The sequence below is a fragment of the Hordeum vulgare genome, chromosome 4H (genome assembly GCF_904849725.1).
Source record: "Hordeum vulgare subsp. vulgare chromosome 4H, MorexV3_pseudomolecules_assembly, whole genome shotgun sequence".
NCBI lineage: Eukaryota > Viridiplantae > Streptophyta > Magnoliopsida > Poales > Poaceae > Hordeum > Hordeum vulgare.
The window spans coordinates 415479279-415551367 of NC_058521.1; the positions used below are offsets into that span (position 1 = coordinate 415479279).

General features: G+C 44.7%; 1 protein-coding gene across 3 annotated transcripts; it reads right to left on the reverse strand.

The window, feature by feature from the left end:
- Positions 1-45690: 45690 nt before the first annotated feature.
- Positions 45691-48708, reverse strand: LOC123448785 (pentatricopeptide repeat-containing protein At1g56690, mitochondrial). Of its 3 annotated transcripts, none has more exons than XM_045125792.1 (4): positions 46576-48708; positions 46179-46326; positions 46026-46091; positions 45691-45912 (listed from the first exon to the last, which is right to left on the reverse strand). In XM_045125792.1, exon 1 carries the CDS (start codon positions 48706-48708, stop codon positions 46588-46590), a length of 2121 nt encoding a protein of 706 aa, XP_044981727.1. In that variant the 3' UTR covers positions 45691-45912; positions 46026-46091; positions 46179-46326; positions 46576-46587. The 3 variants fall into 3 exon arrangements, with proteins under 3 accessions (XP_044981727.1, XP_044981728.1, XP_044981729.1); XM_045125793.1 differs by having other exon boundaries at positions 46537-48708; XM_045125794.1 differs by lacking the exon at positions 46179-46326.
- Between the last annotated feature and the right edge of the window lie 23381 nt (positions 48709-72089).

A 72089-nucleotide genomic window follows, 5' to 3' on the forward strand; every position in this document is an offset into this window, starting at 1 on the left:
ACATGTGAAGCGTAGTACATGGCTGCCTCAAAAGCCGCAAAGGAGGGTGTCTGGATGAAGCAGTTCATGACAGATCTTGGAGTTGTGCCAAGCGCACTAGATCCATTGACTTTGTTATGCGACAACACTCGTGCCATTGCCTTTACAAACGAACCAAGGTTTCACAAGAAGACTAGACACATCAAACGACGCTTCAACCTCATCCGCGCCTACGTCGAAGGAGAGGGCGTGAATATTTGCAAAGTGCACACGGATCTGAATGTAACAGACCCGCTGACTAAACCTCTTCCACAAGCAAAATATGATCAACACCAGAACTGTATGGGTGTTCGATTTATTACAATGTAAATCACATGGCGATGTGAGGACTAGATTATTGACTCTAGTGCAAGTGGGAGACTGTTGGAAATATGCCCTAGAGGCAATGATAAATAGTTATTATTATATTTCCTGTTTAAAGATAATCTTTTATTATCCATGCTATAATTGTATTGAATGAAAACACAGATACATGTGTGGATAAATAGACACAACAATGTCCCTAGCAAGCCTCTAGTAGGCTAGCCAGTTGATCAAGGATAGTCAAGGTTTTCTGACTATGTGCAAAGTGTGGTTGCTTGATAACTGGATCACATCATTAGGAGAATTCATGTGATGGACTAGACCCAAACTGTGAACGTAGCATATTGATCGTGTCATTTTATTGCTATAGTTTTCTGCGTATCAAATATTTGTTCCTATGACCATGAGATCATATAACTCACTAACACCGAAGGAATGCCTTATGTGTATCAAACGCCACAACGTAACTGGGTGACTAAAAAGGTGCTCTACAGGTATCTCCGAAGGTGTCCGTTGAGTTAGTCTGGATCAAGACTGGGATTTGTCACTCCGTGTGACAGAGAGGTATCTCAGGGCCCACTCGGTAATACAACATCACACACAAGCCTTGCAAGCAATGTGACTAAGTGTAAGTCACGGGATCTTGTATTACGGAACGAGTAAAGAGACTTGCCGGTAATGAGATTTTAATAGGTATGCGGATACCGATGATCAAATCTCAGGAAAGTAACATACCAAAGGACAAAGGGAATGATATACGGGATTATATGAATCCTTGACACTAAGGTTCAACCTATAAGATCTTCGGAGAATATGTAGGATCCAATATGGGAATCCAGGTTCCGCTATTGGATATTGACCGAGGAGTACCTCGAGGCATGTCTACATAGTTCTCGAACCCGCAGGGTCTGCACACTTAAGGGTCGGCGATGTTTTAGTATAGTTGAGTTATATGTGTGGTTACTGAATGTTGTTCGGAGTCCCGGATGACATTACGGACGTCACGAGGGTTTCTGGAATGGTCGGAGACGAAGATTGATATATAGGATGACTTCATTTGGTTACCGGAAAGTTTTCGGGCATTACCGGGAATGTACCGGGAGTGACGAATGGGTTCTGGAAGTTCAGCGTGAGGGGGGCAACCCTCCCGGGGGAAGCCCAAAGGACTTATGGGTGGCGCACCAGCCCTTAGTGGGCTGGTGGGACAGCCCAAGAAGGCCTATGCACCATAGAGAAAAAACCAAAGATAAGAAAAAAAAAGAAAGGTGGGAAGGGAGAGAAGGACTCCACTTTCCAATCCTAGTTGGACTAGGATTGGAGTAGGACCCCTCCTCCTCCTAGCCAGTGCACTAGCCTCCTCCCCCTCCCTCCTATATATAGTGGTGAATATGGGCTGATTTGAGACAACTTTTGCCATGTACAACTCAGATCTAGACACCATAGTTTTACCTCTAGATCGTATTTTTGTGGAGCTCGGGCGGAGCCCTGCAGGAGTAGATCCTTCACCACCACCAGAGCGCCATCACGCTGCCAGAGAACCCATCTACTTATCTATCTTGCTTGCAAGATTAAGAAGGCCGAGATCATCGTCGATTTGTACGTGTGCTGAACGCGGAGGTGCCGTCCGTTCGGCACTAGATCGGAGCGGATCGTGGGACGGATCGCGGGACGGTTTGTGGGACGGTTCGCGGGGTAGATCGAGGGACGTGAGGACGTTCCACTACATCAACGCGTTTCTTAATGCTTCCTATTGTGCGATCTACAAGGGTACGTAGATCCAAATCTCCTCCCATAGATGGACATCACCATGATAGGTCTTCGTGCGCATAGGAAATTTTTTGTTTCCCATGCGACGTTCCCCAATAGTAACTACTTCAATTCCCACCTAAGAACCCCCAAAATTTTCTGGTCATGCAATCGGGTCCACGTATACAAGGAGTAAAATCCATCACTCAACTACTAGCAATAACACTATCCGTCCAGTGTATCACATTCATCAACATATAACCAGAGATCTCGGAAACTCATCTATCTTAGACCCTCGTAATCACAACGATACCAAGTATGGCGGTACCCCCGAACTCTCTGCACAAGTACTGGGGATGTCAGGCTTATCTTGCCACTACTAGTATTGAAGCAACTTCAAACATCCTTCATACTGGGATACTAAGAAATCTGAATGATAGAGATGTGCTCAAGAATCCCCTAAATCTCAACTCCCTGGAATAAAATCAACACAATAGGAGGCACCAAGTCAGAACTCCATCACATCGACATCATATAGATTACAAAAATATCCGCATGATCCTAAATTTTTTTTAGAGAGAAGAGGAGTAAAATTAAAATTATTACGTCAAGATTCCTCACCAGAGCATAGAAGAGGAGAAAAAGGAATCCCACTCTCTGATATATAACTAGACTCCAGGCAGTTTTTCACTAGACTCGACTCAGCCAAGTTCGATCAATCAAGGGGGCTACTAGGTCAAACCTGGCTCTGATACCAACTTGTAACACCCAAGATGCGGTCCTATCCTTATTTTGGCGCGAGGGCCTCGACAGGGATAGAAACGCATCTCGTCATTTCGCAAGAATGGATATCGTGACAACTACATCTACTGAAAAGATGAGTATAAAGAGTTGGCTTATACTCGCCACAAGCTACATCAAGATCACATCAATACAGCAATATCCAGTCATCATGAAGAAGAGCACGGTCCAACTACGGACAAAAACAAACGATAAAAGAATGACGTCCATCCTTGCTATCCTAGGATGCCGGCCTGGAACCCATCCTAGATCGATGAAGAAGAAGAAACTCCAAATAGCACAATCAGTGTGCTCACGTCAAAGTAACTCTTTACTTGTACCTGCAGCTGGTGTTGAAGTAATATGTGAGCCACAGGGGACTCAGCAATCTCATTTCCAAAGGTATCCAGACTAGCAAAGCTTTTTGGGTGAGGTATGGTTAAGTGTTGAGGCTGCAACAAGCGACTAAGCATTTATTTGAGGTGGCTAACTTACGAGTACAAGAATAAAAGAGGGGATGATCTACTCATATAGGACGTGAACTGCTGATAATCGAATGAATGATCCTGAACACCTACTTACGTCAGACATAACACCACCATGTCCTCTTCCGGATACAGAACTCCCGAGAAGAGACAGTCACGGTTACGCACTCAGTTGGCATATTTTAATTAAGATTACTTCAAGTTATCTAGAACCAGACGTTAAACAAAGTTTCCAAGTTTTCCACATAACCATGGGCATGACCTTCCGAAAGATTTAACCCTGCAGGGGTGCTCCAACTAGTCCATCACAAACTACCACACGCTGCGACAAAATAACCTCGATCAGGGAAAACCCGTGATCTCCTCGGGTTCCTATTGGAAAACCTCAACCTAGAGATAGCCCAAAGTATCCTTGGATTCCCTCGCAGAAGATGCTCGAGAAAGGTAAAACAAGTCCAACAAGGTCGCCCGACGTGCCGACAATCCCGATAGGAGTCTTGTATCTCGTTCTCAGGGCACACTGGATGAGCTATGGTTACCACGCGAGATGCTGAGTTGCCCTGGGTAGCGTTAATAAGCTGCTCTATTTGGGACCAACACCATCAACACTACCCCCCTGTATTATGTTAAATTACTCCTCGGGTTCATGAAGCCCTATGTTTTCAGTATTAACAGAATTATTATGTTGTGCAAATATAGTACCAATGTTGGGCCTTGCCAAACGAGTTTTATCCCAAAAACGAGAATCTAGGGGTTCCCCATATATAACAAACCCAAGCATGTTAGGAGCGCTCATTTATGGAACATAATACCGGTAGCCGAAACTAATGCGGCAAAGATGGAACAGAACACCAGTCCAGAAAGGCTGAGCCTTCTACCTTTTGCCAAGTATCTAGGTGCATTAATTTAAATAACATTAGTATGCTGATATAACAAGGAACCCATGTTATCACATGGAAACAACCGCACCTGCAACTAGCAACGCTATCTAATGGTTAAGCAAGAAGGTACATAGCCAATCAGTGGTTTGCTAGGTTGTAGAAAGGTTGAAGATTTCATGGCAATGTTGAGAGGCTGTCATTTAACAGGTGGTAGGCAATGAGACATAGCGAAAGAAATGAGACAACTAGCAGTGATAGTAATGGTATCTAGGTAAATGATCATCTTGCCTGAGATCCCGCTTGGAAGAAGAACAAACTCCGTGAAGCGGACGAACCGACGTAGTCGAACGGATCCTCACACTCCGAAGCGGTTTGGACTCTATCTATACGAAGCAAAACGGAAACAAGAATCAACACACAGTATTCACCACAGCACATGCACGACATGATGCAATTCACATATCATGCATGATCAGTTTCAAATATGCTAGGCATGGCAATGGAATTCACAAAATCAAACACTACACATTAAGTGAAGCTCAATATGCAACGAGTTGCAGATTGACGAACTCCACATTTAATCATTTAGTTCACTCCCATTTATTTACACGGCAATATTAAATGTTGTTAAACATGGCAAGGGGTGAAGCATAAATAATCTACCTATCTAGGCATTATAAATGAGGCCGGAAATGACATATATCATCTCCGAAACGACCCCACGCGTTAACTTTGTAATCTGATCAGATATTTCCTAACCACATTTTATGTTTGTTAAACGGAAAAACAAAGTGGTTCATGTGATTCTACTTGTCATTCTTGTCCATTTACATATATGGCTCATCTCCAACGGAGTTACTATTACATAACTACGACCTAAACCATTTTTAACACGTTGTCACGAAAACCAATGCAAACAGCATGTAAAACTGTTTTAAATATGCATTAAAGTAGGAAAATATTATTCTACGTGAAATTCTACATGTTCTGCATATATAATTTGTCGTGATCCAACGCACGGTTTAAAAACTACGGGCGTTTTAAAATATGTTTTTTCTTCTGAAAAATAAATTAAATCGCCGATCCTAAAAAAACGGGCCGAAACTAGTTGGCCCAACAATCTACCAAGGCGCTATATTAATATTATGCGCCTCGAGCGCAATATAAACAGGGTTTAGCGGGCTCACTCAATGTCCTTGGGTCGGCTCAGAGGAGTGGTTGACTTGGCCGGGCGAGCTGGAGCTGGCGCCTCGCGGAGCGAGGCCGAAGGGGCGACGCATGGAGGTGGGGCGGCCCACCTGGTGCACCGGGGCGAGGAGGATGGGACTCGATCTCCCTGTCCGATCCTTATCGGGACGAGACAGAGGAGACCACGACGGCGCGCACCTCCAGGCGGCTGACGCGGGACGGAGGGCCACGGTGGGGCTCAGCGACAACGGATCCGGTGAGGGCGGCCTCGGAACTGGCCAGATCTGGCGGGGTCGGGGCTCCCACGAGCTGCTGCAGGGGAAAGGCGACGGGAGGAGGAAGATCGGGCGCGGAACAGCTTGATCCGGCCGGCGGAGGCTCCAATCCCGGTGAGACCGCCGAACACGGGCAAAGGCGGAGCACATCGGGGCGGCTGGAGGCAATCGACGCGAGGAGGCTATGGGATCGGGCGCGGTGCACGGGTGCCATGGGGCTGCGTCTGGCTACGGGAGCTAGCTCGCGCGGGCTTGGATGGGCTCGAGTGATCCTCCCTCGGGCTCGGGCGGGCCTGGCTCGAGGTGGGAGGAGGCTATCGGCGGCTGAGGCTGGATGGCACTGGGATCGAGGGGAATTAGGGTTTGGGTCAAAATTAGGCTGGGGGGCTGTTAAATAGGGAATGGGGGATAGGTTTAGAGGGTTTTTGCACCGATTCAAACCGCAGAATCGCGATAGCACGGCCCCAGTCGCGGGCTTAGGCTAGGTGGCTTAGTGGCTGTGTAGAGGGGTCCAGCAACGAGATTTAAAACACCAAAAAAAATGTCCAAAAATAAACCGAAGACGATGCCGCTACGGTCGACCGTTCGGGTATCAAACGGACTCCGATTGCGATGAAAATTGACAGGCGTCCTACCTACACGAAAATAAGACCGCATGCCAAATTTCAACCCAATCTGAGAAAGTTTTATACACACCTTTAAAAACAGTATTTTAACGGTGCCACGGACGCGTGCATGTGTGGTTGGTCTCGAAACGGTCAACGACGATAACTGAAAGAACCGGCAACTAATAACGGATGCAAGTTTGAAAACTGGCGGCAACGGAGTGCCGATGCAATGCAGATGATGCGCATGATGCGGCGATGAATGCGACAACCAAAATTAACCCGGCGACAACGGAATAAAAGGGAAATCTTGTGGAGCATCGATCTCGGGTTGTCACATTACCCACCATATGTATTTGCCATGAGAGATACCACTAGGGAACACTAGGACCCTCGGGTCTATTCACTTATATATTTACAAACTCTACTACTACCTTGATGCCATTATTTGTGTTTTATTTTATTTTGCAATTTACAATTATCAACAATTATCTACACACCTCATTTGCTTACAAATAACGAGATCAAGGGGATTGACAACCATCTTGCCCGCGTTGGGTGCAAGTTGTTTGTTTCTTTGTGTGTAGTCGTTGAAGGCGGTTGTGGATTGGTATTCCTATTGGTTCGATAAACCTTGGTTTCATAACTGAGTGAAATACTTACCCGCAATGTGCTACGATAACCCATTCCTCTTCACGGAAAACCCAACGCAGATCACAGTCATCATGCTCAAACACCCAAGAGTAACAAAATCCACACAAGAACTTGGGGGAATCAATTTTCCTTTGGTGGAAGTGTAGATCTAGATCTCCAACTTCAATCCCTAGCAAGACAACAAGTTTGGGTGCCTAGAGAGAGATCGGGCAAGAAAGCTTGAGTGCATCAATGGTGGAGAGAGATAGGTAAGAGATAGGAGGGAGGACGAAGAAACCCCTCCTTATATAGCCCCCAGCCCACTTTCTACCCGTTATAGTTATTTTTACATGGCGGTGGTACAACCGGTTGCCAGGGCGGCACAATAGGTCTACCTAATTTACCGGAACAACCGCCAAGACACCTCCCAACAACCGGTCCAAAATAGAGTGTTGGCCCGAGGGTCCACCTATCACTGCTACCTCGCGTGGCTAAGTCCCAAGCGGTACAACCGCTTGGAACACCGGTAGTACCGGCTATACTAATATAGCGGCACAACTGGGCCACCACCACCCAACTACCGCAGCAAAACAGAGTTGTGTCTGGTTGTGGACCGATGCTGGGCCGGTACAATCGCCCAGGGGTTGAGCGGAACAACCGCCCTAGGCAGCAGTACAACCGATTAGTTAGAAAGCAGGGGCGTATCTCTCAATGATGCGATGGAATGAGATGGGTGCAAAAGTGTGTGAGAAGAATTTATTCACCCATAGACTTCCAATGTGGATTCCCTCTTAACAGTACGGGATCCCTACGACCAAAGAGAATAAACACATAGGGAACACGTCTTCGATTTTTTCCGTTTGGAGAGAATACCTAACCGTCTTGTGTTCTACATATGATACCTGCATACTTGACACCCGGTTAGACAACATAGTGAGTTGTCATCATCACCAAAACACTTAAGCTGGAGAATGCCCTTGCACCTATGAACCTATATACCAATGATAGGCCCCTTAATACCAATGCTAATGTTGTTTTATGACCTTATGGAATGAAAAAAATTGAAGCCTAATTCTTTCATGAACTATGATGCAACCCTGACTTTACAAACTTCGTTGTTCAGTTGACAACCATCAAAAGGATCTAACAACATCAGAATATGAATTATTCGCACCTACAAGGTATTCCACCAGAATTTGAATTATTCACACCTACAACGTATTCATATTACAATTTAGCGTGCAATCTCTAGATGGCGGTCTCTTTGTAGCAACAAGTATCATGATAGACCATTCGAAACTTCATCTTCAATGGAGTCGCCAAAAAATGTAGGCGCACACAAACACACTATGGCGTGCCCCTCGGCGTCAAGTACGATATGTAGGACGCGTCAACGGAGGAGCCACGCCAGGAACATGGTATGAAGGACACACTAGCGATGTCACTTGTAAACCTGAAACCCTGCACACCGAGGAGGGGCCCTTCTAGGGCACGACGGCTATGAGTTGCCCTAAGTTGGCTTGACCTCCTTAGGGCCTTATGGTTCACTATCGTCAAAGACGAACAACACGAAATAATGAGAAGCATAAATTAGGACAATGAAGAAAATATGTAAACGCAACAGATGGATTTGAACGATTGTTTGTTGTTTAATCGGCCATCACCTCTAAACTTTTTTTTATAGAAAAGGGGCTTGAAATCCCATCCAAAAATTAAAACCTAGCCTAATTTGAACATGAGTACCTGTGCTCTCGAGAAAGGTTTTCACCTAGCTTTACCGGCTCTATAATAAAGCCATACGACCACTCAATACAAGGCAGTAAGGAACTCCTCTTATAAACAAAACCAAAGAAAAACCAAACAACATAAATCATACCACAAAAACATGCGAAGAGACTAATGCCACGATCTCGCAGTCGAGCATGATGATCACATGAGAGCGTGAAGATGACACCACGTCATCGCCCTGGGCTCGACCACACCGCCCCCAAAAGGGTAACTGCACAAAGTATAGCCGCTCCTAAGTGTTAGGGTCGAACAAAGGTTTTCATCCGGAACCCTAACACAGAGAGATGCCCCGAAGCTTTCTCACCTCCTTTGAGTGGGCTCCGAGTGTCATGCACTTTTACTTTTGCTCGGGTTTATCCTGGAGCCTCGTGCTGGCTTTTGCAAGGTTCTATTTTGTTACCTTTTTTTCTCTATAGGTCGCATATGGACTTAAAATGAGAGATGATCCGAAAAGCAAAGTTGCTCATCGTGTCTCGACGAAAGACTCAACTTTTATGATGATCAATCTCTGTTAAATATCACCTTAAGAACACTTTTTTGTGTGCGAAAAGACCGGAAAAGGGAAGGAGTCCACATAACATCCTCCCACCTGACAACTATAGAATGAATTCGGGAGTTGGTGCAATGCGATCAGACATGCAAGCTGCACCCGGAACATATCAGTTAACATGTTTTTTTGAATCGGGGAAACAGATTTGCCTCATATATTAATTAAGAAGAGGATAAAATTTGTGTTACAAGACCCAAAATGCTAAGGCCTCACTCTCCCGATACAATAGTTCGCACATGCTTCGCCTCTGCCATAATCCACAGTTTTATCTCACACCTAATATTTTTGAACATGATGGATGTTGGAGTGCATTTGTGCTAAAAACACGGGCATTCCACTCCTTCTAGATGGTCCATCCCATAAGCATTGTCAGGGACGCCATGGCCTTCCTGTTGGCATACGATCATCGGATCTCTTGGACTAACACTCAGTAAAGGAGTCTTGGAGGTGCCAATCCGAAGTATCAAAGTCGATCAAAAAAAGCCAGTCATTAACCAATTTCCATAGTCTGAGTGTGAACCCGCATTTGTAGAAGAGGTGCCGGCTGGATTCCTGAACTTGCTTGCATAGCGGACAGAGATCACAGTTGGGCCATCCACGCTTGGCCAGGCTATCGGCTGTCCAAATCTGATCTTGAGTAGCCAGCCAGGAAAAGAACTTGACCTTGGGAGGGGTCCAAGCTTTCCATATCATGTGCTCCATGGGAGAGTGAACCGTTCCAAAGAATTGGGCCATGTAGGCAGAGGCCGCGGAGTAGTGTCCGCTGGCTATGTGCTTCCAAACAATGTCATCATCGGCGTAGTTGTCAAGGTGAAGGCCTTGGATGGATGTCCATAGGGTCACGAGCTGACGCAGATGGTCCAAAGTGAAGTTTGCAGAAAGTTTTACCTTGGCCACCCAAACATTGTTCTCGAGTGCTTCTCTAACCTTCCAGTTTTTGCGGGATGAAGCCGCAAAAATGAGTGGAGCAATCTCACTTAGGCTTCCTGTCATTGATCCAAGGAGCCTCCCAAAAAGGGGGTTTTGCTTCATCCCCAACTGTGATGATGGTTGATGCGTAGAGGAAGTCAAGATCGTGCCCATCACATGGGTTGCCATACCAACCCACAACTTGGAGGGCTCTTTTTATTCGAACCAAGGCCATCGAAGATGCAAAGCTCGTGCAAACTTATATGTGTTGATAACTCCAAGGCCTCCATGGTCGTATGGCCTGCACACCATGTCCCAGTTCACCTTGCATTTCACTCTAGTTGTCTTGTCTCAGCCTGACCACAGGAAAGCTCTCTAAATTTGTCGGTGCTACGGAGGATGCTTGGGGTACTATTGGAAATATGCCCTAGAGGCAATAATAAAATGGTTATTATCATATTTCCTTGTTCATGATAATCGTCTATTGTTCATGCTATAATTGTATTAACAGGAAACAGTAATACATGTGTGAATAAATAGATCACAATGTGTCCCTAGCAAGCCTCTAGTTGGCTAGCTCGTTGATCAATAGATGATCATGGTTTCCTGATCATGGACATTGGATGTCATTGATAATGGGATTGCATCATTAGGAGAATGATGTGATGGACAAGGCCCAATCCTAAGCATAGCACTAGATCGTGTTGTTCGTATGCTAAAGCTTTTCTAATGTCAAGTGTCTTTTCCTTCGACCGTGAGATTGTGCAACTCCCGGATACCGTGGGAGTGCTTTGGGTGTATCAAACGTCACAACGTAACTGGGTGACTATAAAGGTGCACTACGTGTATCTCCGAAAGTGTCTGTTGGGTTGGCACGAATCGAGATCGAGATTTGTCACTCCGTGTGACGGAGAGGTATCTCTGGGCCCACTCGGTAGAACATCATCATAATGAGCTCAATTTGACTAAGGAGTTAATCACGGGATGATGTGCTATGGAAAGAGTAAAGAGACTTACCGATAACGAGATTGAACAAGGTATAGGAATACCGACGATCGAATCTCGGGCAAGTTCTATACCGGCAGACAAAGGGAATTGTATACGGGATTGATTGAATCCTTGAAATCGTGGTTCATACAATGAAATCATCGTGGAATATGTGGGAGCCACCATGGGTATCCAGACCCCGCTGATGGTTATTGGCCAGAGAGGTGTCTCGGTCATGTCTGCATGCCTCCCGAACCCGTAGGGTCTACACACTTAAGGTTCGATGACGCTATGGTTATAGGGAATTGTTATACGAGGTTACCAAAGGTTTTTCGGAGTCCTGGATGATATCTCGGACATCACGAGGAGCTCCGGAATGGTTCGGAGGTAAAGATTGATATATAGGATGGATGGGTTTGGACGCCGGAAATGTTTCGGGCACCACTCTCGACGTGCCGGGACCACCGGAAGGGTTCCGCAGGCCCACCGGGAGGGGCCACCAGCCCGGAAGGCTACATGGGCCAAGTGTGGGTGGGAACCAGCCCCTGGGTGGGCTGGTGCGCCCCCCACACCCAGGCCAAGGCGCCAAGAGAGGGAGGGGGAAACCCTAAGTTAGGTGAGCCTTAGGCCCACCAGGGGTGTGCCACCCCCTCCTTCCCTCCTGGCCGCCGCCCTGGCCTCCCATCTAGGGCTGCCGCACCCCTTAGGGGTGGGAACCCTAAGGGGGTTGCCACCCTCCCCTTCTCCCTATATATAGTGGGGGTTTTGGCCATTGGAGACACGCAATTTCATCTCTCTCTCGGCGCAGCCCTGCTTCTCTTCTTCCTCCTCTCCCACGGTGGTTGGCAAAGCCTAGCCGTGAGACCTCGTCGCTCCATCGCCACCACGCTGTCGTGCTGCCGGAGCTCTTCCCCAACCTCTCCCTCCTCCTTGCTGGATCAAGGTGCGGGAGACATCACCGGGCTGCAGGTGTGTTGAACGCGGAGGTGTCGGGGTCCGGCACTAGATCGGAATCACACCGCGATCTAAATCGCTGCAAGTACGACTCCATCAGCCGTGTTCTAGCAACGCTTCTCCTTAGCGATCTTCAAAGGTATGAAGATGCTCTCACCCCTCTCTCGTTGCTGGTCTCTCCATAGGAAGATCTGAATATGGCATAGGAAAATTTTGACTTTTGCTATGTTCCCCAACAGTGGCATCCGAGCCAGGTTTTCTATGCGTAGATTATTTGCACGAGTAGAACACAAAAAGGTTGTGGGCACTGATTTTTTCAATTGCTTGTCGCTACTAGTCTTATTCTTTTCCGGCGGTATTGTGGGACGAAGCGGCCCGGCCGACCTTACACGTACGCTTACGTGAGACAGGTTCCACCGGCTAACATGCACTAGGTGCATAAGGTGGCTAGCGGGTGTCCGTCTCTCCCACTCTAGTCGGATTAGATTTGATGAAAAGGGTCCTTATGAAGGGTAAATAGCTTTGGCATATCATCATTGTGGCTGTCACGTAGGTAAGAAGGCGTTCTTGCTAGAAACCCAAATCAGCCACGTAAAACTTGCAACAACAATTAGAGGACGTCTAACTTGTTTTTGCAGGGTTTGACATCTGATGTGATATGGCCAAAGGATGTGATGTTACATGTGTGATGTATGAGATGATCATGTTCTTGTAATAGGATTCATGACTTGTATGTCGATGAGTATGATGACCGGCAAGAGCCATAGGAGTTGTCAAAATTTATTGTATGAGATGCAACGCCATGTGTTTACTACTTTTCCTTCATTGCTAACGGTTAGCTGTAGTAGTAGTAGTAGTAGTAGTAGTAGTAGTAGTAGTAGTAGTAGTAGTAGTAGTAGTAGTAGTAGTAGTAGTAGTAGTAGTAGTAGTAGTAGTAGTAGTAGTAGTAGTAGTAGTTGGCGTGACAACTTCACGAAGACACGATGATGGAGATCATGATGATGGAGATCATGGTGTCACGCCGGTGACAATGATGATCATGCGATGCCCGTAGATGGAGATCGAAGGAGCAAAGATGATAATGGCCATATCATGTCACTATATGATTGCATGTGATGTTTATCATGTTTTTCATCTTATTGCTTAGAACGACGGTAGCATAATAAGATGATCCCTCATAAAACTTCGAGAATGTATTCCCCTAAGTGTGCACCATTGCGAAGGATCGTTGTCTTGAAGCACCACGTGATGATTGGGTGTGATAGATTCTAACGTTCCCATACAACGGGTGTAAGCCAGATTTACACACGCGAAACACTTAGGTTGACTCGACGAGCTTTGCATGTACAGACATGACCTCAAATACGAGAGACTGAAAGGTCGAACATGAGTCGTATGGTTGAGTACGATCAGCATGGAGTTGCTCACCATCGACGACTAGTCTATCTCACGTGATGATCGGACACGGGTTAGTCGACATGGATCATGTATCACTTAGATGACTAGAGGGATGTCAATTTAAGTGGGAGTTCATACTTAATCTGAATAGATGAACTTAATTATCATAAACTTAGTCTAAAAGTTATCTTTACAAATATTGTAGATCCAATGGCCAACACACCTATCAACCTCAATTTCAACGCGTTCCTAGAAAAAAACAAGCTGAAAGATGATGGTAGCAACTATGCGGACTGGGACTGCAACTTGGAGCTCATCCTCATTGCATCCAAGAAGGCTTATGTCCTTGATGCGCCGCTAGGTGACCCTCCTGTTCCTGCGGCAGCCCAAGATGTTCAGAACGTGTGGCAGACGCGGAGTGATGACTACTCTCTGGTTAGGTGTGGCATGTTATATAGTTTAGAAACGGGGCTCCAAAGGAGTTTTGAGCAACACAGAGCATATGAGATGTTCCAGGATCTGAAGCTAGTTTTTCAAGCTCATGCCCGGGTCGAGAGATATGAAGTCTCCGACAAGTTCTTTAGCTGTAAGATGGAGGAGAACAGTTCTGTTAGTGAACATATACTCAGAATGTTTGGGTTGCACGGTCGTCTGACTCAGCTTGGAATCAAACTTCTAGATGACGCTGTAATTGACATAATCCTCCAGTCTCTCCCACCAAGCTATAAGGGTTTTGTGCTGAACTACAACATGCAAAGGATGGAGAAGACCATTCCCGAGTTGTACTCAATGCTGAAATATGCAGAAGTAGAAATCAAGAAAGAGCATCAAGTGGTGATGGTCAACAAGACCACCAGTTTCAAGAAGGGCAAGGGTAAGAAGAACTTCAAGAAAAACGGCAAAGCCGTTGCCGCGCCCGCTAAGCCAGATGCCGGGAAGAAGAAAAAGAATGGACCCAAACCTGAGACTGAGTGCTTCTATTGCAAGGGAAAAGGTCACTGAAAGCGGAACTGCCCCAAGTACTTAGCGGATAAGAAGGCCGGCAACATCAAAGGTATATGTGATATACATGTTATTGATGTGTACATTACCGCGCTCGTAGTAGCTCCTGGGTATTTGATACCGGTGTTGCTGTTCACATTTGCAACTCAAAGCACGAACTGCGGAATAAACGGAGGCTGGCTAAGGAAGAGGTGACGATGCGCGTCGGGAATGGCTCGAAGGTCGATGTGATCGCCGTCGGCACGCTGCCTCTACATCTACCTTTGGGATTAGTTTTAAACCTTAATAATTGTTATTTAGTACCAGCTTTGAGCTTGAACATTGTATCAGGGTCTGGTTTAATGTGAGACGGCTACTCATTTAAGTCAGAGAATGATGGTTGTTCTATTTATATGAGTGATATGTTTTATGGTCATGCTCCACTGGTGAATGGTTTATTCTTGATGAATCTCGATCGTGATGTTACACATATTCATAGTGTGAATACCAAAAGATGTAAAGTTGATAATGATAGTCCCACATACTTGTGGCACTACCGCCTTGGTCATATCGGTGTTAAGCGCATGAAGAAACTCCATACTGATGGACTGTTAGAGTCTCTTGACTTTGAAACTTTTGACACATGCGAACCGTGCCTCATGGGCAAGATGACTAAGACTCCATTCTCAGGAACAATGGAGAGAGCAACCGACTTATTGGAAATAATACATACTGATGTGTGTGGTCCAATGAACGTTGAAGCTCGCGGTGGCTATCATTATGTTCTCACTCTCACCAATGATTTGAGTAGGTATGGGTATATCTACTTGATGAAGCACAAATCTGAAACGTTTGAAAAGTTCAAGGAATTTTAGAATGAGGTTGAGAATCAACGTGACAGGAAAATAAAGTGTCTACGATCAAACTGTGGAGGAGAATATTTGAGTCACGAGTTTGGCACACACGTAAGGAAATGTGGAATTGTTTCACAACTAACGCCGCCTGGCACACCGCAACGTAACGGAGTGTCTGAACGTCGTAATCGCACTTTATTAGATATGGTACGATCTATGATGTCTCTTACCGACTTACCGCTATCATTTTGGGGATACACATTGGAAACTGCAACATTCACTTTAAATAGGGCACCGTATAAATCCGTTGAGACGACACCGTATGAATTATGGTTTGGCAACAAACCTAAGCTGTCGTTTCTAAAAGTTTCGGGCTGCGATGCTTATGTATTCATAGGATACCCTAAGGAAACTATTGGGTATACCTTCTATCTTAGATCCGAATGTAAAATCTTTGTTGCTAAGAACGGATCCTTTCTAGAGAATGAGTTTCTCTCGAAAGAAGTAAGTGGGAGGAAAGTAGAACTTGATGAGATAATTGTACCCCCACTCGAATCGGAGAGTAGCGTAGCGCGGGAAATTGTATCAGTGGCGCCTACGCCAACTAAAGAGGAAGTTAATGATGATGATCATGAAACTTCAGATCAAGTTGCTACTGAACCACGAAGGTTCACAAGGGAACGTTCCGCACTAGAGTGGTACGGCAACCCTGTGATGGAAATCATGTTGTTAGACAACGATGAACCTTCAAACTATGAAGAAGCAATGGTGGGCCCGGATTCCAACAAGTGGTTTGAGGCCGTGTAATCCGAGATAGGATCCATGTATGAGAACAAAGTATGGACTTTGGTGGACTTGCTCGATGATCGGCGAGCCACAGAAAATAAATGGATCTTCAAGAAGAAGACTCACGCAAACAGGAATGTGACCGTCTATAAAGCTCGACTTGTCGCAAAGGGTTTTCGACAAATTCAAGGAGTTGACTACAATGAGACCTTCTCTCCCGTAGCGAAGCTGAAGTCAGTCTGAATCATGTTAGCAATTGCCGCTTTTCACGATTATGAAATTGGCAAATGGACGTCAAAATAGCGTTCCCTAACGGGTATCTTAAGGAAGAGTTGTATATGATGCAACCAGAAGGTTTTATCGATCCTAAGAGTGCTAACAAGGTATGCGAGCTCCAGCGCTCCATCTATGGGCTGGTGCAAGCATCTCGGAGTTGGAATATTTGCTTTAATGAGGTGATTAAAGCATTTGGATTCATACAGGTTTATGGAGAAGCCTGTCTGTACAAGAAAGTGAGTGGGAGCTCTGTAGCTTTCCTCATACTATATGTGGATGACATATTATTGATGGGGAATAATATAGAGTTATTGGAGGGCATAAAGGCCTAATTGAACAAGAGTTTGTCAATGAAGGACCTTGGAGAAGCTGCATACATATTAGGCATCAAGATCAACAGAGATAGATCAAGACGCCTCATAGGTCTTTCACAAAGTACATACCTTGACAAGATATTGAAGAAGTTCAATATGGAAAACTCGAATAAGGGGTTCTTGCCAATTTTGCAAGGTAAGAGATTGAGTAAGACTCAGTCACCGACCACGGCAGCAGATAGAGAGAAGATGAGTATTGTCCGCTACGCTTCAGCCGTGGGCTCTCTAATGTATGCCATGCTGTGTACAAGACCTGATATAAACCTTGCCATAAGTTTGGTGGGTAGGTTCCAAAGTGATCCCGGTATGGAACACTGGACAGCGGTCAAGAATATCCTTAAGTACCTGAAAAGGACTAAGGAGATGTTTCTCGTTTATGGAGGTGACGAATAGCTCGTTGTAAAGGGTTACGCCGATGCTAGCTTCGACACAGATCCGGATGACTCTAGGTCACAAACCGGATACGTGTATGTTTTGAATGGCGGGGCAGTGAGTTGGTGCAGCGGCAAGCAAGACGTCGTTGCAGCATCTACATGCGATGCTTACATGTGAAGCAGAGTAAATAGCTGCTTCGGAAGCGGCTCATGAAGGGATCTGGATGAAGGAGTTCATCACCGACCTTGGAGTGGTTCCAAGCGCGTCAGGTCCGATGACACTCTTATGTGATAACACTGGAGGCATCGCCATAGCCAAGGAGCCTAGATTTCATCGGAAGACCAAGCACATCTAACGCCGCTACAACTCCATCCACGACCAGGTCCAGATAGGAGTCATAGATATTTGTAAAGTACATACGGATCTGAATATTGCAGACCCGTTGATTAAACCTCTTCCACGAGCGACACATGATCAACACCACAATGCTATGAGTGTTCGATTCATCACAATGTAACTAGATTATTGACTCTAGTGCAAGTGGGGGACTGTTGGAAATATGCCCTAGAGGCAATAATAAAATGGTTATTATCATATTTCCTTGTTCATGATAATCGTCTATTGTTCATGCTATAATTGTATTAACAGGAAACAGTAATACATGTGTGAATAAATAGATCACAATGTGTCCCTAGCAAGCCTCTAGTTGGCTAGCTCGTTGATCAATAGATGATCATGGTTTCCTGATCATGGACATTGGATGTCATTGATAACGGGATCGCATCATTAGGAGAATGATGTGATGGACAAGACCCAATCCTAAGCATAGCACTAGATCGTGTTGTTCGTATGCTAAAGCTTTTCTAATGTCAACTGTCTTTTCCTTCGACCGTGGGATTGTGCAACTCCCGGATACCGTAGGAGTGCTTTGGGTGTATCAAACGTCACAACGTAACTAGGTGACTATAAAGGTGCCCTACGTGTATCTCAGAAAGTGTCTATTGGGTTGGCACGAATCGAGATCGAGATTTGTCACTTCGTGTGACGGAGAGGTAACTCTGGGCCCACTTGGTAGAACATCATCGTAATGAGGTCAATGTGACTAAGGAGTTAATCACGGGATGATGTGCTACGAAACGAGTAAAGAGACTTACGGTAACGAGATTGAACAAGGTATAGGAATACCGACGATCGAATCTCGGGCAAGTTCTATACCGACACACAAAGGGAATTTTATATGGGATTTATTGAATCCTTGACATCGTGGTTCATCCGATGAGATCATCGTGGAACATGTGGGAGCCACCATGGGTATCCATACCCCACTGATGGTTATTTGCCAGAGAGGTGTCTCAGTCATGTCTGCATGCCTCCCGAACCCGTAGGGTCTACACACTTAAGGTTCGATGACGCTAGGGTTATAGGGAATTGTTATACGAGGTTATCGAAGGTTGTTCGGAGTCCCGGATGAGATCACAGACATCACGAGGAGCTCCGGAATTGTCCGGAGGTAAATATTGATATATAGGATGGATGGGTTTGGACGTCGAAAATGTTTCGGGCACCACTCACAACGTGTCGGGACCACCGGAAGGGTTCCGGAGGCCCACCTGTAGGGGCCACCAGCCCCGGAAGGCTACATGGGCCAAGTGTGGGTGGGAACCAGCCCCTGGGTGGGCTGGTGCGCCCCCCACACCCAGCCCAAGGCGCCAAGAGAGGGAGGGGAAACCCTAAGTCTGGTGGGCCTTAGGCCCACCAGGGGGTGCGCCACCCCTCCTCCCCTCCTAGCCGCCGCCCTGGCCTCCCATCTAGGGTCGCCGCACCCCTTAGGGGGGGCCCTAAGGGGGGCGCCACCCTCCCCTTCCACCTATAGACAATGGCGGTTTTGGCCATTGGAGATACGCAATTTCATCTCTCTCTCGGCGCAGCCCTGCTTCTCTTCTTCCTCCTCTCCCACGGTACTTGGCGAAGCCCTGCCGGGAGACCTCGTCGCTCCATCGCCACCACGCCGTCGTGCTGTCGGAGCTCTTTCCCAAGCTCTCCCACCTCCTTGTTGGATCAAGGTGCAGCAGACGTCACCGGGCTGCACGTGTGTTGAACATGGAGGTGTCGTGGTTCGGCACTAGATCGGAATCACATAGCAATCTGAATCGCTGCGAGTACGACTCCATCAACCGCGTTCTAGCAACGCTTCCGCTTAGAGATCTTCAAAGGTATGAAGATGCTCTCACCCCTCTCTCGTTGCTGGTCTCTCCATAGGAACATCTGAATATGGCGTAGGAAAATTTTGAATTTTGCTATGTTCCCCAACAGTGGCATCCGAGCCAGGTTTTCTATGCGTAGATTCTTTGCACGAGTAGAACTCAAAAAGGTTGTGGACGCTTGATACGTGATGACCCACAAGTATAGGGGATCAATCGTAGTCCTTTCGATAAGTAAGAGTGTCGAACCCAATGAGAAGCAGAAGGCTTTGATAAGCGGATTTCAGCAAGGTAATAACTGCAAGCACTGAAAGTAGCGGTAACAAGTGATGGTGTAGTGAGGTCAAACGTAGCGAGCAAAAAGTAACAAGTAACAAGTAGTAGCAACGGTGCAGTAAGTGGCCCAATCCCTTTTGTAGCAAGGGACAAGCCTGAACAAAGTCTTATAGGAGGAAAAACGTTCCCGAGGACACACGGGAATTTCTGTCATGCTAGTTTCATCATGTTCATATGAACCGCGTTCATTACTTTGATAGTTTGATATGTGGGTGGACCGGCGCTTGGGTCTGCCCTTACTTGGACAAGCATCCCACTTATGATTAACCTCTCTCGCAAGCATCCGCAACTACAACAGAAGAATTAAGACAAAGTCTAACCATAGCATTAAACTAGTGGATCCAAATCAGCCCCTCACGAAGCAACGCATAGACTAGGGTTTAAGCTTTTGTCACTCTAGTAACCCATCATCTACTTACTACTTCCCAATGCCTTCACCTAGGACCAAATATGGTGAAGTGTTATGTAGTCGATGTTCATGTAACACCACTAGAGGAAAAGACAACATACATCATATCAAAATACCGAACGAATATCAAATTCACATGACTATTATTAGCATGACTTATCCCATGTCCTCAGGAACAAAAGTAACTACTCACAAAGCATAATCATAATCATGATCAGAGGTGTAATGAATAGCATCAAGGATCTGAACATAAACTCTTCCACCAAGTAATCAAACTAGCATCAACTACAAAGAGTAATCAACACTACTAGCAACCTTACAAGTACCAATCGGAGTCGCGAGACGAAGATTGGTTACAAGAGATGAACTAGGGATTGGAGAGGAGATGGTGCTGATGAAGATGTTGATGAAGATGCCTCCCCTCCGACGAGAGGAGTGTTGGTGATGACGATGGCGACGATTTCCCCCTTCGGGAGGCAAGTTTCCCCGGCAGGATCGTCCTGCCGGAGCTCTAGATTGGATCTGCTCAAGTTCCGCCTCGTGGCGGCGGCGAAACCACGAAAAATATCCCTCTTGATTTTTTCTGGACCAGGACGCTTCATATAGCAAAAGAGGGGGGCTAGTGGGCCGTCAGGGAGCCCACAAGCCCCCACTCCGCCACCAGAGGGTGGCGGTGTCAGGGCTTGTGGCGCCCTGGCAACCCCCCTGCGGTAGTTCTTTCGCCCAGTATATTTTATATAATCCAGAAAAAATCCACGTAACTTTTCAGGGCATTTGGAGATGTGCAGAATAGTGGACTAGGATTTGCTCCTTTTCCAGTCCAGAATTCCAGCTGCCTGAATTCTCCCTCTTCAAATAAACCTTGCAAAATAAGAGAGAAAAGGCATAAATATGTTACCACAAGTAATATAACAGCCCAAAAAGCAATAAATATCAACATGAAAGCATGATGCAAAGTGGACGTATCAACTCCCCCAAGCTTAGACCTCGCTTGTCCTCAAACGAAAACCAAGTTCCATAATAATGTCCACATGTTGAGAGACGAAGGTGTCGATAAAACATAATACGGACATGATGGCATCATGATCACACATAGAACAGCAATACATCATAAAGATTCTTATGGGAAAGTAACAATTCCTTCACAAAGCAAAGCATGAAGCAAAAACCTTATCGAGAAGTAACCAACAATAGTCCATAGTCATTGAAGCAATTGCAATTTATCACAATATCAGAAAGAGTCAAATAAGAGCTTATAAGGCAAACTCACATACTCAATCATCTCTTTTGTTTTCCACAATTGTTACAACTCATGTGGTACTCATGGTGTCAAAGTTTCAGCTGGACACAGAGGAAGATAGGGGCTTATAGTTTTGCCTCCCAACCATTTACCTCAAAGGTAAAGTCAACAACAATAAAGCATAAGTACTCAACTCCAAGTTGATATATGAATATAGATCTTTCCCAAGCATGTGACGGTAGCCAAGACAAAGGCAAAAAGGGACTTGGTGAAGATCACCATGACTCTTACAAGGGCAAAAAGTAAAGGTACAAGATAGGCCCTTCGCAGACGGAAGCAGAGGTTGTCATGCGCTTTTGAGGTTTGAATGCATGTCCGCTTAGTGCAGAGGAACGTCACTTTATATTGCCTCCTGTGATAAAGAACTTTATTATGCAGTCTGTCGCTTTTATGTCTTCCTCATCACAGGTTCGTACAAAGCTTATTGTCCACACACTAATAGATCATACATATTAGAGAGCATTTTTTATTGCTTGCACCGATGACAACTTACTTGAAGGATCTTATTCAATCCATAGGTAGGTATGGTGGACTCTCATGGCAAAACTGGGTTGGAGGTTTATGGATGCAGAAGTAGTATCTCTACTTAGTGCGGGAGTTTTGGCTAATATGAGATCGAAGCAATCTTCACATGCTAAGGGATCTCTAATCATATAACATTGTTTGGAACCAAGCAAACACAATTCATTATGTTGTCTTCCTTTTCCAACATCTACTCCTAAGCATGTAATAGTTTGGTGAGTGCTCACAATTGTAAAAAGTGTCTAAGAAGATATATTTATATGTGAACCTCTCTTTCCTTATTACTTCTTATTCATTGCAACAATGACTAATGTCTATGTTGATTTATTCTCAACAAGTTTCAATCATCATACGTGTCATAATTGAAGTTATCACTTTCCATAAGATCGTCTCATGATCTTTCATGCTATCGTTCTTTTCATACTTTTGATCATGGCACAAATCAAAGCCCTTGACTAAGAAACTCTTCATTATATAGCTCGTAAGCTCGAATACATCGGGGGAGGGACAAGAGCAAGACTCAAACTAAAAACTAAAGACTTATTCCTCTAAAAGAAGAAATAAAAACTGAAAAGGAAAGAACTAAAACAAAGGTAAAAGCAAAAGATATAAAGGTGATACGATAGCAGGGCAACTCCCCCAAGCTTCGTAGAAGCCAAGGGGATTGCCCATACCAATGCTTAGTTGTCTTCCTTTGGTGGTGATGGTGGTGTTGTTGTCGCCTTTGATTCCAAGAGAGCTATCAATCTATGATTTATACTTTTGAGATCTGTGACATGGTTTTCCAGCAAAACAACTTCAGGAGAAAGAGAAATATTGCGAGCATGAGTTGTTTCACAAAACCTCAAGAGTTTAATCAAGGACGGAGACAGCACGTGGAGGAAGGGTTGGAGAAAATCTACTCCTTCAACGTCTTCAATGTTGAACATAGGTTGAACTTCCTCCCTAGCTTGGGTTTTCTCCTTAGCTTGGTCCCTGGCTTCTGTGACTTCTACTCTTTTCAGATCAGCATCTACTTCCTCATTAACTTGGTGAATATCATTCTCCCCAATAGATTCCTAAGACATCTTTGCTCTAAATCTGCGACAGACAACAAGCTCGAAACGAAAACAGAGGAAAACTACGCGATACGGATATCAAAACCTTCGGGCGACTATATATTGATTTTTTTCTGGGCCAGAAGGAGCCTCCGCAAGAAAACGGAGTCTGGGAGGCACATGAGGTGCCCACAAGCTTGCCCTCCGCCACCAGGGGGTAGGGGGCGGTGGCAGGGTTTGTGGCTGCCTCGTTCGCTCTCCGGACTGCTTTTTATTTTTCTAATTTTCCAAAAATTCCAAAACGGAAGAAATTTCCTATTGGAAAAGTATCGGAGTCCAATTTCTTAGCGAAACAGATACATCTTCGTTTTCAATGTCTGAAACAGGCTGATAAACATCCCTTATGTACTCCTCTGGAGTTATGACATTGATGATATTGGTCTCAACATTTATGGGAGTACCAGAGATGTAGTGCTTATTCTTTGCCCATTTACCACTCTAGGAAAATTTCCTTCCGTGTTATTGATTTTGATGGCACCAGAACGATATACTTCCTCGACAACATAGGGACCTTCCCATATAGAGAGAAGCTTGCCTGCAAAGAATATGAAACGAGAATTGTATAGCAAGACATAATCACCTACATTGAACTCTCGTTTCTATATTCGTTTGTCGTGCCATCTCTTAACCTTTCCCTTGAACAACCTAGCATTCTCGTATGCCTGGGCTCTCCATTCATCTAACGAGCTGATATCAAACAACCGCTTCTCACCGGCAAGTTTGAAATCAAAGTTGAGTTGTTTGATTGCCCAATAAGCTTTGTGTTCCACCTCAAGAGGTAAATGACAGGCCTTACCGTAAACCATTTTATACGGTGACATGCCCATGGGATTCTTATAAGCAGTCTTATAAGCCCATAGTGCATCGTCAAGTTTGCTAGACCAGTTCTTTCGAGATCTATTGACGGTCTTTTGTAAGATCAACTTGATCTCCCTATTACTCAACTCCACTTGACCACTAGACTGAGGATGATAAGGAGATGCAACTCTATGGTTAACATCATACTTAGCTAGCATCTTGCAGAAAACACCATAAATGAAGTGTGAACTGCCATTAGTCATCAAGTATCTAGGGACTCCAAATCTTGGGAATATGACTTCTTTAAGCATCTTTAATAGAGGTGTGGTGATCAACATTTTAGTGGGGATATCTTCTACCCACTTAGTAACGTAATCCACAACAACTAAGATGTGAGTGTACCCATTGGAACTCGGGAAGGGTCCCATATAATCAAAGCCCCAGACATCAAATGGTTCAATGACAAGTGAATAGTTCATAGGCATCTCTTGATGCTTACTGATGTTCCCTATCCTTTGGCATTCGTCACAAGACAAGACAAACTTACGAGCATCCTTGAAGAGAGTGGGCCAATAGAAACCTGATTACAATACCTTATGGCAGTTCTATCTCTAGCATGGTGTCCTCCGTACGCTTCGGAATGACACTTCTGCAGGATCTGTCACTGTTCATGTTCAGGCACACAACGTCTAATAACACCATCTACTCCTTCCTTATAAAGGTGAGGATCATCCCAGAAGTAGTGTCTCAAATCAACGAAGAATTTCCTCTTTTGCTGATAGGTGAAACTGGGTGGTATGTATTTGGCTACGATATAGTTTGCATAATCGGCATACCACGGTGCACTAAGTGAAGTGCGGATGACATTTAATTGCTCATCAGGAAAGCTGTCATCAATTGGTAGTGGGTCATCAAGGACATTCTCTAGCCTAGACAAGTTATCTGCTACAGGGTTATCAGCACCCTTTCGGTCAACGATGTGCAAATCAAATTCCTGTAGTAGGAGAACCCATCTGATCAGCCTAGGCTTAGCGTCCTTCTTCTGCATAAGGTACTTAATAGCAGCATGATCAGAGTGAATAGTGACTTTGGAGTCAACTATGTAAGATCTGAATTTTTCACATGCAAACACGACTGCTAAAAATTCCTTCTCCGTAGTGGCATAGTTTCTTTGAGCACTGTCTAGAGTTTTACTAGCGTAGTGAATGACATTCAACTTCTTGTCAACTCTTTGTCCTAGAACAGCACCAACAGCATAATCACTAGCGTCACACATGATTTCAAAGGGCAAGTTCCAGTCGGGTGGTTGAACAATATGTGCGGTTATCAAAGCCTTCTTACGTATTTCAAAGGCTTCCTCACAATCCTCATCAAAACCAAAAGGAACATCCTTCTGCAAGTGGTTGGTAAGAGGCCTAGAAATCTTAGAGAAGTCTTTAATGAACCTTCTATAGTAACCAGCATGACCTAGGAAACTTCGTATACCTCTGATATCTATGGGGCAAAGCATTTTCTCAATTGCATCAACCTTAGCCTTATCAACTTCAATGCCTCTTTCAGAGATTTTGTGTCCTAAGACGATACCTTCATTAACCATAAAGTGGCACTTCTCCCAATTCAAGACGAGGTTGGTTTCTTCCATCTCTGTAAGACTCGATCAAGGTTGCTGAGGCAATCATCAAAGGAAGACCCATAAATGGAGAAGTCATCCATGAAAACCTCGACAATCTTTTCACAAAAGTCAGAGAATATAGCCATCATACATCTTTGGAAGGTGGCAGGTGCATTACATAAGCCAAAAGGCATACATCTATAGGCAAAGGTACCGAAAGGGCAGGTGAAAGTGGTTTTCTCTTGATCAAATTGTGCAACAGGTATTTGCGAGAAACCTGAATAACCGTCTAGAAAGAAAAAGTGTGTGTGTTTTGATAACCTTTCTAGCATTTGGTCGATGAACGGCAAAGGATAATGATCTTTCCTGGTTGCCTTGTTCAGTTTCCGGAAGTCTATCACCATTACGTAGCCGGTAATAATCCTTTGTGGGATTAGTTCATCCTTATCATTAGGAACGACGGTGATACCTCCCTTCTTAGGTACGCGATGTACTGGACTTACCCAATCACTATGAGCAACAGGATAAATGATTCCTGCTTCCAGAAGCTTTAATATTTCTTTTCTAACGACCTCTTTCATCTTAGGATTCAATCTCCTTTGATGTTCAGCAATTGGTTTAAAGTCAGGATCGGTTTTAATCTTGTGCTAACATAGAGTAGGGCTAATACCCTTAAGATCATCAAGAGTATATCCAATAGCAGCGTGGTGCTTCCTGAGAGTTTTTAGTAACTTATTCTCTTCACGCTCTGAGAGGAGAGCACTAATAATGAGAGTATATATCTCCTTCTCATCAAGATAGGCATACTTAAGAGTATCAGGCAACTGTCTAAGCTCGAACACAGGATCACCCTTTGGTGGGGGAGGATCCCAAGCAGTTCAACAGGCAGATTATTCTTGAGAATAGGATATTGTTCTAAAACAATTTTATCTATCTCATCTCTCTCCTCCATATGCATATCATTTTCATGCTCAAGCAGATATTGCTCTAAAGGATCCGTAGGAGTTACGGCAATAGAGGCAAGAGCAATGATTTCATCCCTACTAGACGACTCTCTTTCATGGGGTTATCTTCCAAACTTGGATAAGTTAAATTCATGAGACACACCCTTGAAATTTACTGTGACAGTCTGCTTAATGCAATCAATGTGAGCATTGACAGTGTTGAGAAAGGGTCTACCGAATATGATGGGACAAAAGCTATCTTCTGCAGTACCAAGGACGAGGAAATCAGTAGGATACTTCGTCTTACCACACAGGACATCTACGTCTCTAACAATTCCCAAAGGGCAGATAGTGTGTCTATTAGCTAGCGTGATAGTGACATCAATGGGTTCTTTCTCAGCAGGTGCAATCTCATCTTTGATTTCATCATAGAGAGAACGGGGTATTGCACTAACACTAGCTCCCATATCACATAAACCATGGTAACAGTGATCTCCTATCTTAACAGAAACAACGGGCAGGCCAACTACATATCCGTGCTTGTCTTTCGCGTGAGGTTTAGCAATTCTAGCAGAGTCCTCACAGAATTTAATAACATGCCCATCTATGTCTTCGGCTAAGAGATCTTTGATAATAGCAAAAATAGTTTCAACTTTAATCTCCTCACGGGGTGCAAGTGGTCTCATGTAACCCCTACGTATCAAAGTTGGAGCTTTAGAATAATCCTTTATCCTAGCAGGGTATGGTGGTTTCTCAATGTAAGCACAAGGAACAACAGGATCACTAAAAGCTAAGATTTTCTCCTCAACTAGATTGGTTTTGGCTATGTTGCTTTCTACACGAGGATGATATTTAAACCACTTCTCTTTGGGAAGATCAACATGAGCAACAAAAGATTCACATAGAGAAGCTATTATCTCAGAGTCAAGTCCATACTTAGCGCTAAAATCTCTAGAAGTGTTTGTCTCAACAAAAGATTTAACGCAATCAAACTGGAAATTCATACCTGACTCCTTACCTTCCTCCAGCTCCCAATCTTCGGAGTTGCGTTTGGTTCTCTCCAATAAATTCCACTTGTGATCAATATCCTTCTTCATAAAAGAACCGGCACAAGAAGTGTCAAGCATGGTACGATCTTCATGAGAAAGCCGAGCATAAAAGTTTTGAGTTATGATTTCTCTCGAGAGCTCATGATTGGGGCATGAATATAGCATTGATTTAAGCCTCCCCCAAGCTTGAGCTATGCTTTCCCTGTCACGAGGCCAAAAGTTATAAATAAAGTTCCGATCACGATGTACTAAATGCATAGGATAGAACTTTTGATGAAATTCCAATTTCAACCGATTGTAGCCCCATGATCTAGTACCATCACATAGCCTATACCATGTCAACGCCTTATCCTTCAAAGATAAAGGAAAGACTTTCTTATTTACCTCATCCTCGGGCAAACCTGCAAGCTTAAATAAACCACAAACTTCATCTACATAGATCAGATGCAAGTCTGGATGTGAAGATCTATCTCCTGTGAAAGGATTAGCCAACAGTTTCTCAAGCATACCTGAAGGAATTTCATAAAAGATATTTTCAGTAGATACCTCAGGTTGAGGAGCAACTCCTCGTGCGTCCGTTCGTGGTGAAGATACCCCGAACAAACTCCTCAAAGGAACAGTTTCCATAGTGACAAGTGACAATAAATTTCAGCACAGTATATAAATGTTTCCTTACCAATTTCCACTTACCAAAGGCGCTTCACTCCCCGGCAACGGCGCGAGAAAAGAGTCTTGATGACCCACAAGTATAGGCAATCAATCGTAGTCCTTTCGATAAGTAAGAGTTTTGAACCCAACGAGGAACAGAAGGCTCTGATAAGCGGATTTCAGCAAGCTAATAATTGCAAGCACTGAAAGTAGCGGTAACAAGTGATGGTGTAGTGAGGTGAAACGTAGCGAGCAAAAAGTAACAAGTAACAAGTAGTAGCAACGGTGCAGCAAGTGGCCCAATCCCTTTTGTAGCAAGGGACAAGCCTGAACAAAGTCTTACAGGAGGAAAAACGCTCCCGAGGACACACGGGAATTTCTGTCCTGCTAGTTTCATCATGTTCATGTGATTCGCGTTCGTTACTTTGATAGTTTGATATGTGGGTGGACCGGCACTTGGGTACTGCCCTCACTTGGACAAGCATCCCACTTATGATTAACCCCTCTTGCAAGCATCCGCAACTACGAAAGAAGAATTAAGACAACGTCTAACCATAGCATTAAACTAGTGGATCCAAATCAGCCCCTTACGAAGCAACGCATAGACTGGGGTTTAAGCTTCTGTCACTCCAGCAACCCATCATATAGTTACTACTCCCCAATGCCTTCCTCTAGGCCCAAGTATGGTGAAGTGTTATGTAGTCGACGTTCACATAACACCACTAGAGGAAAAACAACATACAGCATATCAAAATACCGAACGAATATCAAATTCACATGACTATTATCAGCATGACTTATCCCATGTCCTCAGGAACAAAAGTAACTACTCACAAAACATAATCATAATCATGATCAGAGGTGTAATGAATAGCATCAAGGATCTGAACATAAACTCTTCCACCAAGTAATCCAACTAGCATCAACTACAAAGAGTAATGAACACTACTAGCAACCTTACAAGTACCAATAGGAGTCGCGAGACAAAGATTGGTTACAAGAGATGAACTAGGGATTGGAGAGGAGATGGTGTTGATGAAGATGTTGATGAAGATGCCTCCCCTCGGACGAGAGGAGTGTTGGTGATGACGATGACGATGATTTCCCCCTCCGGGAGGGAAGTTTCCCCGCCAGGATCGTCCTGCCGGAGCTCTAGATTGGATCTGCTCAAGTTCCGCCTCGTGGCGGCGGCGAAACCACGAAAAAGCTCCCTCTTGATTTTTTCTGGACCAGGACGCTTTATATAGCAAAAGAGGGGGGCTAGTGGGCCGTCAGGGAGCCCACAAGCCCCCACTCCGCCACCAGGGGGTGGCGGTGTCAGGGCTTGTGGCGCCCTGGCAGCCCCCCTGCGGTAGTTCTTTCGCCCAGTATTTTTTATATAATCCAGAAAAAATCCACGTAACTTTTCAGGGCATTTGGAGATGTGCAGAATAGTGGACTAGGATTTGCTCCTTTTCCAGTCCAGAATTCCAGCTGCCTGAATTCTCCCTCTTCAAATAAACCTTGCAAAATAAGAGAGAAAAGGCATAAATATGGTACCACAAGTAATATAACAGTCCAAAAAGCAATAACTATCAACATGAAAGCATGATGCAAAGTGGAGGTATCAACTCCCCCAAGCTTAGACCTCGCTTGTCCTCAAACGAAAACCAAGTTCCATAAACATGTCCACATGTTGAGAGACGAAAGTGTCGATAAAACATAATACGGACATGAGGGCATCATGATCACACATAGAACAGAAATACATCATAAAGATTCTTATGGGAAAGTAACAATTCCTTCACAAAGCAAAGCATGAAGCAAAAACCTTATCGAGAAGTAACCAACAATAGTCCATAGTCATTGAAGCAATTGCAATTTATCACAATATCAGAAAGAGTCAAATAAGAGCTTATAAGGCAAACTCACATACTCAATCATCTCTTTTGTTTTCCACAATTGTTACAACTCACGTGGTACTCATGGTGTCAAAGTTTCAGCTGGACACAGAGGAAGATAGGGGCTTATAGTTTTGCCTCCCAACCATTTACCTCAAAGGTAAAGTCAACAACAACAAAGCATAAGTACTCAACTCCAAGTTGATATATGAATATATATCTTTCCCAAGCATGTGACGGTAGCCAAGACAAAGGAAAAAAGGGACTTGGTGAAGATCACCATGACTCTTACAAGGGCAAAAAGTAAAGGTACAAGATAGGCCCTTCGCAGAGGGAAGCAGAGGTTAGTGGGCCGTGAGGGAGCCCACAAGCCCCCACTCCGCCACCAAGGGGGTGGCGGTGTCAGGGCTTGTGGCGCCCTGGCAGCCCCCCTCCGGTATTTCTTTCGCCCAGTATTTTTTATATAATTCAGAAAAAATCCACGTAACTTTTCAAGGCATTTGGAGATGTGCAGAATAGTGGACTAGGATTTGCTCCTTTTCCAGTCCAGAATTCCAGCTGCCTGAATTCTCCCTCTTCAAATAAACCTTGCAAAGTAAGAGAGAAAAGGCATAAATATGGTACCACAAGTAATATAACAGCCCAAAAAGCAATAAATATCAACATGAAAGCATGATGCAAAGTGGACGTATCAATACGTCTCCAACGTATCTACTTCTCCAAACTCTTTTGCCCTTGTTTTGGACTTTAATTTGCATGATTTGAATGGAACTAACCCGGACTGACGCTGTTTTCAGCACAATTGCCATGGTGTTGTTTTTGCGCAGAAATAAAAGTTCTCGGAATGACCTGGAAATTTACGAGGATTTTTTGTGGAATATATAAAAAATATTGGCGCAAGAATTACCTGGAGGGACGGAGCCAGGAGCCCACAAGCCCAGGAGGCGTGGACCCCACCCCCCCCTGGCCGCGCCTGGCAGGCTTGTGAGGCCCTCGTGGCTCCGCTGCCTCCAACTCCAGCTCTATATAGTCTCTCTCGCCCAGAAAAAATTAAGAGATAAGAGTTCATCGTGTTTTACGATACGGAGCCGCCGCCACCACCTGTTCTTCCTCTAGAGGGCACATCTGGAGTCCGTTCTGGGCTCCGGAGAGGGGAAATCGTCGCCGTCGTCATCACCAACCATCCTTCATCACCAATTCCATGATGCTCTTCATCGTTCGTGAGTAGTCTCATCGTAGGCTTGCTAGACGGTGCTAGGTTGGATGAGATCTATCATGTAATGGAGTTAGTTTTGATGTGGTTTATGCCAAAACTGTTGCGACCTTACACGTACGCTTACTAGGTGCATAAGGTGTCTAGCGGGTGTCTGTCTCTCCCACTCTAGTCAGATTAGATTTGATGAAAAGGGTCCTTATGAAGGGTAAATAGCTTTGGCATATCATCGTTGTGGCTGTCACGTAGGTAAGAAGGCGTTCTTGCTAAAACCCCAAATCAGCCACGTAAAACTTGCAACAACAATTAGAGGACGTCTAACTTGTTTTTGCAGGGTTTGACATGTGATGTGATATGGCCAAAGGATGTGATGTTACATGTGTGATGTATGAGATGATCATGTTCTTTTAATAGGATTCACGACTTGCATGTCGATGAGTATGACAACCGGCAGGAGCCATAGGAGTTGTCTTAATTTATTGTATGAGATGCAACGCCATGTGTATACTACTTTTGCTTCATTGCTAACGGCTAGCAGTAGTAGTAGTAGTTGGCGTGAAAACTTCATGAAGACACGATGATGGAGATCATGATGATGGAGATCATGGTGTCACGCCGATGACGATGATGATCATGCGATGCCCGGAGATGGAGATCGAAGGAGCAAAGATGATAATGGCCATATCATGTCACTATATGATTGCATGTGATGTTTATCATGTTTTCCTCTTGTTGCTTAGAACGACGGTAGCATAATAAGATGATCCCTCATAATATTTCGGGAACGTGTTCCCCTAAGTGTGCACCGTTGCGAAGGATCGTTGTCTCGAAGCACCACGTGATGATTGGGTGTGATAGATTCTAACGTTCGCATACAACGGTGTAAGCCAGATTTACACATGCGAAACACTTAGGTTGACTCGAAGAGCTTAGCATGTACAGACATGACCTCGAATACGAGAGACCGAAAGGTCGAACATGAGTCGTATGGTTGAATACGATCAGCATGAAGTTGCTCACCATCGACGACTAGTCCGTCTCACGTGATGATCGGACACGGGTTAGTCGACATGGATCATGTATCACTTATATGACTAGAGGGATGTCGATTTAAGTGGGAGTTCATACTTAATCTGATTAGATGAACTTAATTATCATAAACTTAGTCTAAAAGTTGTCTTTACAAATATTTTAGATCCAATGGCCAACGCACCTATCAACCTCAATTTCAACGCGTTCCTAGAGAAAAACAAGCTGAAAGATGATGGTAGCAACTATGCGGACTGGGTCTACAACTTGAAGCTCATCCTCATTGACTCCATTTTCAGGAATAATTGAGAGAGCAACCGACTTATTGGAAATAATACATATTGATGTGTGTGGTCCAATGAACGTTGAAGCTCGCGGTGGCTATCGTTATGTTCTCACTCTCACCGATGATTTGAGTAGGTATGGGTATATCAACTTGATGAAGCACAAATTTGAAATGTTTGAAAAGTTCAAGGAATTTCAGAATGAGGTTGAGAATCAACATGATAGAAAAATAAAGTGTCAACGATCTGATCGTGGAGGAGAATATTTGAGTCACGAGTTTGGCACACACCTAAGGAGATGTGGAATTGTTTCACAACTGACGCTGCCTGGCACACCGCAACGTAACGGGGTGTCTGAACATCGTAATCACACTTTATTAGATATGGTACGATCAATGATGTCTCTTACCGACTTACCGCTATCATTTTGGGGATACGCATTGGAAACTGCAGCATTCACTTTAAATAGGGCACCATCTAAATCCGTTGAGACGACACCGTATGAATTATGGTTTGGCAAGAAACCTAAGCTGTCGTTTCTAAAAGTTTGGGGTTGCGATGCTTATGTGAAGAAACTTCAACTAGAGAAGCTCGAACCCAAAGCGGAGAAATGTGTATTCATAGGATACCCTAAGGAAACTATTGGGTATACCTTATATCTTAGATCTGAAGGTAAAATCTTTGTTGCCAAGAACGGATCCTTTCTAGAGAAAGAGTTTCTCTCGAAAGAAGTAAGTGGGAGGAAAGTAGAACTTGATGAGGTAATTGTACCCCCTCTCGAATCGGAGAGTAGCGCAGCGCGGGAAATTGTTTTTGTGCCGCCTACATCAATTGAAGAAGAAGTTAATGATGATGATCATGAAACTTCAGATCGAGTTGCTACTGAACCATGAAGGTCCACAAGGGTACGTTCCGCACCAGGGTGGTACGGCAACCCTGTGATGGAAATCATGTTGTTAGACAACGGTGAACCTTTGAACTATGAAGAAGCAATGGAGGGCCCGGATTCCAACAAGTGGTTTGAGGCCATGAAATCCAAGATACGATCCATGTATGAGAACAAAGTATGGACTTTGGTGGACTTGCCCGATGATCGGAGAGCCATAGAAAATAAAGGTATCTTCAAGAAGAAGACTGACGCAAACGGGAATGTGACCGTTTATAAAGCTCGACTTGTCGCAAAGGGTTTTCAACAAATTCAAGGAGTTGACTACGATGAGACCTTCTCTCCCGTAGCGAACCTGAAGTCAGTCCGAATCATGTTATCAATTGCCGCTTTTCACGATTATGAAATTTGGCAAATGGACGTCAAAACATCGTTCCTTAACGGGTATCTTAAGGAAGGGTTGTATATGATGCAACCAGAAGGTTTTGTCGATCCTAAGAGTGCTAACAAGGTATGCAAGCTCCAGCGCTCCATCTATGGGCTGGTGCAAGCATCTCGGAGTTGGAACATTCGCTTTAATGAGGTGATTAAAGCGTTTGGGTTCATACAGGTTTATGGAGCAGCCTGTCTATACAAGAAAGTGAGTGCGAGCTCTGTAGCTTTCCTCATACTATATGTGGATGACATATTATTGATGGGGAATAATATAGAGTTATTGGAGAGCATAAAGGCCTACTTGAACAAGAGTTTTTCAATGAAGGACCTTGGAGAAGCTGCATACATATTAGGCATCAAGATCTATAGAGATAGATCGAGACGCCTCATAGGTCTTTCACAAAGTACATACCTTGACAAGATATTGAAGAAGTTCAATATGGAAAACTCGAAGAAGGGGTTCTTGCCAGTTTTGCAAGGTAAGAGATTGAGTAAGACTCAGTCACCGACCACAACAGCAGATAGAGAGAAGATGAGTACTGTCCGCTACGTTTCATCCATGGGCTCTCTAATGTATGCCATGCTGTGTACCAGACCTGATATAAACCTTGCCATAAGTTTGGTGGGGAGGTACCAAAGTGATCCCGGTATGGAACAATGGACAGCGGTCAAGAATTTCCTTAAGTACCTGAAAAGGACTAAGGAGATGTTTCTCGTTTATGGAGGTGACGAAGAGCTCGTCGTAAAGGGTTACGCCAATGCTAGCTTCGACACAGATCCGGATGACTCTAAGTCACAAACCAGATACGTGTATGTTTTGAATGGCGGGGCAGTGAGCTGGTGCAGCAGCAAGCAAGACGTCGTGGCAGCATCTACATGTGAAGCGGAGTACATAGGTGCTTCGGAAGCGGCTCATGAAGGGATCTGGATGAAGGAGTTCACCACCGACCTTGGAGTGGTTCCAAGCGCGTCAGGTCCGATGACACTCTTATGTGATAACACTGGAGCCATTGCCATAGCCAAGGAGCCCAGATTTCACCGGAAGACCAAGCACATCCAACGCCGCTACAACTCCATCCAGGACCAGGTCCAGAGAGGAGTCATAGATATTTGTAAAGTACACATGGATCTGAATATTGCAGACCCGTTGACTAAACCTATTCCACGAGCGAAACATGATCAACACCACAATGCTATGGGTATTCGATTCATCACAATGTAACTAGATTATTTACTCTAGTGCAAGTGGGAGACTGTTGGAAATATGCCCTAGAGGCAATAATAAAATGGTTATTACCATATTTCCTTGTTCATGATAATCGTCTATTATTCATGCTATAATTGTATTAACAGGAAACACTAATACATGTGTGAATAAATAGATCACAATGTGTCCCTAGCAAGCCTCTAGTTGGCTAGCTCGTTGATCAATAGATGATCATGGTTTCCTGATCATGGACATTGGATGTCATTGATAACGGGATCGCATCATTAGGAGAATGATGTGATGGACAAGACCCAATCCTAAGCATAGCACTAGATCGTGTTGTTCGTATGCTAAAGCTTTTATAATGTCAAGTGTCTTTTCCTTCGACAGTGAGATTGTGCAACTCCCGGATACCGTAGGAGTGCTTTGGGTGTATCAAACGTCACAACGTAACTGGGTGACTATTGTTGGGGAACGTCGCATGGGAAACAAAATTTTCCTACGCGCACAAAGACCTATCATGGTGATGTCCATCTACGAGAGGAGATTTGAATCTGCGTACCCCTGTAGATCGTATACCAGGAAGCGTTAAGAAACGCGGTTGATGTAGTGGAACGTCTTCACGTCCCTCGTACCGCCCCACGAACCGTCCCACGTACCGTCCCGCGATCCGTCCCACGACCCGTCCCACGATCCGTCCCATGAACCGTCTCCCGATCCGTTGCACGAACCGTCTTGCGATCCGTCTCATGATCTGTTCCGACCTAGTGCCGAACGGACGACACCTCCGCGTTTAGCACACGTTCAGCTCGATGACGATCTCCACCTACTTGATCCAGCAAAAGTGGGCGGAGAGGTAGAAGAGTTATCCGGCAGCGTGACGGCGCGCCGGTTGTGGTGTGATCTACTCCGGCAGGGCTTCGCCTAAGCTCCGCAGAAATACGATCTAGAGGAAAAACTGCGTGGTATAGGGTCGAGCAGCACGTGGCGAAGTTGTGTCTCAAAAACCCTCAATACCTCTAGTATATATAGGAGGGAGGGAGGGGAGAAGGCAGCCTCAAACTCTCAAGGTTTGACCGAAATTGGAGGTGGAGGAGTCCTACTCCAATCCTACTTGGAGTAGGATTCCACCTTCCCACTTGGAAACTCTTTCCACCTTGTGTTTTTTCCTTCTCAAACCTTATGGGCCTTAGTGGGAACTTATTCCAGCCCACTAGGGTCTGGTTTATCTCTTCCCATAGCCCATGAAACCCCTTGGGGCGTGACACCCCTCCCGATGGTCCCCGGCACCCCTCCCGACACTCCCGGTACACTATCGATGAGCCCGAAACTTTTCCGGTGACCAAAACAGGACATCCTATATATATCAATCTTTACCTCCGGACCATTTTGGAGTTCCTCGTGACATCCTGGATCTCATCTGGGACTCCGAACAACTTTCGGTTACCAACACCTATAACTCAACTATACCGAAACGTCACCGAACCTTAAGTGTGCAGACCCTGCGGGTTCGAGAACTATGTAGACATGACCCGAGACACTCCTCAGTCAATATCCAATAGCGGGACCTGGATGCCCATATTGGATCCTACATATTCTCCGAAGATCTTATCGGTTGAACCTCAGTGTCAAGGATTCATATAATCCCGTATGTCATTCCCTTTGTCCTTTGGTATGTTACTTGCCCGAGATTTGATCGTCGGTATCCGCATACCTATTTCAATCTCGTTACCGGCAAGTCTCTTTACTCGTTCCATAATACAAGATCTCGTGACTTACACTTAGTCACATTGCTTGCAAGGCTTGTGTGTGATGTTGTATTACCGAGTGGGCCCCGAGATACCTCTCCATCACACGGAGTGACAAATCCAAGTCTTTGGTCCATACTAACTCAACGGACACCTTCGGAGATACCTGTAGAGCACCTTTATAGTCATGCAGTTACGTTGCGACGTTTGATGCACACAAGGTATTCCTTCGGTGCCAGTGAGTTATATGATCTCATGGTCATAGGAACAAATACTTTACACGCAGAAAACAATAGCAATAAAACGACACGATCAATATGCTACGTTCATAGTTTGGGTCTTGTCCATCACATGATTCTCCTAATGATGTGATCCCGTTATCAACTGACAACACTTGCCAATGGCCAGGAAACCTTGACCATCTTTGATCAACGAACTAGTCAATAAGAGGCTCAATAGGGACAGTGTGTTGTCTATGTATCCACACATGTATTTGAGTTTCCAATCAATACAATTCTAGCATGGATAATAAATGATTATTATGAACAAGGAAATATAATAATAACTAATTTATTATTGCCTCTAGGGCATATTTCCTACAGTTTCCCACTTGCACTAGAGTCAATAATGTAGTTCAAATCACCATGTGATTTCAACGAATCGAACACCAATATAGTTCTGGGGTCTGAGCACGTCTTGCTCGTGAGAGAGGTTTTAGTCAACGGTTCTGAAACTTTCAGATCCGTGTGTTCTTTACAAACCTTTATGTCATCTTATAGATGCTGCTACTACGTGCTATTCGGAAATACTCCAAATATCTACTCTACTATACGAATCCATTTTACTACTCATAGTTATTCGAATTAGTGTCAAAGCTTGCATCAACGTAACCCTTTACGACGAACTCTTCAACCACCTCCATAATCGAGAAAAAAATCCTTAGTCTATTAGTTACTAAGGATAACTTTGACCGTTGTTCAGTGATTCAATCCTATATTACAACTCCGAGATGCTTGCACCAGTCCATAAAAGGATCGCTGGAGCTTGCATACCTGTTAGTATCCTTAGGATCGACAAAACCTTCTGGTTGTATCACATACAACCTTTCCTCAAGGAAACTGTCGAGGAAACAATGTTTTGACATCCTATGTGCAATATTTCATAAATAATGCAGCAACTACTAACGTAATTCCAACAGACTTTTAGCATCATTGCGAGTGAGAAAGTCTCATCATAGTCAACTCTTTGATCTTGTCGAAAACATCTTTGCGACAAGTCGAGCCCCTTTTAATGGTGACTTTTCACCATCATCGTGTGTCTTCCTTTCAAAGATCCATCTTTACTTAATATTCCTACGACCATCAAGTAGTTCTCCCAAAGTCTACACTTTGTTTTCATACATGTATCCTTCTCGGATTTCGTGGCCTCCAGCCATTTGTCGGAATCCGGGCCCACCATCGCTTCTCCATAGCTCGTAGGTTCATTGTTGTTCAACAACATGACCTCCAAGACAGGGTTACCGTACCACTCTGCAGTAGTACGCGACCTTGTCGACCTACGAGGTTTGTAGTAACTTGATCCAAAGCTCAATGATCACCATCATTAGTTTCTACTTCAATTGGTGTAGGCGCCACAAGAACATCTTCCTGCGCCCTGCTACACACTGGTTTGAAGTGATGGTTCACTAACCTCATCAAGTTCCACTATGCTCCCACTCAATTCTTTCGAGAGAAACCTTTCCTCGAGAAAGGACCCGTTTCTTGAAACAAACACTTCGCTTCCAGATCTGAGATAGGAGATGCACCCAATTGTTTTGGATATCCTATGAAGATGCATTTATCCGCTTTGGGTTCGAGCTTATCAGACTGAATTTTTTTCACATAAGCATCGCAACCCCAAACTTTTAAGAAACGACAGCTTAGGTTTCTCCAAACCATAGGCTATACTATGTCATCTCAACAGAAATACGCGGTGCCCTATTTAAAGTGAATGCGGTTGTATCTAATGCATAACCCATAAACGATAGTGGTAATTCGATAAGAGACATCATAGTATGCACAATATCAAATAGGGCTTGGCTATGATGTTCAGACATATCGTCACACTATGGTGTTCCAGGTGGCATGAACTGCGAAACAATTTTCACATTGTCTTAATTACGTACAAAAAACTCGTAACTCAGATATTCATCTCTATGATGATATCATAGACAGTTTATTCTCTTGTCACGATGATCTTCACTCTGAAATAGCTTTGAACTTTTCAATATTTCAGACTGGTGATTCATCAAGTTAATACTCCTGTATCTACTCAAATCGTCAGTGAAGTAAGAACATAACGATATCCACTGCGTGCCTCAGCACTTACTGGACTGCACACATCAAAAATGTATTACTCCCAACAAGTTACTCTCTTGTTTCATGTGGCATGATTTGCATGTCTCAGGTGATTCAAAATCAAGTGAATCCAAACGATCCATCCGCATGGAGTTTCTTCATGCGTTTATACCAACATGTATGGTTTGCATGTCTCAAACGTTTCAAAAATGAGTGAGTACAAAGATCCATCAGCACGAAGCTTCTTCATGAATTTTACACCAACATGACTCAAGTGGTAGTGCCACAACTAAGTGGTACTATCATTATTACTTTGTATCTTTTGGCACCAATATTATGAACATGTGTAACACTACGATCGAGATTCAATAAACCATTCAGGGTAATTATTCAAGCAAATAGAATAACTATTATTCTCTTTAAATGAATAATCGTATTGCAATAAACACGATCCAATCATGTTCATGCTCAACGCAAACACCAAATATCAATTATTTAGGTTTTACCACCAATCCCGATGATAGAGGGAAAGTGCGATGTTTGATCACATCAACCTTGGAAACACTTCCAACACATATCGTCACCTCGCCTTTAGCTAGTCTCCGTTTATACCGTAGCTTTCATTTCGAGTTACTAATCACTTATCAACCGAACCGGTATCCAATACCCTCGTGCTACTAGGAGTACTAGTAAAGCACACATCAATATCATGTATATCAAATATACTTCTGTCGACTTTGCCAGCCTTCTTATCTACCAAGTATCTAGGGTAGCTCCGCCTTAGTGACCGTTCCCCTCATAACAAAAGCACTTAGTCTCGGGTTTGGGTTCAATCTTGGGTTTCTTCATTAGAGAAACAACTGGTTTGCCGTTCCATGAAGTATCCCTTCTAGCCCTTGCCTTTCTTGAAACTAGTGGTTTTACTAACCATCAACAATTGATGCTCCTTCTTGATTTCTACTTTCGCAGTGTCAAATATTGCGAATTGCTCAAGGATCATCATATCTAACCTTGATATGTTATAGTTCATCACGAAGCTCTAGCAGCTTAGTGGCACTGACTTTGGAGAACCATCACTATCTTATCTGGAAGATTAACTCCCACTTGATTCAAGCGATTGTTGTACTCAGACAATCTGAGAACATGCTCAACGATTTGAGATTTTCTCCTTTACTTTGTAGGCAAATAATATTGTCGGAGGTCTCATACCTCTCAACAAGGGCACGAGCATGAAATCTCAATTTCATCTCTTAGAACATCTCTTATGTTCCGCGAAGTTTTCAAAACGTCTTCGGTGCCTTGCTTCTAAGCCATTAAGTATTGCGCACTGAACTATTATGTAGTCATCAAAGACGTGTATGTCAGATGTTCGCAACATCCACAGACGACGCCCGAGGTGCAGCACACCGAGTGGTGCATTAAGGACATAAGCCTTCTACGCATCAATGAGGACAATCCTCAGTTTTACGGACTCAGTCCGCAAAGTTGCTACTATCAACTTTCAACTAAATTTTCTCTAGGAACATATAAAAACAGTAGAGTTATAGCGCAAGGTACATCGTAATTTGCAAAGACCATTAGACTATGTTCATGATAATTAGTTCACTTTATCATATTACTTAAGAACTCCCACTCAAAAAGTACATCTCTCTAGTCATTTGAGTGGTACATGATCCAAATCCACTATCTCAACTCCGATCATCACGTGAGTCGAGAATAGTTTCATTGGTAAGCATATCTATGCTAATCATATCAACTATACGATTCACGCTCGACCTTTCGGTCTCTTGTGTTCCGAGGCCATGTCTGCACATGCTAGGCTCGTCAAGTTTAACCCGAGTGTTCCGCGTGTGCAACTGTTTTGCACCCGTTGTATGTGAACGTTGAGTCTATCACACCCGATCATCACGTGGTGTCTCGAAACGATGAACTGTAGCAACGGTGCACAGTCGGGGAGAACACAATTTCGTCTTGAAATTTTAGTGAGAGATCACCTCATAATGCTACCACCGTTCTAAGCAAAATAAGGTGCATAAAAGGATTAACATCACATGCAATTCATAAGTAACATGATATGGCCATCATCATGTGCTTCTTGATCTCCATCACCAAAGCACCGACACGATCTTCTTGTCACCGGCGCCACACCATGATCTCCATCAACGTGTCGCCATCGGGGTTGTCGTGGTACTTGTGCTATTACTACTAAAGCTACATCCTAGCAATATAGTAAACGCATCTGCAAACACAAACGTTAGTTTAAGGACAACCCTATGGCTCCTGCCGGTTGCCGTACCATCGACGTGCAAGTCGATATTAACTACTACAACATGATCATCTCATACATCCAATATATCATATCACATCATTGGCCATATCATACCACAAGCATACCCTACAAAAACAAGTTAGACGTCCTCTAATTTGTTGTTGCATGTTTTACGTGACTGTTATGGGTATCTAGTAGATCGCATCTTACTTACGCAAAAACCACAACGGAGATGTGCAAATTGCTATTTAACCTCTCCAAGGACCGCCTCGATCAAAACCAATTCAACTAAAGTTCAAGAAACCGACACCCGCGAGTCATCTTTATGCAACGAGGTTGCATGTCAAGCGATGAAACCAGTCTTTCGTAAGCGTACGAATAATGTCGGTCCGGGCCGCTTCAATCCAACAATACCGCTGAATCGGGAAAAGACTAATGAGGGCAGCAAATCGAACATCACCGTCCACAAAACCCTTTGTGTTCTACTCGAGATAACATCTACGCATGAACCTAGCTCATGATGCCACTATTGGGGAACGTCGCATGGGAAACAAAATTTTCCTACGCGCACGAAGACCTATCATGGCGATGTCCATCTACGAGAGGAGATTTGAATCTATGTACCCTTGTAGATCGTACAGCAGGAAGCGTTAAGAAACGCGGTTGATGTAATGGAACGTCTTCACGTCCCTCGAACCGCCCCACGTACCGTCCCGCGATCCGTCCCACGTATCGTCCGGCGATCCATCCCATGAACCGTCTCGCGATCCGTTGCACGAACCGTCTTGCGATCCGTCTCATGATCCGTTCCGATCTAGTGCCGAACGGACGACACCTCCGCGTTCAGCACACGTACAGCTCGATGACGATCTCCACCTTCTTGATCCAGCAAGAGGGGGCGGAGAGGTAGAAGAGTTCTCCAGCAGCGTGACGGCGTGCCGGTGGTGGTGATGATCTACTCCGACAGGGCTTCACCTAAGCTCCGCAGAAATACGATCTAGAGGAAAAACTGCGTGGTATAGGGTGGAGCAACACGTGGCAAAGTTGTGTCTCAAAAACCCTCAATACCTCTAGTATATATAGGAGGGAGGGAGGGGACGAGGCAGCCTCAAACCCTCAAGGTTTGGCCGAAATTGGAGGTGGAGCAGTCCTACTCCAATCCTACTTGGAGTACGATTCCACCTTCCCACTTGGAAACTCTTTCCACCTTGTGTTTTTTCCTTCTCAAACCTTATGGGCCTTAGTGGGAACTTATTCCAGCCCACTAGGGTCCGGTTTATCTCTTCCCATAGCCCATGAAACCCCTTGGGGCGTGATACCCCTCCTGATGGTCCTCGGCACCCCTCCCGGCACTCCCGGTACACTACCGATGAGCCCGGAACTTTTCCGGTGACCAAAAGAGGACTTCCTATATATCAATCTTTACCTCCGGACCATTCTGGAGTTCCTCGTGACGTCCTGGATCTCATCTGGGACTCCGAACAACTTTCAGTTACCAACACCTATAACTCAACTATACCGAAACGTCACCGAACCTTAAGTGTGCAGACCCTGCGGGTTCGAGAACTATGTAGACATGACCCGAGACACTCCTCGGTCAATATCCAATAACGGGACCTGGATGCCCATATTGGATCCTACATATTCTCCGAAGATCTTATCGGTTGAACCTCAGTGTCAAGGATTCATATAATCCTGTATGTCATTCCCTTTGTCCTTCGGTATGTTACTTGCCCGAGATTTGATCGTCGGTATCCGCATACCTATTTCAATCTCGTTACCGGCAAGTCTCTTTACTCGTTCCATAATACAAGATCTCGTGATTTACACTTAGTCACATTGCTTGCAAGGCTTGTGTCTGATGTTGTATTACCGAGTGGGCCTCGAGATACCTCTCCGTCACACGGAGTGACAAATCCTAGTCTTTGATCCATACTAACTCAACGGACACCTTCGGAGATACCTGTAGAGCACCTTTATATTCACCCAATTACGTTGCGACGTTTGGTGCACACAAGGTATTCCTCCGGTGCCAGTGATTATATGATCTCATGGTCATAGGAACAAATACTTGACACGCAGAAAACAATAGAAATAAAGCGACACGATCAATATGCTACGTTCATAGTTTGGGTCTTGTCCATCACATGATTCTCCTAATGATGTGATCCCGTTATCAAGTGACAACACTTGCCTATGGCCAGGAAACCTTGACCATCTTTGATCAACGAACTAGTCAACTAGAGGCTCACTAGGGACAGTGTGTTGTCTATGTATCCACACATGTATTTGAGTTTCAATCAATACAATTCTAGCATGGATAATAAATGATTATTATGAATAAGGAGATATAATAATAACTAATTTATTATTGCCTCTAGGGCATATTTCCTACAACTATAAAGGTGCACTACGAGTATCTCCGAAAGTGTCTGTTAGGTTGACACGAATCGAGATCGGGATTTGTCACTCCGTGTGACGGAGAGGTATCTCTGGGGCCACTCGGTAGAACATCATCATAATGAGCTCAATGTGGCTAAGGAGTTAATCACAAGATGATGTGCTACGGAACGAGTAAAGAGACTTACCGGTAACGAGATTGAACAAGGTATAGGAATACCGACGATCGAGTCTCGGGCAAGTTCTATACCGACAGACAAAGGGAATTGTATACGAGATTGATTAAATCCTTGACATCGTGGTTCATCCGATGAAATCATCGTGGAACATGTGGGACCCACCATGGGTATCCAGATCTCGCTGATGGTTATTGGCCAAAGAGGTGTCTCAGTCATGTCTGCATGCCTCCCAAACCCGTAGGGTCTACACACTTAAGGTTCGATGACGCCAGTGTTGAACGCGGAGGTGTCATGGTTCGGCACTAGATCGGAATCACACCGCGGTCTGAATCGCTGCGAGTACGACTCCATCAACCGCGTTCTAGCAACGCTTCCGCTTAACGATCTTCAAAGGTATGAAGATGCTCTCACCCCTCTCTCGTTGCTGGTCTATCCATAGGAAGATCTGAATATGGCGTAGGAAAATTTTGAATTTTGCTACGTTCCCCAACAGGTACCACTAGAGGTGTAATGTAATAAAGCACTTGCAAGGAAAGAACTGATTTGACAAGGTTGGTGCGTCCAATTGCAGTGATGTTGCCACCATCCGAGGGGGTGAGCTTAGCCGCGACATTGTCCTCAAAGAATTGAAAGTCCACTTTTTTCAGCTTCCACACTGAGAGGGGTAGACCCAAGTATCTCATTGGGAAGGAGGACCTTTTAGTCGGCAAGTTATGAAGGACGGTCCTTAGATTTATGTGACCACATCTAATTGGTATGACAGAGCTCTTCTGGAAGTTGGTTGCGAGGCCCATGACCTCGCCAAAGCAGTGTAGAATCTGCGCTAGACGATCAACATCACTCTTGATGGGAGCTATGAAGACCGCCACATCATCCGCATAGAGAGAGGTGCGTACTATGTCACCACGACCACAAATCTTGATTAGGAGGCCCTTTGAGGTGGCGTTGTTCAGAAGCTGTTGGAGCGGATCAACCATGCTTTATCAGAGGCCCGGGCACCCCATTAAGAAGGAAACTTGAAGAAGAGGTGCAAAGCAGGGCCATGATCCAGTTTCTGAACTTGGCTGGGAAGCAACGCTTTTGAAGAAAGTCTATGATGTATTCCCATTTGAATTAAGTAATCAATCACTTGCACCTATTTTACAAAAGCTTTTTCAAACAAACTAAATATTTGTTTGTGCTATTAAGTAATCTAATCCCTCTCTTTTTGACTTGTTTTGATAACATTTTACTTTGAGGGGAGTTATGGCAGCTGAAATTTATTTTATCAGAACAATTCTTTAAATGCACTGGTAACTCCAGCTCCGCTATCTTGATTAGTGCATTTAAGTATGCTTCGTTTGCACACAAAACAAAACAACTTTTGGCCGATTCATCAGTCAGCAAGATGAATTCATTTATGATGTCTAAGTGAAATTTAAATGAGCAACAGCTTAAGAGATTAGCTAGTTGTCTCTTTTCAAAGCTTCTGATATATTTCATACCAACGTAGTACTCACTCCATCCCGAATTACTTATTGCAGTAATTTGGGACGGATGGAGTAGTACATAATAACATACTCCCTCCATCCCAAAATTCTTGTCTTAGATTTGTCTAAATATGAATGTATCTAGTCACGTTTTAGTATTTAGATACATCCATTTCTAAACAAGCCTAAGACAAAAAAAATTGGGACGAAGGAAGTAGTAAAACATGGTGTTCATCGGGGGGGGGGGGGGGGGGGGGGGGGGGCGCTACGAGTTTGCCAGACAAACTGCTGAGTGTTCAGAAGTGACAGTAGCCAATTACTTGCCAGCGGTAAAAAAAACTGAAGGCTATGTTCCACACTCAAAATCTCCACGAGTGATTTCGTGATCAAACTGTCACCACAGCATATTCAGTATTCCGCCATGTCATGAAATGTCCCAGTTCTTCCTGTCTATCAAAACTATCACAACAGACGAACTGCAATGCTTCAGCGGTCTGCAAAGGTGAGAGTGCATTGTGAAGAAAAAAAACATACGCATGTAAGTTAGTGTGCACATCAGGGTTCATGTAAAGGGAGGAACTAAATAGAAAATACATAAAGCCTTCACCTCGAGCTGTCTTTTGGCGTCTGTACACATTCAAATAGCATGCTGCTCTTGAAAAACAGTGACTCCCTGCACCAGAAAATGATTTGTAATTGGAGTTTTTACTCTTTACTGTAACAGGTGATTACACAGGTTCTAAGGTCAGCATAATCTGACCTCTAAGTGACCTCGCTTAGAGAAGCAGTCACATTACACCATTGATAGTTGCAAACATACCACAGGGGAACAAGCTCCTCATGTGCAGTTTGCTCACAGTAGATGATGAAATCATATTCAGATGAAACCTGGATTCTGGATATGTTCCCTATAAAGAAAATTAAGGTGCCATTAAACTAGTTACCCTAAAGCTTTCAAATGATGAAATCAATAGGATATGCATATAACTGCCAAATGGAACTATTACTGGAGAACCCAAGGCTAACTGCTGTGACTCTTGAGAGACACAAAGCGGAAGCATCATCAAACTGAAGATTTCCGTAACTAAGGGTAACTGTACTCAGATACTGAGAATTACCAAATAGCAGGATGAGATGATATAGGACAAGGAATCTACCTCCCATTCACCTCACCAATAGTCCCTGCAAGAGCAAAATCCGTCTTTGAAATGATGGAACCTATTAGCATCTCTGAGTATGATTTCCCGAGAAGTTATTTTTGCAATGAACTTCATGGCAGCATGGCAGTCACCACAGACTCTGAGGTTCTTCATGACACGAATGGGCATTCCTTCTGGGACTTTCAAAAGTCCATATGCCACAGCCTGCCTCTCACTATGATATCGCAAGCTATGAAGTTTTTGCTCTTCGTCTATATCATGGAGCACAAAGCTTCCGTCAGCTGAGTAACCAGATTCCATCAGTAGACCATCTAGTTTCTCCAACATCTTAAGGATAATAGCATGCTCTGGGTGTGCTAATATATCACCAGATGTGAAGAGGTGCACCCTCTTGTCATACTCTATCCAACTACAGCCTGTAGACTTGTTTAAATTCCTTGAGCTAATGAACTTCCGCGTCTTAGAAGCATCTTCCCACCTCCCAGTGGATGTATAAATGTGAGAGAGCAAAACATATGGTCCAGCACTCCCGGGCTCTAGCTCTAATAGCTTCTTAGCAGCAAGCTCGGCAATCTCAGCATTCTTGTGCATCCTACAGGCACCCATCAGTGCTCCCCAGATGATAGCGTCGGCTTCAACTGGCATGTTCTTAATCAAATCCAATGCTTCATGTACAAGTCCAGCTCGACCAAGCAAATCAACCATGCAAGAGTAATGCTCGGCTCCTGGTCGGATGGCAGAATCCTTACACATAGAATTGAAAATTTCCCTCCCTACTTTAACTTTCCCGGTATAGCTACAAGCAGTGAGGACTCCTATATAAGTAATTTCATCAGGTGCCATTCCTGCCATCGTCATGTCATTAAATATGCCAAGTGCTTCCTCCCCCAACCCATGTTGAGCATAACCAGTGATCATCGAGTTCCACATGACTACATCTTTGGGCTCAAACATATTGAAGACCCTATTAGCTTTATCCAAATTTCCACATTTGATGTACATTGTGATTAATGCTGAGACAGCAAAGACATCCATGTCAAAGGAGCATCTCAGCATTGCAGCATGCACCTCCCTTCCATGATTGAGAATAGCTAGTGCCGAACACACGGTAAGGATGCTAATGACTGATGGGTAGTTTGGACGGATACCTCTCCATAACATGTCACGGAAAGTAGACAACGCCTCAATCAAGAACTCATTCTGCTCATATGCTTTAATCATTGCACTCCACGTACCATCATCCTTCTCTTGCATTCTCTCAAACACTGCCTGGGCAGCATCCACCATCCCACGCTGCCCAAACCCAACCATCATCGCATTGCAGGCAGCCACTGGGTGCTCTGGCATTGCATTAAACAGCTGCTCAGCATCCTCGATATGGCCAGCCTGTATGTACCCGACTAACATAGCAGTCCATGACACCTCATTGCGATCAGGCATCACCTCAAAAAGCTTCCGTGCAAGGTTAAGCTTCCCATTTTGAGAGTAGCCAGATATCATTGCAGTCCATGACACGACATTCCTCTTCGGCATTTCATCAAACAGAAGGCGTGCCTCAGCAATTCGGCCTGCCTGGCAGTACCCAGATAGCATGGCAGTTCGTGCAACGACGTCTTTGTCAGGCATTTCGTCGAACAGCTTGCGGGCCTCATCGAGACGGCCGGCATCAATAAAACCACCAAGCATAACCGTGTAGGAGACGTGGTTGCGCTCGGGCATATGGTGGAACAGGCGGATGGCGTCGGCCAGGAAGCCGTGGCGCACGTACCCGCGCAAAAGGGAGGTGAAGGAGACGACTGAGGGGGGTAAGGGGATGGAGGCCAGCGCGGCCGCCGCATCAGGGAGGGTGTGACGGCGGAGGGAGAAGCCTGAGATGAGAGCGTTGTAGGAGCCGAGATCGCGGGAGGGCATGCGGCGGAAGAGGCCGAGGGCGGCTTCCGGGAGGTGGTTCCGGAAGTAGCCGGCGATGAGGGCGTTGTAGGAAGCGGTAGTGCGGAGGGGCATGGCCTCGAACGTCGCGCGGGCGCCCTCCATGTTCCCCGCGCGTGCCATCCAGGCGATGCGCGCGTTCGCGGCCACCACCGCCGGCGCCGCGCTCGACGGCAGGAAGCGAACCGACGGGAGGCGCATGGCGAGCGGGTGTGTGCCTAACGAAGGCTGAGAGCATCCAACCGGTTGGACCCCAAACCGTTTCCTCCGTGTCCCATACAATATGTGGAGAAAATGGATTATTTACCCCCACTTTACTTCTAACTTTGATCATTTGCCTCTCCAAGATTGATGGGTAGGACAGGTGTCGTAGGAGTAAATGTAACAGTAATAAGTAGGGTAAGAACGACCCTAGATCTAGTTATGACACGAGATTTACAAGTCGGATCCCTCGCGGTAGAGGTAAAAATTCTATGTCTCAAACTCTGTAGTTGTTTTCTTTCTCGTGCCTGGAATTACAAAGTATTACGAACCCTGACCCTAAGCTACGAGTAGATTATAAAAAGTGTGACAAGTTTATTGGCTAGCATTCAGTGGATACAATGATGACAAGTACTATATATGATAACCATTGTAATAAATGCTCGTAACAAACACGAAGTCGTGCGCCTTTTGACATTCTGGATTTTATTGTTGTCTGCTCATCTCCTCTTGTCTGAGTCACAAGAGTAGCCGAGTGGATTTGAGACGTCCAAGTGATTGCGGTCTTGGGTGTCGTTTCTGTGATGGAGACTTTGAGGACCGTGTGAGCGGATCGGGTGTTTTGAGATTTAGGCTGAGCTCATGTGTATTGTTGGTCTCTATGTATCAAACAATGAGCTCCTCATGGATCTATCAATTATGGATATCCCCAACATTAGTCCCGTGAGTTAGCTAAGGTTTTGCAGGTTTGCCGAAAATCGAGATTTAGTCTAGGTGATTATAGAAATACTCGTCAACCATCATCAAGTTTCCGAACAATCAAGATCTGACCAAAACTTAACGGATTGTAGAACTAGAGCTTCTCGACTGATCGAGCACATAGATGACTACGAGGAGAAGCTTGGTGGCACTCGATCGTCTCCCGGGGGAGGCTGGATAGTCATCTGAGTAAGGTTGTGCCATTAAACCTGAGTAGCAAGATATACACATGGACAAATTCTCTGAAGAGGTGCCATTCTTTATCCTAGAGGAAGTCGATGTGAGTCCACTTCCGGTCCAAGCTTATGAGTTTTACGGTTTGGATCCTAGAAAAAGGTCCAAAAAGGCCCCGGAAGGGGCCTTAAACTCATCCCAATGCAATCGGTAAGAATGGCTTCTTTTGAGAAATAGTAGACTGTCCGAGTGGATATGTTCATCCTCATGCGTTCTCGATTGGCCGAAGTGTTGTACTCCCTCCGTCACAGTTTATAAGGCATGTACGTGTACCTAGGTCGTTACTTTAACTTATATAAAATATATTGTTTAACATAAAAATTATATTATTAGAAAATAGAACATCTAAAGTTTCTAATGATATATTTTTTGTAATATATGTCTCTCATTAAGTTGGTCAAATTGACGACATAGATATGCATGCATGCCTTATAAACTGTGACAGATGGAGTATTTGGAAACTTCTTTCGACGGGATCAACATATCTTTGAGTTTTAATATCCGCGGCAATAGTTTCATGAGCATGCACTCACTTAATTGCAACGTTTAACACAACTGAGATCGTGGGATCCTTGATTTCCGGTCCTGAGATGCCACATATCCCACTTTCTGTGCATCATGAAGTCGACGATCGTTGTTGGATGGAGGGATCGATGGCTACAAATCGTCCCTGGAGACTTACCAGGGGTTATAAATAAGACAGGAGAGGGTAAAATGCAGATCCCCTTTTCATTTCATCCTTGAGCACGCCGCCACCTTCTTCATCTTGCTCTCTCCTCCTTGGTGCCATTGCTTGCCATGGGCCAAGACAACACCTTAGCGTTGGAGAAGAAGAAGAAGTGGACGTGGAAGGGCTCATCTGCCATCTTTACGCTGCCGCTCGGTTGGAACTAGTAGGATTGGCTCCCCTCTAGGGCAATGGAGAAGGAGGTGTTTGATTTAGTCCCGTTGGTCTTGTTCCAGAGCAAGGATGGCGGCTACTAGACTCCAACGAGCTCAAACCTGTGTTGTGCCCCGACGAAAGGGTACTCGTCACTTTCCACATAGAGTGCCTCCACATACATTATTTTGTAGATCTCTGAATTACTTTGGAGCCCAACTTCATCACATTTCTCCCAACACAATGGTTTATCTAGCTGCATTTGTCTTGCTTTGCGAAAATTTCATCGAATGTCCTCCCCATTGTGCTCTATTCAAACACATATTTTCTTGCGGTATATTTCATTGAAAAAGAGATATTTTCTCTGCTATTTCTATTAATGAATAACGAATGCAAATGATTCCACAAATCCTCTCTTTGATGTGTTTCCACAGGAAATGGGCTAAAATGGGAAAAATCACGTACGGAAATGGAAAGGAAGGTAAATTGAGGAAGAAAGAATCAATGGGAAGCGTCTGCAGAAAGAAAGAGCAAAAGAGTGTTCCATACGGGCGCCCATGCCTGCATGAGCGCGCGTTTGGCATGGATTTCGAGGCAGATCATCCAAGTGAACAACTTCTATTAAAGGGACACCATCAAAATGTCAACAGAATGACGAGCACGGAAGCCCGGACCTCTTCATCATCATCTTCATCCACAAACCCTAGCCGCCACCATTTTCCATCTCCATAGCCATCTCCACCACCAATGTGCTCTTGCATCTAGTTCATACTTGTAGTCATGCATTGCACAAGACATCCATTGTAAGACATATAGCAATCAATCAATCTCAATATGTGTTCTTCTCGTGATCTGATCTCCATGTGTGAGTAGTTCGGTAAGGTATGGGTTGAGGCACGAGCCTTACAAACTAAGGTATTTGTTGAGGGGATCAATAGAAGACTTTGACATAATGCCATGCATGTGTGAAATAAAATTGTTCTGTGAAGATGTATCTTGTCTTGTCCGTGACCTTTATCCTTGCAGCTACCCAGAATCATGAAGATCGAGCACCGGTGAGGCTAGAATCAAGGAGACCGTAAAGTGTTATACCGAGCAACGGTGACAGTAAGGTTCAGTAGGGTAACATAGATCATATCCTTGGGGGTAAATGACATGTAGTCATTAAACGCCTAAAGCTCTTGTCTGGTTTAATTATCTTAATTATCGAGGCAACCTCGTGTGACGGATATGGCATATGGTAGGACAACTAATTCTTGATGCAGGGCTCGTGTCGGTCAAGCTGTTATTTGGACACATCCCCACTTTCATCTGTAACAAGCACATCTCAATGGTTGCCTTCCATCACACAAAATTAATATCCTATTTGATCCCAATGCTAATACAAGGTTGTAAGAATTAAGGACTCGTACTCATACCTCTTTTAATTATAAGTGTTTGAATCACTATTTGTTTGCTGATGTGGTCAAAAGCTGGATTTGACATTTTGACAAAATCTTGTTAGATACCATCGCTTCAAGGGAATCTTTCTCTCATGGGTTTGATAACCCAGGACCACCTTTGGGAAAAAATTTGCGGGATACTCTTTTCTTTTCCAATACCGGATCAATAAAAGGAGGTATCAAACCCTTTTTTGCATCCTTGTCGGAGAGGAGTTTAGTATTCCTATTCTTTGTGTTTAGAGTTTTTGTTAAAGTTAATGTTCAACTTTCGTTTTAAATTTTCAGATTTTAGTTTAATTTTTATTTTTGCTGCGGGTCTTGTTAGTTGAAAAACCAAAAGATTACTATGGATTGTAATCTTAGGAGTTTTGCAACTCCCAGGAACAACTTCATGTGTGAATTGATAACTAATGACCCACAAGTATAGGGGATCAATCGTAGTCCTTTCGATAAGTAAGAGTGTCGAACCCAACGAGGAGCAGAAGGCTCTGATAAACAGTTTTCAGCAAGGTAATAACTGCAAGCACTGAAAGTAGCGGTAACAAGTGATGGTGTAGTGAGGTGAAACGTAGCAAGTGAAAAGTAACAAGTAACAAGTAGTAGCAACGGTGCAGCAAAGTGGCCCAAACCCTTTTGTATCAAGGAACAAGCCTAAACAAAGTCTTATAAGAGGAAAAACGCTCCCGAGGACACACGGTAATTTCTCTCATGCTAGTTTCATCATGTTCATGTGATTCACGTTCGTTACTTTGATAGTTTGATATGTGGGTGGACCGACGCTTGGGTACTGCCCTTACTTGGACAAGCATCCCACTTATGATTAACCCCTCTCGCAAGCATCCGCAACTACGAAAGAAGAATTAAGACAACGTCTAACCATAGCATTAAACTAGTGGATCCAAATCAGCCCCTTACGAAGCAACGCATAGACTAGGGTTTAAGCTTCTGTAACTCTAGCAACCCATCATCTACTTACTACTCCCCAATGCCTTCCTCTAGGCCCAAAGATGGTGAAGTGTTATGTAGTCGATGTTCACATAACACCACTAGAGGAAAAGACAACATACAGCATATCAAAATACCGAACGAATACCAAATTCACATGACTATTATCAGCATGACTTATCCCATGTCCTCAGGAACAAAAGCAACTACTCACAAAGCATAATCATAATCATGATCAGAGGTGTAATGAATAGCATCAAGGATCTCAAGATAAACTCTTCCACCAAGTAATCCAACTAGCATCAACTACAAAGAGTAATCAACACTACTAGCAACCTTACAAGTACCAATCGGAGTCGCGAGACGGAGATTGGTTACAAGAGATGAACTAGGGTTTGGAGAGGAGATGGTGCTGACGAAGATGTTGATGGAGATGACTCCCCTCCGACGATAGGAGTGTTGGTGATGACAATGGCGATGATTTCTCCCTCCGGGAGGGAAGTTTCCCCGGCAGGATCGTCCTGCCGGAGCTCTAGATTGGTTCTGCTCAAGTTCCGCCTCGTGGCGGTGGAGAATCCACGAAAAAGCTCCACCCTAATTTTTTCCTGGACGAAACCCTTCATATAGCAAAAGGGGGGCCAGTGGGCCACCAGGGTGCCCACAAGCCTTGTAGCCGCCACCAGGGTGCCCACAAGCCTTGTAGCCGCCACCAGGGGGCGGCTACCAGGCTTGTGGGCCCCTGGTAGCTCCCCTCTGGCACTTCTTTCGCCCAATATTTTTTATATATTTACAAAAGAATTCCACGTTGATTTTCAGGGCATTTGGAGTTGCGCAGAATAGAGGACTCAGACTTGCTCCTTTTCTAGTCCAGAATTCCAGCTGTCGGTATTCTCCCTCTTCAAATAAACCTTGCAAAATAAGAGAGAAAAGGCATAAGTATAGTACCACAAAGTATAATAATAGTCCATAAAGCGATAAATATCAACATGAAAGCATGATGCAAAATGGACGTATCAACTCCCCCAAGCTTAGACCTCGCTTGTCCTCAAGCGAAAACCAAGATCCATAAGCATGTCCACATGTTTAGGGATGAAGGTGTTGATAAAACATAATATGGACATGAGGGCATCATGATCAGACATAGAACATCAATACATCAAAAAGATTCTTATGGGAAAGTAACAATTCCTTCACAAAGCAAAGTATGAAGCAAAAACCTTACCGAGAAGTAGCCAACAACAGTCCGTAGTCATTGAAGGAGTTGCAATTTATCATAACTTCAGAAAGAGTCAAATAAGAGCTTGAACAGCAAACCCACATACTCAATCATCTCTTTTGTTTTCCACAATTGTTACAACTCACGTGGTACTCATGGTATCAAAGTTTCAGCTGGACACACAGAAAGATAGGGGCTTATAGTTTTGCCTCCCAACCCTTTACCTCAAGGGTAAAGTCAACAATAATAAAGCATGAGTACTCATCTCCAAGTTGATATATGAATATAGATCTTTCCCTATCTTTTCACGGTAGCCAAGACAAAGGCAAAATAAAGAATTGGTGAAGATCACCATGACTCTTTCAAGGGCAAAAAGTAAAGGTACAAGATAGGCCCTTCGCAGAGGGAAGCAGAGGTTGTCATGCGCTTTTGAGGTTTGGATGCGTGTCCTCTTAGTGCGGAGGAACGTCACTTTATATTGCCTCCTGTGATAAAGAACTTTATTATGCAGTCTGTCGCTTTTATGTCTTCCTCATCACAGGTTCGTATAAAGCTTATTTTCCACACACTAATAGATCATACATATTAGAGAGCAATTTTTATTGCTTGCACCGATGACAACTTACTTGAGGGATCTTATTCAATCCATAGGTAGGTATGGTGGACACTCATGGAAAAACTGGGTTGAAGGTTTATGGATGCACAAGTAGTATCTCTACTTGGTGCGGGAGTTTTGGCCAATATGAGGTGGAAGCAATCGTCACATGCTAAGGGATCTCTAGACATATAACATTGTTTGGAACCAAGCAAACACAATTCATTATGTTGTCTTCCTTGTCCATCATCTACTTCTAAGCATGTAATAGTTTGGTGAGTGCTCACAATTGTAAAAAGTGTCTAAGATGATATATTTATATGTGAACCTCTCTTTCCTTATTACTTCTTATTAATTGCAACGATGACTGAGGTCTATGTTAGTCTATTCTCAACAAGTTTCAATCATCATACTTCTCATATGTGAAGCTATCACTTTCCAAAAGATCATCTCATGATCTTTCATGCTATCGTTCTTTTCATACTTTTGATCACGGCACAAAGCAAAGCCCTTGACTAAGATACTCTTTATTATATAGCTCGCAAGCTCGAATACATAGGGGGAGACACAAAGCAAAAGACTCAAACTAAACACTAAAGACTTATTCCACTTAGATAAGAAATAAAAACTGAAAAGGAAAGAACTAAAACAAAGGTAAAATCAAAAGATATAAAGGTGATACGATACCAGGGCAACTCCCCCAAGCTTGGCAGAAGCCAAGGGGATTGCCCATACCAATGCTTAGTTGTCTTCCTTTGGTGGTGATGGTGGTGGAGTTGTTGAAGCAGTCTTTAGCTTGTCTAATTTCCACTTGAGCATAAAGTTCTGCTCCCTCAGATCGTCATTTTCCTCCTCAAGCTTCAACACTCTATGGCAAAGTTGCTGCTTACTCTCCTGCAAGAAACGAGAAGGGATAAACAAGGTCTTAGGCTTCTTACTTTGGTCAGGGAGGCTTGACTTCTTGAATTCCACATGAGTGTGTCCAGGTTGAGGTAGAGGAGCCTCCTCTTCGTCGGAACTCGTTTGTTCCTTCCCCTTGGGATCATAGTCCTCTTCCTCGTCAGTGGTCCAGCCATATGGTTCCAAGTCCCCATAGACCTTGGGGTTAGCAAGGTAATCAGCCACATAGCTCTCCCCCTCTGAATCCTGAGAAGACATCTTGACCTAGATCTGTGGCAGAAAACAGACTCGAAACGAAAACAGAGGAAAACTGCGCGATACGGAGATCAAAACCCTCGGGCGTATATATAATGATTTTTTTTCTGGACCAGAAGGAGTGCTCCGCAAGAAAATGGAGTCCGAGAGGCACACGAGGTGCCCACAAGCCCTGTAGCCGCCGCCAGGGGGGTAGGTGGTGGCTACCAAGCTTGTGGCCGCCTCGTGCGCTCTCCGGACTGCTTTTTATTTTTCTATTTTTCCATAAATTCCAAAACGGAGAAAATTTCCTATTGGAAAAGTTTGAGAGTCCAATTACTTAATGAAACACATACCTCTTCGTTTTCAGGGTATGAAATAGGCTGATAAACATCCCTTATGTACTCCTCTGGAGTTATGATATTGATGATATTGGTCTCAACATTTATGGGAGTACCACATATATAATGCTTGATTTTTGCCCATTTACCATTCTAGGAAAATTACCTTCCATGTTATTGTTTTTGTGTAACATCCCAAATTTCCTAATTTGGAATGCTTTACATTGTAGCTAAGCATCTATGCATATTGATTTAAATAAAGTTTGCATTTGAATTCTTTTGACTTTTGCTTTTGCATTTCTATTTTTTTTTCTTCACACGAGAAATGCCGGGAAATAATTTCTTGAACGCAAGAGAGACCGGAGGAAAATGGCCTTCCAAAATGTGAAGCATTTCTGAAATATTTTGAGCCAAGAAAGCCAAAGTTTTATTGTGAAAATAATTGCAAACAGAAAATATAGCATAAGGGATTTTTTTTCTGAAAAAACATTATTTTTAAGTTTTTATTTCTGCCCTGGAAAAATGTTAATCGGGTAGAGGATATTTTTCTGATCATTTTGGTATATAATACCCTATATTAATTATTTTATTTGTTTCCTTTTATTTCGTCTTAGTTTCTGTTAAAAAAAAGCAGGAGATATTTCTGGGGCGAGATCCCCATCGCCAGGAAGCCAGGATCTCTGGCAAACCGTAACGCCCACCCCTTCTTTCCTTTTTTTTTCTTCCCCCCCTTTTTTTTGTCTCTCTCTTTCCTTCCCTCTTCTTCTTCCTTCCTCCTTTCTTCTCCAGTGACTTTCCTTTCTCCAGCAAGCTCGCACCTTCCATGGCCGGCCCGATTTCCTACCCATCTATGCCCCCCTCCCCCTATAAAAACCGAACCGCCGAGCCGCCCTCGCCCCGTTCCACCCCCACGCCGCCCTGCCCGAGCCCCACGCCGCCCCCTCGACGTCGCCGGAACTCCGCCCTGCTCGAGCCAGCAGAAACTTTTGCTGCCTCCCCCGTCGCCCCGGACGCCTCCCTTGCTGCCTCCCCGACGCCCTGGAGCCGACCGCCCCCTCCTCCGCCGCACCACCCTACCGGCGACCAGCCCCCCTCGCCGGAGTGCCTCTCCACCCTCGCCGGAGTGCTTCTCCACCCTCGTCGGAGCAGCCACCGGAGCTCCCAGCCTCCTGTGTCCACGGTGAGAACCTCTCCCTCCTCTAGTTTTTTTTCCACCGTAGGATCTTAGATCAATGGGTTAGATTAGATCCAGCATACCCCTTCGGTTCTTTTAGAAGAACCGACGTTATTTCCTTATTAGTAAGTTTAGCTGAAGCATTTTTTTTATATAGTGGTCGTCCGCTGTTTAGCCCATGCAACGTACACCAATCAGCCAATCAGAAGCCGCCACGTGGATTCCCTGTTTGTTTTATTTTTCTGTTTTAATTCGAAAACATAGAGAGTTTCAATTTTGTTCTGATCATAACTTTTGATATCGAGATCGAATGAGGTTGGTTCTTTTTCCAGTAGATCACAAATTTTCTGTAGTTTTTAAAAACATATACTTTGTCTATGTTTGAAATTTTTAAATTTGAATTAGATCAGATTTAGTTTAAACCTTGTTTTGCTTATTCCAGGAGTTTAAAAAATGATTTTTATTTGATTCTTTTTGCTACTGCTTCCTAGTGATTATATCTTACTGTGGTATAAGTTTAAAAAAATATAAATATTTTTACTTGGGGTTTTAATAGAAACAAGTTTCTGCCTTAGTGACGTGTAGTGAATTCTTTCACTTAGGCCATAGCTACTTATTACTTGTGATGTTATTTTTACTTGTTGATTGATTGTAGTGCTTATGGTGTGTATTTTGTTTGTATCGGTAGATCACCCGAAGTGCGAAGCTTGTTACTTAGAAGCACTCGATCAAGACAACTATCATCAAGGCAAGTCATTTTGATCATACTATCTCCTATGTTTTTCGATGCATGATAGTTTCACCTTTCTTTGCCCAATTGCATGCTGCTTAGGTACTTGGAAATTTTAGTATAGGTTGTAGTATCATGTGGTAGGCACACAACAACCCCGATACTTGGCCCCGGGACGACAAATTACATATTGCTATGCTTGAGTAGACGGGATTTTGGTTGAGTGCATAACACGAGTGATGCGAGGTTGATTAAATAACCAAGACCGGTTAAGACAAGATTTTCAAGACCTCGTGATGCAATGCAACTCTGGGTGAAGGACGGTTGATCGGCTCCCTGGAGAAACCAGTGGATGACCCGGGATGCTGGAGACGGCCATGACATCTTGCGAAAAGCTTCACCCAGGCTCGAAGAGACGGACAGAGGCTTCAAGATCCAAGGCTTACCTGCACAGCCACAAGTCATTATGGGCTCTGGCTTGGTTGGACAACGCGGTGACTCTGGACAGGCGGTGCTAGCAGATGTAGAAGAACGGTAGGATTGGATGGGCACCGACAGGGATTCAGAGGGACCCGTTGAAAGACCATGTTTTGATCAGCCGGTCTTCAAACACCTTGAAGTGCGAGGACATACACGGAGGCGATCAAATCTTGTGGGGAACGTGTGCAAAACTCTGTAGAGTGCCCAACCTAATCGATTAGCCGTGTCCACGGTCATGGACAACTTGAGCCGAAGGCATTGAAATTTCCCTGAACTCTCGACACAACTTAATAATGATGTGGGAATTAACAACAACTCGGGTGCGAGAATTGGTTGGCGGAACCATCTCGTTAACAACAAACAATGTAGTAATATTTTGCTTTCGTCCCCTCTTGTTGTAGGAGAAAATTGGCTTTATGCAAAAACTTATAGCCCCACCTGCCAAATATGCATGTAGAGATAGTTGTTTATTATTTTACCCCTCTCTTGATGACTTGCCGGCATATTCCATATGCTGACCTACACGGCTGCAACGTATCATGTTGCAGAGTACTTTTCCGACCAGGAGTGAGGCTACGATCTACGCTCAGCGACATGCCCTGGAGTCGGATGGACTCGTCTACGTGATGCTTCCGCTAGTCTTCGTTAGATATCTCATGAGATGGCCTTCAGCCGCTTTATTGTAATCCATTATTGTAACAAAGTACTCGATATGAGATTTCGATTAATAAAGCTGTGTGATTGAACTCTTGATATATACATTGATGTACTGAGTGTGTACCAACATGATCTTGGGATGGTACGGAAACACCAGAGGCTTGACTCATCTTGAGTCGGGTCGCTACAGAAATGGTATCAGAGCACACACTGACCGTATGACGTAACCTCTAGGAATGGAAAAGCCTTAGGAAGAAAACTATTTTCTTATGTCTATAAATCCTCTATTTCCTCTTCTGATCATTTCTGACTTCTCTCCAATTTTCCAATGTTTTAGATGGCCACCTTCATCCCCGTTAAGTTCACGGAGTTTTGCCAGCCCGACGCCACTATGCCTTTCGGAGAGGAGCTGATACATATCACCAAGGACTTGAGGATTGCTCTGTCGACTATCACAGGGAAGCCGACTTCGTCTTACCCGAAGGATTCACGCTACAGGATTGAGGTGCACGTTCCCGGAAGGACATTCGAGCCGCGCACTGAGCCTGTGGACTTCAAGTTCATCGCACCCAACTGGATTCTCGGAAGGGACATGGCGGTCCATTGTGCACTCGGACGTATCAAGGAAGTGTACATAGGCTTCCCTATTTCACCGGATCTATTCATGGTATCCCAGAGAAGAGAAGATGGAGAAATCATCTCAAGCAAGACCAAGGACGCTCTCTTGTCTTATGCCCAGACCTTGGAGAAGCACAGCGGGACTCTGGAGCATCGTGTGATCAAGGACGCCAGGAAGATCAAGCAACTGTCGCTCCGCGAACTCGAACTCGAAGAAGCAGCCCGGGAAGCCCACTATGAGCACGAACTGGAGGTGAAGGACTTTCTGGAGAGGATCGAGAAGCTGAAGACTCGAGTTGCATACCTGGAGGAGGAACTGGACATGGGCGAGAACCTTCATACTGAAGGTGACATAGCCCCCTTGATCAGCAATGACGAGGACTATGAAGAAAGTTCCACCGAAGGACCCACCACCATGCTTTTCTGAGGAGGATACTTAGACTAGACCACCAAATTTATCTTAACGTTAAACGCTTAGGCCGATGTTTAGGTTATCGAATTTTGTATCCCCGTGTGAACCTTTGTGATGGTATTGAATAAAATGTGTGGTGTGATACTTGTTTGTTGCATTTCATATGGGTAGTGTAATTACTCTTAGACCATTGTTCTATGCTAATCTCACCCATCTGCAAACATCAGATGCCTCCGAGACGTGCCCCTACTTCCAACTTTCCGCCGGAACTCACCCAGTTGATTCAGCAATAGAATACCCTGATGCAGCTGATCATCCAGAACCAGAACAATAACAACAACCATCATCCACCCCAGGCCGACAATCTCACCCGTTTCCTGAGGTTGAATCCTCTGACTTTCTCCAGCAGCATTGAGCCCATTGTGGCAGATGATTGGCTCCGCAAGATGGAGAGGGAACTTATCACTGCTGGTTGTACTGAAGCTGAGAAGGTGCGCTTTGCCACGCATCAACTTGAAGGCCCTATAGCTGCATGGTGGGAGAACTACACCACCACATACCCCATTGCTGGAGTCACTTGGGAGCAGTTCAAGCAAGCCTTCCGTACCGCACATGTCTCAACTGGTGCAATGAGTCTGAAGAAGCGTGAGTTTCGCAACTTACGCCAGGGAAATCGCTCTGTGGCTCAGTATGTCGATGAATTCAGCATGCTCGCCCGTTATGCACCTGGAGATGTGGCCGATGATGCGGCCAAGCAGGAAAAATGCGAAGGACTCAATGATGAGCTGAGCATTCAGCTGACCATAGCCAACTTCAAAAACTACCAGGAGCTGGTAGATAAGGCCCTCATCTTGGAGGGGAAACACCAGCAGATGGAGAACCGCAAGCGGAAGTATGGCAATGGAAAGTTCAACACTGGCACTCAGCAGAAGCCTCGCTACACCCCCTATTGAGGGAATACCGGGACTGGATCCGGTAAGTTTGGAGGACATGTCCAGCATAACCACCCAGTGCACAACCATGGAGGCCACAACCATGGAGGAAATGGGAACCACCGCAACAACAACAACTTCAAGAATGGCGGTACTGGCACTCAGCATCATTCAACTCCAGCTCAGAAGGATCTGAATCACATCACCTGCTTCAAGTGTCAGAAGACGGGACACTATGCCACTGAATGTCCCTAGAACAAGCAGGGAAATGGAAACGGCAACTCTGCAGCAAAGAAGCCCAATCCTTTTCCTCGAGCTCAGGTGAATCACATTGATGTTGAAGAGGTCTATGATCACCCCGATACTGTGGTTGGTAAGTTTTTGCTAAATTCACATCCAGTATTGGTACTTTTTGATTCTGGTGCAACGCATTCATTCATATCAAGGGTAGTTGTGGAAAAGTATAGTTTGCCAACTAGAAACCTCAGCCAGCCTATTAAGGTCAGTTTCCCAGGAGGCATGATGACAGCCGGGATAGGATGCCATGCTTTGAGTCTCAACATCGGGAACCATAATTTTCCGACCGACCTCATCGTATTAGAGTCCCAGGGATTGGATGTAATCCTAGGCATGGATTGGTTGGCCAAGTATGAAGGGAATATTGATTGTGCCCTTAAGTCTATTTTGCTCACCACCCCCGAGCAAAAGCAGATTAAGTACGTGTCTCAGCGCCCGACACGGAGTAAACGAGTAAACTCTCTCACGGGAGTAGTCCAGGAGGAAGTACCGATTGTATAGGAATACCCAGATGTATTTCCGGAGGAATTGCCGGGCATGCCACCTGATAGAGAGATTGAGTTCGCGATCGAGCTATTACCCGGAATAGCTCCGATATCCAAGAGACCCTATCGGATGCCCGCAAATGACTTGGTAGAAATCAAGAAGCAAATTAAGGAGTTGTTGGACAAAGGGTATATTCGCCCAAGTTCTTCACCTTGGGGAGCCCCAGTGCTCTTGGTTGAAAAGAAGGATAAGTCCTTGAGAATGGTTGTCGATTATCGTGCATTGAACGAGGTGACCATCAAGAACAAGTACCCCTTGCCGATGATCAATGATCTGTTTGACCAGTTAGTTGGAGACCGAATATTCTCCAAGATCGATCTTTGGTCCGGGTATGATCAGTTGAAGTTTCGTGAACAGGATATACCCAAGACAGCCTTCACCACTCGGTACGGCTTGTATGAGTACACGGTCATGTCATTTGGACTGACTAATGCTCCGGCATATTTTATGAATCTGATGAACAAGGTATTTATGGAATACTTGGACAAGTTTGTCGTGGTGTTCATTGATGACATACTGATATTCTCTAAGAACGAGGAGGAACACAAGGAACATTTGCGTCTAGTTCTGGAGAAACTTCAGGAACATAAGCTATATGCAAAGTTTAGCAAATGTGAGTTTTGGTTGAAGGAAGTCGGATTCCTTGGACACGTCATCTCAGGAGAAGGAATAGCAGTGGACCCTGCCAAGGTCGCAGCAGTCACCGAATGGGTAGCACCCACTTCAGTCAAGGAGATCCGCAGTTTCCTCGGACTTGCCGGATATTACCGGAGGTTCATTGAGAATTTCTCAAAGATCGCCAAGCCCATGACAGAGTTGTTGAAGAAGGAGTCCAAGTATGTTTGGACTGAGGAATGTGAAACCAGTTTTCAAGAGTTGAAGAAACGTCTGGTTACAGCCCGAGTGCTGATATTGCCAAACATTCGGAAGGATTTCCAGGTTTACTGTGGCGCTTCTCATCAAGGACTCGGAGGAGTGCTCATGCAAGAAGGTAAAGTTGTAGCCTATGCATTCAGACAGCTCAGACCCCATGAGTTGAATTATGCCACATATGACTTGCACTAGTGGAGAAAGGGGTATTAGAACCGGTTGGTAAGGGCCTTTGGACCGAGATACACATCCGGTGCTACGTATCCGGGACTAAAGGCCCCCCCACTTTAGCACCGGTCTCTTACAAACCGGTGCTAAAGGCCTCCACGTGGGCGCCGAAAAGTGCGGGCAGGCGGAGGACCTTTAGGACCGGTTGGTAACACCAGCCGGTCCTAATGCTTTTTTTTTCTTTTTTTTTCCTTTTCTTTTCAGGGTTTCCGATTCCGTATTTCGGTGTTTCCGTGTTCCGTATTTTCAGGGTTTTCGTTTACGTGTTTCCGGTTTCGTATTTCCGTTTACGTCTTTCCGATTCCGTGTTTCCGATTCCGTGTGTCCGTGTTCCGTTTTTTACGAGCACGTAATCGGAAACACGTATCCGGAAACACCGATTCCGTGTTTGCGGTTAAGTGTTTCTCCGATTCCGTGTTTGCGGTTAAATGTTGATGCACCAAATAAAAGTACATATATACATGTAACACGAAGTACTGGACCGATTATCATTACATAATTTGAAGTTCGTTTCCTATATATAGCTCTATACTTGCATAGAGAAGGGAGCTGGCTATTGGTTCATAGGATGGAAAAATTCTCCGCCTTCATCTATGACTTGCGTGAGGAGAAATCCTGCCAATTCCTCTGCAACTGCCTTGCAACGTTGGATTGGTCTTAGCATCGCCCGCTTTCGTTGCAGCTTTAAAAGAAGTAGATGAAAACAATTAAGTTATGAACAAAACTAACATAATAGATGGCAACATAAATAAAGTTATGAAGATCCGGTTACGTACCTCTAGATTTCTGGAAGTACGGGATTTCTCATTGATAATCCTGTGAATGTACTCGCAAACGTAGTATCCACAATAATCAGTGCCCTGTGGTTGTTGCGGGACGCCCTATATACGAGAACATAATTCAGTCAAATTAATAATAATCAAGAGAATGGTAATGGTATTGAAACCAGGTAGTACTACTTAATTTGTTAATCTGAAAGTGGAGCTTGTCTGCCCATGTACCGGGTTCTTCCTTGATGAACATTTGCCAAACCCTGGCCGACAAAGAAAAATGAATACAAGAGTTAATTATTACTTACTTGATATCAGGAAATGAACGAAAAAGAGGCCGATGAACGAAAGAGGCCGATATATATATACCTTTGAAGCATCTGACGCGCGCTCTTCCATTTGTCAGCGTCCCAGGTTAATGGGTCCCAGACTTCAACCACTCCTTGATCGATTCTAATGATGAACAATATGAAGTGGGACCTGCGCACGTGTACACACGCAGTCATGCATACTCATCAATTACACTTAACATCAGGTAAGCAAAATGGAATGTGTACAAGACAGTAACACTCACTTGAATGCGTAGGGCCAAAGTATTTCTTTTTTGGTACTTTGTCGCTTCAAAAACCTTAGCAAATCATCCGGTGTATCCTTGTTGAACTTTTCTATTGTCTCTTGATGAAACGAATACGGGTCAATGAACCCAAAGTCCCAGATTCCTGCCAGCCTGCATTCACGAATCTTCATTCTGCATAGTAGCGTACAAAAAGAATGTCTCGTGAGTGATAATTATACGGGCAATGAACGCAAGCTTAACTAAATAATTAAATTACACAAATAAATCACTTACAAACAGTAGCAGCTGACGATAGCTTTGTGGAGGGCACGTTGATTGTACATCTGGAAAAAATCATCGAACCCAACCTCCACACCGTACTCTCCGAAGTAGTGTTGATCCTGAACTGCCGCCATGATACAGTCTCTCTTTTGCCTTGCGGCCTCCAAGTACCAACCATGTAAATTCCATAGTTGGGTTGTTAGAGCACTAGGATTTTCGACCAGAGGCTGCTCGGGCTTATATTTATATACCACATCAGCAATAGCGTAACCTACGTCGCCCATGCGTGGACCGAACACTGAAGCCTGGTCAGATAACACCTTGAGCGGGGCAATTGACTGTGCTTCTTGTTGTCCGAGCTGGGGAACTTGTTTCCCGCATTTTGTCTGCTCCGCCTGCTTCATCTGCTCCGCTTGCTTCATCTGTGCGGTGTGCATCTTTTCAATGAACCGTTCATAGTCTGAAAGGGGCGGCGGTGGCGGCGGTTCAGGATAATATAAGTTGTCGATGGTGCGCTCAATTTTCCACTTTGGTACGTTCTTCAGAGTTTCCTTCCAGATGTATGGAGGGGGCTTCAGGGGAAACCGTGCGAACCATGCTTTGTTTTTGGCTTTCACGGCCTCGTCTAGTTCCTCCGGAGTCATCAGGCCTGGTAACTTCGGGGGAGTCTTGACTTTATTGGGTTTCCTTTCTCTCTTCTTGGGAGGACTCCCGTTTCTTCTGAACTGCAGCTTCCGCTTTGCCGTACCCGTAGTGCGCGCATCCGTCGGCTCACTGGAGTGCACGGGCGATGGACACTCGGCCTCGGGCTCCCTATCTTCGTTGTGGGGTGGACTTGGAGGTGCGTTGGGGGGTGGACTTGGAGGTCGTGCATTCTCTGTACGAAAGTGAAAAAACTATTAAAAATAGGCTTACATGTGGTGCAACATTCAGTAATTGTTGGAGGTGGTGCATAATTGTACCTGGAGGAGTCGGTGGCCTTGGCGCTGCGTTAGGAAACACGATGTGTTTCTTCTTCCACAAGATGATACCAAGCTCCATTTCTCCCAGTGTCTTCTCACCTTCACCTCCAGGAATATCAAGCTCAATTGACTGGCATCCCGGCGTAATTGTTGACAACCCGACACGAGCATGGGATGCTGGAATCTGACCACCATGGTAGGTTGCTCCAGGTTGATTCGGTAAAGCATAGCCTGACGCCACCATGAAGGATATGTTCCCCATTGGCATATGTATCTCACAGTTTGTCTTCTCCGTGACATCATCCACGGGGTAGTGAGGCGCCGACGGTTCGACTGCAGGACCGTCTTCTAGCTGCAGCTGCGTGGAACCCACGCTGCTTCTATGCTGAGATGGGACGACATCTGCTACAGGATCGTCTTCTAATTGTTGCCTATCAGCGTCAGGTGCAGGATCTTCTTCCTCCTCTTCAGTGTCAGGTACAGGGTGTCCCCCTTTCTTCAAGAGAAACGACACCTTTTCTTCGAATGTCGCTATCCGTTCCAGCGCCTTCCTCTTGCTTCTACCACGGCTTCTGTAAGTGCCAAGGTCCGCCGGAAACCCTTGGTTCCACGGGGTAGTGGCTCCAAAGCCTCGTGTTCGTCCCCACTTTTCGGGGTTCCCGAGTGCCTTCGTCAACTCATCGTTCTCTCTATCGGGAACAAAAGTTCCTTTTCGAACAGCTTCTATTGCCTTCTCTAGATCTGATACGACTTGTCTTATTTTTTCCGACCATGGTCCCTCCGCAACAATCATCCCAGTCTCAGCGTCCAACGTTGCCCCATGCGCGAACAACCAGAACTTGGACCTATCGGGCCAGTCATGTGTCTGTGGAATGATATTTCTTTTCAGAAGCGCATCTTCATAGCGTCGCCACCTAGGCAGGGCAGTCATGTAGCCACTTGACCCCAAAATATGGTGATATTTCTTCTTCTTCGCATTCTCCGTATTTGTGGCTGATCGGGATGTAAAGACACCCGATTTCTTGTACACCTTAAAATCAGGCCAAGCGTCTCTTATCTTCACTAGGTGCCCAGTGAAAACTGGATCTTCGTGCTTATATTTCTTCCACAAGTCTTTCTTCCACCTCTGGAATTGTGTGGCCATCTTCTTCAAAGCCCACTCCTCGACTTTCTTCTTCTTATCTTCCGCTACGCTGAAATTTAGCCAGACCGTGTCGCAAAGCACTCTTTTCAATCTGTCATCGACATAAGTAGCTCCAACGTTGGCGCCGGTCTTCGGCTTATTCCATTCTATTAAGTTGATCGGGAACAGGTCTCTTACAACAACTCCGCACTGATTTACAAATTTGCGATAAGTTTCTGGGGGTTCCAGTGGTTTGCCATCAGCAGCAACTTTATCGATCGAGTACCTTGCAGTATCTTTCAACCTTGCGGCCGGGCCTCGTTTCGACTTTGTCTCAGTACTTGCGCTAGGTGTTCTGGAGGGCACCTAAACGGGGAAATAATGATTCGTTAGTAAGCGCAATACAAATTAATTGTTGCGTCAACAGTGACTTGAGATATACATTGGCAGAGTTTGTTCCGGAGGGCACTTCTTCATCTACTACATCTTCTATATTCTCAGCTCCGTCACCGGAGTCGTTCAAAAATTGATTGCTAAACGCATGCCCACCGTCGTCATCATGATATATGGCCGTTGCATCTTCGAAAATCATCTGACACATGTATCTTTCCTTCTCCGCCTCACCCATTTCCGCGAGCTGATCGGCGTGCTGATCATGTGGTTCTTGGGGATCCATAGCTCAACACCTGCTAGTAACAAGAATTTAACTTAGCAAAATTATTTACGGAAAAGTTTTACGGAACCGGAAATTTTACGGAAAAGTTTTACGGAATCGTCGGAGTCGTAATCATCGCAAATTTTTACGGAATCGTCGGAAAGTTTTACGGAATCGTCGGAAACTTTCCCCGCAGTTATGGAATTAATCGTCGGAATCGTAGGAAAGTTTTACAGAATTGTAATCGTCGGAAAGTTTTACGGAATCGTCGGAATCGTCGGAAACTTTCCCCGCAGTTATGGAATCGTCGGAATCGTAGGAAAGTTTTACGGAATTGTAATCGTCGGAAAGTTTTACGAAATCGTCGGAATCGTCGGTTTAGGGTTTTACGGAATCGTCGGTTTAGGGTAAACTATGAATCGTCAGAATCGTCGGTTTAGGGTTTTACGGAATCGTCGGAATCGTCGGTTTAGGGTAAACTATGAATCGTCGGAATCGTCGGTTTAGGGTTTTACGGAATCGTCGGAATCGTCGGTTTAGGGTAAACTATGAATCGTCGGAATCGTCGGAATCGTCGGTTTAGGGTTTTACGGAATCGTCAGAATCGTCGGTTTAGGGTAAACTATGAATCGTCGGAATCGTCGGTTTAGGGTTTTACGGAATCGTCGGAATATGATGAAGGCGGCTTCACGTAACTTTTTTTATAGGATGTCCTTACGTGAATATACGAAAATATGGATATACGAAAATATGGATATACCTTGCGTGGCGAAGAGGCGGCGAGGAGGCGACGTTGCGGCGAGGAGGCGGCGCGAGGATCGGCGAGGAGGTGGCGCGAGGAGGCCGCGCGCGAGGAGGCGCGAGGATCGGCGAGGAGGCGGCGGCCGGCGCGGCGAGGAGGCGACGGCGCGACGAGGAGGCGGCGAGGATCGTCGGCCGGCGAGGCGGCGCGAGGAGGCCGCGGCGCGAGGAGGCGGCCGGCGCGGCGAGGAGGCGGCGGCGGCGCGCGAGGAGGCGGCGCTGCGCGCGAGGAGGCGGCGGCGCGAGGAGGCGGCGGCGTGGCGAGGAGGCGACGGCGCGGCGAGGCGGCGAGGAGAGATCGAGACGGCGAGGAGGCGAGAGAAGGAGAGAAGGCACGCGCGGGAAGGCGAGAAGTTGGCGACCCCGGAGAGGTATAGGGCCTTTAGCACCGGTCTGTGTTAACAACCGGTGCTAAAGACCCTTTAGCACTGGTTGCTAACACAGACCGGTGCTAAAGGGTCCAAATTCGGGCGCGAACAGAACCCACCTTTAGGACCGGTTGTTGTTACAGACCGGTCCTAAAGGTCACCTTTAGGACCGGTTGTTGTTACAGACCGGTCCTAAAGGTTTTTTTCCTTTTTCTTTTTTCCTTTTTTCTGTTTCCTGTTTTCTTTTTCTTTTTGTTTCCTTTTTCTTTTTCCTGTTTCTTCTTTTATTTTTCTTTTTTCCTTTTTTCTGTTTCCTGTTTTCTTTTTATTTTTGTTTCCTTTTTCTTTTTCCTGTTTCTTCTTTTATTTTTCTTTTTTCCTTTTTTGTGTTTCCTATTTTCTTTTTCTTTTTGTTTCCTTTTTCTTTTTTCTGTTTCTTCTTTTATTTTATTTTTTTACTTTCCTTTTCTGTTTTTTTTACATTTATTTACAAATTGTCAAAATGTCATTTTTACACTTAAAAAAATAAAAAATGATATTTATCAAAATGATCAAATTTAGTGGAAACTGGTCAAATTTTTAATATTTATCAAAATGGTCAACACAATTACATAAAAGGTTTAATACATTATTACACATCACCAACAACACCCCTATCTATTTTTCTTCTTGCCTTTCTTCTGATTGCGCCGTAACCATGGACTATCTTCATCATTTAACGGGATGCTTGGATCATCTTTGACTTTGAAGGGAGGAATTTCATCAAATTTATTGTAATCTTCTGACATGTCTGTCTTGTCCTCGACTCCCACGATGTTTCTTTTCCCTGGAAGAACTATGTGGCGCCTTGGCTCATCGTCTGATGTATTCGCTTCCTTATCTTTTCTTTTTCTCGGTCTGCTAGGCATGTCCTTCACATAGAAAACCTGAGCCACATCATTGGCTAGGACGAATTGATCATTGCCGTACCCAAGATTCTTCTGATCCACTGTTGTCATTCCGTACTTCGGTTCTACCTTCACGCCTGACAGGTTGAATCATTTGCACCAGAACAAAGGGACCTTAAAGGAAGGTCCGTAGTCAAGTTCCCATATCTGCTCTATGTAACCATAGTATGTGACTCTTTGCCCGTTGTCGTCTTTTGCATCAAACCGGACGCCACTGTTTTGGTTGGTGCTCTTTTTATCTTGGTCTGCCGTGTAAAATGTGTTACCATTTATCTCGTACCCTTTAAAGGTCAATACAGTCGAAGATGGTTGCTTGGCCAACAAGTATTGCTCATCTTCAACAATGTTGTCATTAATGAGACGTCTTTGCAACCAACCGCCGAAAGTCTTCGCGTGTTCTTTAGCAATGAAATCTTCAGGTTGCTCCGGGTATTCCGAGCGTAAAATATCCTTGTGTTCCTGGATATATGGAGCCGCCAAGCTGGAATTAACTAGAACTGTGTAGTGTGCTTGAGTGAAAGATTGCTCGTCCATACATGTTGTTGATTTCTTTCCTAGCGTGCCTTTTCCACGCAGTCTCCCCTCATGGCGCGACTGAGGAACACCGATCGGGTTCAGGTCAGGAATAAAGTCAACACAAAACTCAATGACCTCCTCTGTTCCATAGCCCTTGACCATGCTTCCTTCTGGCCTAGCACGGTTTTTAACATAATTCTTCAAGACTCCCATGAACCTCTCAAAGGGGAACATATTGTGTAAGAATACAGGACCGAGAACGGAAATCTCTTGGACTAGGTGAACTATGAGGTGCGTCATAATATTGAAGAAGGTTGGTGGGAACACCAACTCGAAGCTGACAAGACATTGGACCACGTCCTTCTGTAAACTTGGTAGAGTTGCTGGATCGATTGCCTTCTGAGAAATTGCGTTGAGGAATGCACATAGCTTCACAATGGGTACTCGCACGTTTTCTGGCAGAAGCCCCCTCAATGCAATCGGAAGTAACTGGGTCATGATCACGTGGCAGTCATGAGACTTTAGGTTTTGGAACTTTTTCTCTTCCAGGTTTAGTATTCCTTTTATGTTCGACGAGTAGCCAGACGGGACCTTGATACTGCTCAGGACTTGGAAAAAGATCTCCTTCTCTTCCTTGGTAAGAGCGTAGCTGGCAGGACCTTTGAAATTCTCTCGATTCATCAGGTCGTCTCGTTCGTGCATACGTTGGTGGTGCAGCCGTGCTTTTGGTGTATCTCTCGACTTCTTCCCATGCACGCCCAATAAGTTTAGCAGGTTCACGCAAATATTTTTCGTCACGTGCATCACGTCGATCGCAGAGCGAACCTCTAGGAATTTCTAATAGGGTAGTTCCCAGAATATAGATTTCTTCTTCCACATGGCTACGTGGTTGTCGGCGTCATTCGGAACAGATTGTGCGCCAGGACCCTTACCAAAGATTACTTTTATATCTTTGACCATGTCATATATATCAGTACCTTTAGGGAGGGTTGGCTTCCTCCGTGTATCTGCCTCGCCTTTGAAATGCTTTCCTTTCTTTCTTACGGGATGCCTGTCTGGAAGAAATCGACGATGCCCCGGGTACACATTCTTGCCTATATGTATACTTTCAGTCTCGCCTAAACAGTGTGTGCATGCGCTGTATCCCTTGTTTGACTGTCCTGAGATGTTACTAAGAGCGGGCCATTCATTGATGGTTACAAACAGCAACCCTCATAGGTCAAATTCCTCCTGTTTGTACTCGTCCCACACACGTACACCTTCGTCAGCCCATAACTCTAAAAGTTCATCAACCAGTGGCCTCAGGTACACATCAATGTTGTTGCCGGGTTGCGACGGGCCTGGGATAAGCACTGGCATCATAATGAACTTACGCTTCATGCATAACCAAGGAGGAAGGTTATAGATACATAGTGTCACGGGCCAGGTGCTATGACTGCTACTCTGCTCCCCAAACGGATTCAGGCCATCTGTACTTAGACCAAACCTTAAGTTTCTTGGGTCACGTGCAAAGTCCTCGTACTTATCGTCGATGTTTCTCCACTGCGACCCATCAGCGGGTTGTCTCAGCATATCGTCTTCCTTACGGTCTTCTTTGTGCCATCGCAGCAACTTGACATGCTCTTTGTTTCGGAACAAACGTTTCAACCGTGGTATTATAGGAGCATGCCACATCACCTTGGCAGGAACCCTCTTCCTGGGGCGGTCGTCGCCCTCAACATCACCAGGGTCATCTCGCCTGATCTTATACCGAAATGCACCGCATATCGGGCAGGCATTTAAATTCTCGTGCTGACCGCGGTAGAGGATGCAGTCATTGATGCATGCATGTATCTTATGCACTTCCAATCCTAGAGGGCAGACAACCTTCTTTGCTTCGTACGTACTGCAGGGCAGCACGTTATCTCTTGG

What these genes read in the sequence shown, in the direction of transcription:
- LOC123448785 (XM_045125794.1), bottom strand. Translation starts at nt 48,708, where the DNA reads ATGCGCCTCCCGTCGGTTCGCTTCCTGCCGTCGAGCGCGGCGCCGGCG.